Consider the following 72,089-nt stretch of genomic DNA (forward strand, 5'->3'; position numbering starts at 1 on the left):
GGTGGCTCACAACCGTCTGTAATGGAATCTGACGCCCTCTTCTGGTGTGTCTGAAGACAGCTACAGTGTTCTTATATAAATAAAAGAAATACATCCTAAGAAAAACTATATCAAATCATTTTATCATGACTCTGTGATTTAATATTGAAATTGTATTGATAAACACAACATATGATTGAAGAATATTATGCCACTGTTAGAGAAAAGGCCCTGGGGTTGGGGATTTGGCTCAGCGGTAGAGCACTTGCCTAGCAAGCGCAAGGCCCTGGGTTCGATCCCCAGCTCCGGAAAAAAAAAAAAAAGAAAGAAAAAAAGAAAAAAGGCCCTAGGAAGTCTCCAGGCTTTCGCCTGAAGTGGCGACACTTCAGGACCAAGAAAGACAAATAAGTTGCCTCAATGTTGGGAGAGGGCTGAGCTCTAGACCTTGGTCCCCCTGACACCCCCAGATCACACTTTGCATCCTGCCCCAAAGGTAGCCGGGATGCATGAGCTTCCTGCTTGCTCGGCGAACCCTGACTCTTGGTTGTGTACATGCACACTCCGACCTCTCTGGTTCTGACTTCCTGAACCTTACGGGCGTGCACCTCTCATCAAACTATTAGTATTTTAGCAGTGCCGACCATCTCTCCAGCCCCTTAAAAGCAGGGTTAACAAAATCACACACACACACACACACACACACACACACACACACACACACACACACACACACACACACACACAGGAGCAGAAACTTCTATTAGGGAATGACACTTCTCAGGAGGCTAAATCTTTCTTCCACTGAGAGACTCGTGTTCGGGGCATCTTCTCAGTGAGGAGGTCTCAGCTTTTATGTGCCTCTTAACTTCTTAACTTCCACACTTTTACCAGCCTTAGTTCTGTTTAACTTAGCTGGAGGACGCACCCTTCCACGAGTATGCTAGTCCTGTGGTTCCTCCTTGCCAGGTTGCCTGGATGAAGTTCTAACACAAATACCAGGGCCTTCCTGCTGGCAGCTCTCTCCAGGGTCTAGCCAGCTAGGCTCCATCTTCACGCCCACTTTCGCCGCCCCTGCAACTGGGAGCGCTTGCCTAGGCCTGTAGCGAGACTAGGCTGGGCAAGGCTGGCACGTGTCCCCGCCTCCCTCCCCAGAGACCATCCTGCATCCCTCCCCGTGATGTCAGCGGAATCCTGAGCTGGATTGAAGGGAAAGGCCCAGGATCTCCCGCTAGAGGGGCCCAGATGGGGTGGACCCAGGGGTGGCTGCCCGGGGCCGGAGCACCAGCCTCGCGTCCCCGGGCGCCGCCCCCGTGTCCCGCCCGCGCCACGCTCCGCCCCGGTCGCCGCTCGTCCCGCGTGGGAGCCGACCTGGCTCAGCCTGATTTACGGCTCTGCTGAAAACCGCTCGCGCGGCTCCCGCAGCATCAGCACCGGCGGCTGCAGCGGCAGCAACAAGTCGGGTAAGTGGTCTCGGCTGGAGCTGTGCGCCCGCGCCCCCCCCCCCCCGCTCCATGGACACGCGGGGAGGTGGTCCCGGCTGCGCAGCGTCACGGGGAGTCGGGACCGCTGGCTTCCCCACAGCCACTCGCACGAACTCGCGTGAGCACGAATCCACGCAGTCACCAGCGGGAGCGGGGGCTAGGAAAGGAGGACCCCCACGCAGAGGCTTCCCAGCCTGACCAGTTCTGCACAGGAAATCGAAACCTTTTTTGCTAACCTGTGCCCCAGGTTTCCGCTGAGCGGGTGGAAGCCTTTTGCTGGGGGTGGAGGGTGGTATATCTTGTCTCCCCCATCCAAACATCACCCCCTCCTTCCCACTGCCGCTCTAGAATCCTCTCTTCCTATCTCTGCGCCCCCTTGCCAGTTTCTTCAGTCCTAGGCTGGGCCAGGGTTTGCATCCTATTGAACAACCCCGCGCGGCACAGGAGGGTTTCCCTTTGCTGGGGTACAGAGACTTTATTTAGTAACCTGGAAAATGTGCCTGCTTGGCAGCTCAGGCACCATTTCTATCTCAGCTTCTGGAGACAGATAAGGGTATAACATAGACACCTCACCCTAAGATGCACCCTAAGATCCAAGCTCCTTCCCTGTGGGACCCAGTGCTCCTCGTTAACATTCTTGGAGGAAATAAGTACCAGGACCCTTGCAAAATTGGGCTGTACGAGTCATCTGTTGCTAGGGCAAAGGGGATAAAGATGCCGAGGCAACAAGAACTTCCTCTTTTTGGAGGAGTTAGGCTGACATCTGTCTGGTTCCAACACTCTAGAAGTTGTCACACTAAAAACAGCATCAGAGGCAAGGCAGATCCATCCAGAACATTCTATTAGCGAGGGATCTGGGCTGTGGCCATTTATATCAAATGATATCTGACACCGTGGGTTCCCAAATGTCAAAAGAGCATTATTGTTAGGCTAACACTTTGATTTATGCCATCATACCAGTAACTAAAAATATTAACGTCACGAACAGACCACGATGACATAAGCAGACCTGTGTCCCCAAGCCTGATGACCCGAATTCAATCCCCAGGACACACACACGATGGAAGGAGAGAACCCATTCACACAAGTAATAACTTGTGTTATGGCGCGCGCGCGCACACCCCCCCACACACACAGTGTCACAGAGTAAATAAGGAATCTTATTTATTAAAAAAAAATTAAAAATACTAAGAAAAAATGTTTGGTTAAAATTGTTTCAGCTTGTGATGTGTTTAAAGCCACTGTGCTTAGTTTGGTCCATCTTTCCCAGACTTTAGAAGAGATTGCCAGGTGACTCACAATTCCTGTGAGTCTTGCAGCGTTTTACATTCATGCGCGACCCATGTCCATGTAGCAAGGCAAATTCAGGAGGGCAAGAAACTTGAGTTCCGTCTCTGGACCACTCTCCTTCCTCCGTGGGCTTTAGTATTTCCCCTCCTTGCTCTAGCTTTTCACCTGGGTAAGGCACCTTTGCTCAGGCAGCCTGGAGCTGGATTAGAAGTGCAGGCCTTGGCATCTGTATCCGACTCTCGGCAGAAGCGTCAGAGGATACAGAAGAGAGTAGATGCAGTTGCATTCAGCAAAGGGATTTGGGTTTTCATTTCAACATAAAAGTCAGCATTAAATATCATATGCGATAGTTGCTTCAAACCAAGAAGACGGAGCTGATGCAGTCACTATGGAAATTAGCCCGGAGATTTTTTTCAGGAGACTGAAAAATAGAAGTATCACGTGATCCAGGAATATACCATTCCTGGGCCTATCCCCAAAGGACTCTGTATTCTCCTACAGAGATACTTTCTCCTCCATATTTATTGTTGCACTGTTCACCCGAGTTAAGCATTCGAGCCAGCCTAGGTGCCCACCAACAGTAGCAAGGATAAAGAAAATATGGCGCAAATATAGAGTGGAATTCTATTCAGCGGTTAGGAAAAATGAAAGTGTGGTATTTGCAGGGAAATGAATGGAACTGGGCACTGCGTTAAATGAAATGAGCAAGACTCAGAAGACAAGTTTTGTGTGTCCTCTCAAAGAATGATCGTAGAATTTAACTTCTGTATTGGTGTGTGTACGCACGTGCACATTCGTTTGGTGATGTAGGGCCTGAAAGAAGAAAGCAGGATAAACGGGTCTCTTAAGGATAGAAAGGGGAGGGTAATAGAATTCGTGGGACTTGAAAGTGGTAGTGGATATTGGGGTGGGAGGAAAGGGACCAGCTGGAAAGAAAGGGTAGGCAGAGAGATGGGGAAGAGAACCAGTAGAACCAAGTAAATTTGTTAAATGCCTCGGTGAAACCCGTTACTTTGCTGATTGTCACCCAACGGCAGCCTTCAGTGTCGGCCAGTGTCAGTTCAAGAGCTTCTGACCGACATGTAAACTGGGGTCTTCTTCCCCTCCCAGGACGTTCAGAGTGATGCAACAGACGACTTTTGAGGAAAGCCGGTACCGTTGGCAGGACTCCCTGGAGAATGTCGCTGTGTGCCTGCCCTTCCGCTGCCCGAGATGTGGAGACCATACGAGATTTAGAAGCTTGTCGTCCTTGAGGGCTCATCTAGAGTTCAGTCACAGCTACGAGGAACGAACCCTCCTGACAAAATGCAGCCTCCTGCCCTCTCTCAAGGACACAGACCTACTCAGGTCCTCGGAGCTCCCCAAGCAGGGAAAACTGCTCCGGGGCCACGCAAAGGTGACCAAGCAGAAGCCTAGCTATGTTAACTTGTATAGCATCTCCCATGGGCACTCCAAGGACCCGAAACCCTTTGAGATGGTGGCAGAGAGGCCCGTGTCCTACGTGCAGACCTACACAGCCGTGGACATCCGGGCTGACTCTCTGGATGCTCCCCGGTCCAGCTCTGGACTCCCCACCCAAGACACCAAAGCTGCTTTCGAGGCTCACGTCCGAGAAAAGTTCAATCGCATGGTAGAGGCCGTGGACAGGACCATCGAGAAGAGAATCGACAAACTCACCAAAGAGTTGGCCCAGAAAACCGCCGAACTGTTGGAAGTCCGGGCAGCCTTTGTGCAGCTGACTCAGAAGAAGCAGGAAGTCCAGAGGCGAGAACGCGCCCTGCACAAACAGGTCGACGTGGCTGTGGAAATGATCGCCGTGCTGAAGCAGCGCTTGACGGAGTCCGAGGAGGAGCTCCTGAGGAAAGAGGAGTAAGTGCTGTTGAAACTGGATGCTAACCCCCGTCCCTTGGGCGACCCCTCCCCTCCCCAAGATACAGGCAGATGTTCAGCGAAGTTTGCTGGGCATCCCCGGCACATGTCTTGGCTGCCTGCCTCATTGGTTCACTAGTACCAGGAGGCCGGAAGCTTTGGTATTATTCATCTTCTTTGGATAGGGTGACCAAAGTGGCAGCATTAATCTAATTAATATCTAACTCCCGGTTCCCTTGGAAACTGTTCCATGGGTGGTGTTGGAGAGCACAACCCAGCCTGTTCATAAGCCTGTGCGCGGTGTGTAAATGTATGTGAGTGGGAAGCCAGAATTGATATGCTGGGAGAACCATTCCACCAGTGCGTGTGGATTATTTAGTCAAGGGCAGGAGATGATGACCCATTCTCGTGTAGAATATGCTTCAAGAATATGCTTTTCCCTTGCTTTTGATGCTTTCCTTTCTAAAATTACAGTAACAAAAACACCCAGAAAAACTGCATACTAAAGAGAGGTTCATTTGCTATCGCTAAATATTTATGTTCCCATTAAAGAGATACTTTTTAGTCACACTAGACATTTTTTTTAATGTAGTTGGGTGACTTCGAATCTGCTATTGTATTAGTTACTTTGTATACTACTGTGACAAAATTCCCCATGAAAGCAATTTCAGGAAGGAAGGGTTTATTTTGACTCACAGTTAGAGGGCGTAGTTCATCATGGGAGGAAAGTCATGGTGTCAAGACTGTGAGGTAGTTGGTTACATTGTATCTATAATCAGGAAGCAGAGACAATAAATGCTGATGCTCAGTTTGTTTTCTCCTTTTTATTCAGTCTTGGACCCCAGTCTATGAGATTGTGTCGCTCACAGTTAACTTGTTTTACTGACTGATTAATTTTAATTGACAACTGGCTACAATTTAAAATCATCTGGAAAAAGAGTCTCAATGAGGTTGGCTGGTGGGCATGTCTGTGGGGGATTTTCTTAATGCATTAATTGATGTGGGAGAACCTAGCCCACCGTGGGTGGCTCTATTCCCTAGGCAGGGCATCAGATACTGTACTGTGTGTGTATGTTGGGGGGGGTGCTTATATATGTGTGCTGAACATGAGTAAGCTACATATGCATGTATCCATTTTCTCTCTGCTCTTGACTATCGGCATGACTGGCTGCTTCAAGTTCCTACCGCTGTGACTTTCTTGGTATGATGGATTGTGAACTAGAATTGTGGTCTAAGTAAATCCTCTCTCCCTTGAACTGCTTTTGAAAAATCACAGCAGAAGGAATGAAACCAGGACGGCAGCTCAGTTAAAACTTTCTGGAAATAGCCTCATAGGTACAGCCTGGAGTGTGTGTGTTTCATGGTGATTCTAAGTCCCATCTAGTTGACAATGGAGATGAAGCGTCAACGCTACTGACTTTTCTTTGTTCTTAAGAAAGTGTTCCCTAATGAATATATCATTTTTGTTTCGGTGCTTTGTTCTCTGGTGCTCTCTGATAGGAGCCACAGTGGAGACCCAGATGACCTACCCTGCAATACTGTGAGATGATTGATGGGGATATCCTGAGACCAGAGAAAAGCCTAGACTAACTTGTTTTTGTTTGATTTAGTAGCAGTAAATTAAATGGGATAGGAATTCATGCATTTATTTCTTTTTTTATATTCCACAATTTGCTCATCGGATAAATAATAATCGATGTGGGTTTAGGGGTAGTGGCTGCATAGAATGTGGAATGGTGACTGGTAGAAAGGAGTTCACGTGGTCAGATGGCTGCTATCGTCAAGGATTCAACATGGTGCACTCAAGCAGTGATTTATTGTTTGAAAGAGTGGATTCATGGCTGGGATCATACTCATTTGGTAGAGTGCTTGCCTAGCATACACAAAACCTTAAATTCAAAAAAAAAAAAAAGCTCCCATACAACTCCATTATGGTGCACAGTCATAGGCCTAGAATCCAGTGGTATTGAAGGGAAAGCAGAAAGATCAGGAATTCATAATCATCCTCACTCCATTGGGCACTGAAGGCCAGCCCAGGTGTCATGAGATCCTTTCTCAACGTTAATTAATAAGTAAATGTATCATCTGTGGATTGATAATGATGGTTTTTGTTCATCCGGAGTTGCCACCTAAACAGAGGCTTGTGGAACAAAACATTCCACCACATAAAGGGATGTGTGTTCTCTCTCCTTTCCAAGCTTATCCCACGTCACCCTCAGGAGAAAGCACTGTGGAGTTTTATAAACCTCCTTCCAAGCCTAGCTTGTGTTCACACAACCATTGTAAGAGGAACTCTTAATGTTCCTCTGACGGAATCCTGATACATCCTGCCATGCCCTCTGACCTTACAGCTGTTCATGTGCTCACAGTGCCATGACTCTCCAGTGTCTTCTGTACAGTGCTATTTCTGTATTCCCTGGTATGGCTATATTGTGGCTGTTTTAACCAATGAACCATTGAATGTACTATGTTCCTAGAATTAAATATCCTGTACCAGCTCCAGCTAACGTCTTATTGCATCGTTGTCCACATTTGTGTGGGCTGTAATCTGGCATTTCTGTATTCGTTGTGTGGAATTTCTGTCGGAGACTCATGTTTGCTAAGCATGCACATGACGGCTAAGCTGTAGCCTTGCTTTTGTTGGTGTTTTGAATATATCATGTTGAGGACGACAGGGCTAAAAGGAGCATTTAGTTTAAAGTTTAAAACAAAACCCCACTTGGAATGAAAATATAGAGGCTTTGCCTTAAATTTCCAAATATAAAGACATCATTTTCTTCTCAGGCTGTCCTGGCCATGTCTGTGTTCAAGCCTTAAATAAACACATTCTCTGTGCATGGGTTGGAATTGAAAGGGTCTTGTTCCCAGGAAGGACACTGGGTCTCTTGGTCTGAGTGTAACAAAGACAACGACAAAGACAGTACCCTCTGTCTCAGTATCTGCAGAGCCTGTCCCCTATCCTGCTCCCCACTCTGCCATCTGCCTGGGAACAGAGACAGCTGTCCATCAGCCACATCTGTGTATCCCAACTGAGTTGGTTTGATTGAGTTTGCCTGGCTGGGTTCCTTACCATGTCACTGTTTCCTCAGAGGACTCCACCTCCCGGAGATGAGATGTGGCATTTCTAATAGGAAAGCTCCCTCTTAGCCAAAGAATCTTCCAGATCATTCCTAATACATATCTCATTATGGGAATCTCCAAGCTCTAGGGTTGAGGTTAAAAGTCCATTTCTGAGCATATAGATTGTTGCTGTCCCACTTGAGATTCATTTAAATCTGGGTAAACTTTAAAATATAGAGAGATTTGATCATAACAAATAAACACACAAACAAAACAAATGCAAAAGGGAAAGTGCCTTTCATTGAAACTGAAATTAATGGCTCTAGGGACAGTTGGACATGGTGATACTTGAATGGCAAAGGCCAGGGATTGCCTCTGAAAAGTCTAAAAAGACCAATCTGGGTGCCCTTGTTAGCTTTAACTGTCAACTTGACACAGCCTAGGATCATCTGGGAAGGGAGTCTCACATGAGTGATTGCCGTGGGCATGTCTTGATTGTTGATTAATGCATGAAGGCCTAGTCCACTGTGGGTGGCACCATTCCTTAGGCAGGTGGACCAGAACTATATAAAGATAGCAGAGCATAAACCTGCCTGCCATGCAGCATCCTTCTCCATGGTTCCTGGCACCATACTTCTTTGGCAATAAATTGAGGTCCATGTTTAGAGGTAACACTGTGAAATAGTAATCGATAGGCCTGTCTTCAAAATTCTTTCTCAAGCTCTGTCTTGATTTCCCTCAGTGATAGACTTTGACCTAGAATTGTAAATGGAATAAACCTGTTCCTTCCCTGCGTTGCTTCTGATCAGAGTATTTTATCAGAGCAACAGAAAGGAAGCTAGAATATTGAGCTTCAAATTGAGTTCCAGGCCAGCCTGGTTTCCTGAACGAGACCTGGTCTCAATAGCACAGCAAACTCAAAACTAAACTGACCAAACAAAGCCCTTGATTCATCTCCCGGCTGCATTAACTCTGTTTACAGCAGTTACAGTGTCCTCAGCACAGAAGGTGATCTGAGTTGGGTATCATTTGTGATGTTGTCTTGGGTCCCCTTGGAAGGTGATCTATAAACCCTGCTGTGTAGTCTGAAAGAAGAATTTGCTCATCATCCTCACAAAGTCAGTGTGACTTTAAAAGCTCTAACGACAGATGCCATTACTTATTGACAAGCAGTGAGGGCTGCGGGGTAGCACTGTCTCTAATCTGGTAAATCAACCCAGGCCGCCTTGCAGTAACGAATCCCTAACCAGAACGATGGTGTTAGATGGTCCCTCAGTTAGTTCCTGGGTAAGATAGTAACACTACGGTTCTTACACACTTTCAGACAATAAGAGTGGAGAATACTACTGGGCTATCCTTCATGTACCCAGTGTAGGGGTAGGCATGTCTGGAGAGCATAAAGTCCTTATTTTCCCTCCAAGGTGTACATGCAGAAAGCATAAGATGTATCTGTAAGCATGTTCTGGGCAAACACAGGATCAGGGATTCGTTACATATACTGTGGGGTGTGTGTATGTGCTTGTGCGTGTGTGTGTGTGTGTGTGTTTGTGTGTGTGATGTGTATGTGTGTGTGTTATGTGTATGTGTGTGTGTGTGGTGTGTGATGTGTGTATGTGTGTGTGGCATGTGATATGTGTATGTGTGGTATATGTGGTGTGTGTGTGTGTTATGTGTATGTGATGCGTTATGTGTATGGTGTGTGATGTGTGCGTGTATAATGTATGTGTGTGTCTGTGGTGTGTGTGTCTCGTGTGTGTGGTGTGGTATGGGTGCTGTGTGTGTGTTATGTCTGTAATATGTATTTGTGGTGTGTGTGTTGTTGTGTGTGTGGTGTGTGGTATATGTGCTGTGGTGTGTGTGTGTGTGGTGTGTGTTATGTGTGTGTGGTGTATGGTATGTGTGTGATGTGTATCTGTAGTATCTGTAATTTTGTGTGTGTGTGTGTGTGTGTGTGTGTGTGTGTGTGTGTTTGTGTGTGTGAAATAGTACTCTTGTTCTTTGGGCACTGTTTTTAAGATATCCCCTACTGGTTTGGAACTTGCCGAATAGGCTAGGCCAACCGGCCAGTGAGCCTCAAGGATTCTTCTTTCTCCCCACTAATTACAAGCTAGCACCACTGAACCCACCTTTTGTAAAAAATGAGTTTGGGGATCAAATTCAAGTTCTTATGTTTGCAAGGCAAGCACTGTAGTGAGGCGTCTCCCCCCTACCCCCCACACACCTGGTATAATTTTTATTCAGGGCTTTATTGGGTAGATTCCTGCTGAGATTTCAGGTGTACACCACCATGTTTGGCTAATTGGTGGCTTTAGCAAGGGCCTGAGTGGAGGCCACAATTTCAAGTTAATAAGACATTAAAGATTAGACCTTTCTACCTAGAGAGGTCATAAGAAGAGGGAGAGGCAGGGTGTTTTGCTCTAGTAAGCAGCAGGCAGATTCACTGAAAGCCAGAGAGGCCTTAAGTGCTCCCTGCGGTTGGTGATTTGGGAACTGGAAGGTGCCCTATGCCTCCTTCAGGGGGACACAGTTTTTTTTTTTTTCAGCTAAAAAAAAAAAGTCTGAGAGTCAGGGACTGCCTTGCCTAGAAACAGATCCTGTAAGAAAGCTGTGTAGTTTCCTTGCCGCGGTTCACTGTGTCCTTGCTAGACTTCTGATGATGTAAGATTTACCAAAGCACCGGGACTTACATAATCCCAAGCATGGCCCATTTTGGAATAGTTTGCTTCCCAGCTATTTTGAGACTGCTGCTATGGTGACATCATTTATTTTTCTGATGTGATTAAAGAGAATGTCAGCTGGCACTGGAGGTGTTGGAAACAGGAACCTGGTAGCATCATTGCAGGGTTGTGACGCTAAGCCTCTAAAATATGTCCCTTGGAACTTTCGACTTAGCTCTCCAGATGTCCTCACCCCATCAGAAGGGGGCACGTGCCACTCGCAGCCTTGGATAGAGGTGAGGGGCCTCTGATTCCGTCTATGATTCTTAGTTTGTGGTTTGTAAGCTTAAGTAGGTGGATGCTCTCTCCCTCTTCTCTTGGTCATTTTCTGTGTCCCCAGCCCCTGCAGGAGATGGATTCTTCTAGAGAACCTAATGAGTGTCAGGTCTGGTCCTACAGTGGTGAGCAAGGTGAATTTTTCTGCTTTTGGGGAAAACCTACCAACCAGAAAATAAACGACAGGAAACAGATTTCTATGGTGTGACAAAAGGCTCTAGGAAGGCCAGCAACATCCATTGAGCTGTGGGATGTGAATTGGCAAGCTTGGGGCTGGAAAGACTGCTCAAGGTCAGAGCATTTGTGGTACAAGCCTGAGGATAGCATTCAGATCCTCAGAAGCCCACATGAAAAGCTGAGTGTGTCCCTATATAGGCCTGTGTCCTCAGTGCTGTTGTGACTTGCTGGTCACCAGCCTGGCTGCAGATTGAGTCAGTGAGAGACCCTGTTGGGAATAAGGTGGAGGGTAACAGAGTACGACACTCAACATCGGCCTTGAGCCCCACGCACACACAGTCGTGTTCATATAACACACACACACACACACACACACACACACACACACGTCTCTGCCCATCCTCACCTAGGAAGATGGCCAAAAGATATCCCGTGAGAAGCAGAGATTGTGGGGGCAGAGAGGCATCAGTGGGTTCCACACTCTCAGCTCATCTCCAGGATTCGTTTGCTTCTAATTTATGTGCGTGGGTGTTTGTGTGTATGTGTGTCTCTGCACCGTGTGGGCACAGTGCCTGTGGAGGCCAGAAGAGGGAGAGCCACCGCCACCCCTTGAACTGGGGTTACAGATGGCTGTGAGCCACTATATAGGTATTGGGAACTGAGCCCAGGTCCCCTGCAGGACCAACCAGTGCTCTGCCTGAGCCATCTCTCCACCCTCAGTTTATTTCTATAAATGATCTCTGTTGTGATCGGACATACAGACCAATACAAAATCAACAGGAGAGGGAACATGTGTTCTTAGGGGTAGCGTGGGAAAACTTTGAAATCCCAGGAATTCTTTTCTGTCCCGTCTTCTCTTTTCTCATGCTACCTGAGTAATTTAGAGTGTAGTATTAATCTACTTAGAATCAACAAATTAATTTGATTTTATGACCAGGAAAAAAATTAAAAAAAAAATCTTTGTGTCTGTGATGTATACCCACTTCAGTGGGTGTGTACAATTGTGTGTGTGTGGGGGGGGCGGGGCTCACCAATTCAGCTAGGCTAGGTGGCCAATGAGCTCGAAGGATTCATCTGTCTCTGCTCCCCACCCCAACATCGGGGTGGTAGCTTTTATGTGGGTTTAGGGGATCTGAGTACAGTTCTTTATGCTTGTAGCACTTTATCCACCGAGATATCTCCCCAAATTTGCCACCCCCCAAAAAAACCCCTCTTAATACTTGTATATCCGAAAAGCCAAAAGAAAACGGAGAGGCAAGGGGCCACAAAAACAGAGAGAAGCCAGAGTTTTGGGTGGCTCCCTGGGGAGGAGGGGGACCATGCTCTGACCTCATGCTTGCCCCTAGGCTCCTGGTGCCCGGAGTGATTCTTGCTCTTTGGTTTGCCTCATGGCCAACATTATAGAGCGTCTGAGGTGCTGTGTGATCAACACTTAGGACTATTTTTAGCTGGAGGTATTTTTATCATTTCATATACCCCTGAATAGGTTCATAAATCAGTCATGTAAAATGAACTTTAAATAACTCGATTAAGCCTCCCCTTGGGAAGGAAAGCCGGCCTGATTTTTTTTTTAAGAGTTGAATACAGGAGTCCATTTTACACCCCACCCTCCTCCCAGAGGAGGTATCTGTGGTTTATTCTTTGGCTTTTGCCCCGAGACTGACCTGGAAAGGAGCAAAGGGGTTTTTCTGTTGCTTGGGACACTTGGCTCGAGCTCTGGTTGTACATTTGTCCTTCATTAAGACTGTGTTAGGTCCCCATTATCTGCTGGACTCCTGTGGATGACACAGTGTGCCCCTGGCGGTTAATCCTGATGGTCAACTCGATGGGATTTAGCATCACCATGGAAACAAATCTCCCAGCACATCTGTGAGGGATTATCTCCATTAGGGTAGTTGAGTGGAAAGATCCATCTGCATTGTGGGCAGCAGCCGTCCAAGGCGTGGGGTCCTGGGCTAAATCAAAAGGAAACACTGAACTGGGTACCAGCCTGCATCCCTCTGAACTGGGTACCAGCCTGCATCCCTCTGAACTGGGTACCAGCCTGCATCCCTCTGAACTGGGTGGGTACCAGCCTGCATCCCTCTGAACTGGGTGGGTACCAGCCTGCATCCCTCTGAACTGGGTGGGTACCAGCCTGCATCCCTCTGACCTGGGTGGGTACCAGCCTGCATCCTTCTCTGCTTCCAAAACCGTGGATGCCATGGGCCAGCTGCTTCAAGCTCCTGACTCACTGAGTTCCCTCTTGAGGGAGGCCACCCTCTGAGTCAAAATAAACGTTTCCTTTGTTAAAGATGCTTTTGGCACAGCAAGGCCAGTAACTAATATGCTCCTCAGACTCGATGATTTTATGACAAAATGGGTGGTCTCCTGTGGTGTGTGTTACCTGACAGGGTTTTAAAGGGTTCTGTGGGAGTGCACAACCCTGTGTCACTACAGTTGGGGGTTTGGGAATGGTTTCTGCAGGGAGACCCTGAGGTTACAGATAGCATTAAGACAGGGAGCTAGGGAGAGGTTCTGGCTGGGGGAACAGCATGTCCCAGGTATGAATCTGGCTGGGTGCTGGAATGCAGGAAGTCAGAAAGACTAGACGGTCCTTGATAGCAGACTGGAATAGATGACCGGGGCCATACGTTGTTTCTCCTTAATAAACTTCAATGGATGCATGCAAATTATGAATATCACACATGACATATTAATGATCACTTCTGTCAGTTTGTTCACCCAGGCTGTGTGTGTGTGTGTGTGTGTGTGTGTGTGTGTGTGTGTGTGTGTCTGAAATCCAGAAGTCAGCCTTGGATGCAGTTCCGCAGGTGCCATCCACCTTGTTTTTTGGAGATTCACTGGTCTTGGGTTCACAAATAGTCTAGGATGGCATGCCAATGGTCCCTAGGAATCCATTTGTCTGTCTGTCTCAGACTCCTCAGTGCTGGGATAATAACCCGGAGCCACCACATCAAGATGTTTTTATAACCCTGAGCCATCTCCTTCCTGCACCATCACTGTCTAAATTTTCATCTAGGTGTACTGATCTTGTGGACAGTGATTGCATTTTGGTTTTCTCCAAGGCTGGCTACCTTTAGCTCATCTCGGAAGAGGTGGTCCAGGGGTTGTCGAGAGGGCTCAGCAAGTTAGAGGTATTTGTTATCAAGCCTGAGGACCTGAGTTTGAACCCCTGAGTAGGAAGATAGAACTCAGTCCTGTGAGTGACCTCCTACCTCCACAGGTGCAGTGAGCGTGTACATGCATGTTGGTGAGAACGCACACGTACACACATGCATACACGTATGTAATAAATAAATACACGTTATAATACAGAAAAGCAACGGTACTCAGCTTGCAAAGTTTCTGGCCATCCTGTAAATGAGTAAAGGAATGAGAAAGCAAATATTTTTTTCTCACTAAAGTTTCGGCTGCACAGAAATGGCTTTCCCCTTGGTGCCTCCTTTGGCTGTGTTGATTTAAAAATGCCTTTGAGTCCTGGGGATGAATCAGTGTCTCAGAGCTGCAGATGATGAAGCCTCAACGTCAATTTCTTACACTGTAGCTGGCATTTCCCCCTTTTAGAGTCAAATGTTACTTTTAATAGGTGTATTTCCCATAGAATCTTGGATTCAATAGTATTTTATTCTTCTCTTTAAAAAGCGATAAAGATGGGGGCAGGAAGTGACATAGGAGCAGTTAAAGAGATTTATTCCTCCCACGCCCTGACTGAATCTCACTAAGATTGGCCCTCATCTTTGCCTCTGGCCTTTGAGAGCGTCACTCGATGTTCTGATTCAGCAGGACAGGAACCTATATTATAGCCACGAACGAGTTTTACTGTCCTGTGAGACTGCGTCATGTTCTTCCCCTTCCTCGTCATAAGCCTTGACGTTGGATATTTCAGGATCTACCCCCTAGAATGTCTGCCTTAGCCACCACACAAAACGCTCTGTTAGCACAAACCACAGACTTTAATGAAAACTATCTTCCTCAAAATAATTCAGTGAGAAGGACATTGTTTTGAGAAGTTTCACACATACGGTTTACTTGTAAATTTTTTATTTGTTGTTGTTGCCTGTATGGGTGAGCATGGATGGCAGAGTAGAAGTCAAAGAACAACTTTTGGGAGCTGGTGGTCTCCTATTTCTGAAGAGTAAGCTCAAGTTGCAGGTGCATGCTGCAAGCTCTCTTATCGACGGAGCCTTCTCTCCCACCCTAGAAATACTTCAGTGCCAGCCTCACAGAGCCCAGCTGAGCTTTAGTAGTTCTACATTCAGGGTGGTACAAATTTATTGTTTCGGGGAAAATTAGATGAAAGAAATAAGGAGTCTCACATAGAGACCCGGTAAGACAGCTAAGGGGTGTTTGAATCTCTTTCGCAGACAACAGTGGGTGATACCAGGCCAAACATTAACAACTGGTGGTTTCTAAAAGAGTGTGTGTGTGGGATCCGAAGCCAGACCGTGAACAGTTTGTTCTCTCCTGTGGAGCTCCGCTGTTCTGTCGGGTACCTTGAGCAAGTGTTTTATGGCTTACAGTATAATTAGTAGAGAAGCTATAAATACAATGTGGTTAGCGTCCTGCATTTTGTTGTTTCAGTTTTGAGGCAGAGTCTCAGGTAGCCCAGGCTGGCCCTGAACTCACTAGGCAGCTGAGGATGGCCCGGAATTCCAAATCCTCCACCTCCCAAGTGCTGAGCTTAACCATGGCACCACCACGTTCAATTTTATATGGATCTGGGGATCAAACCCAAGGCTCCTCACATGCTAGGAGAACAATCTATCAACCTAGCTGAGCCTCAGCTCTAACCTTCAGACCTCCCTACTCAGAAACCATTCCTCAGGGAGATAAAGATGTGGCTCTCGGTGGTTCTCGGGGGTCTCTCATGTTATTTTCCATATGTCTTGGATCGTCATGGTGACCTAGAAGTCTCTCAGCTCTTCGTCTATGCACACATCCTCACAGCGGCTCAGATCCATCTACATGTCTCTCTGGCGTACCTCGTTTATAGTTCCCAGGTGTCTCCGAGGCTTCTTCCTCCGGACCTCCTCCCGGTGTCTCCATCTAAAAGGTTGCTCTTGATTTTGCTTTCTGAAATCTCGCCACCCCACCGCTGGCCGTCACTTTGTCACCTTGTACCTAGTTTCAATGTCCTTAACTCCTGACAGAATGCATTTATTTTTACATCCTACCGTGACTGTCTCCCTCAGTCAACATGCAGCCTCATCCCTCTCGTTATGGTCATGGCTGTCGGGATGCTGGGTGGCTGGCTGGCTGGCTGGCTGGCTGGGGACTTGACATGTGTGCAGTGAATGACTCCCTGTGTCACCCTGTGTCTTGTCCTTGCAGAGAAGTTGTCACATTCAACCATTTCCTGGAAGCGGCGGCCGAGAAGGAGGTTCAAGGAAAAGCAAGGCTCCAGGACTTTATTGAGAACCTGCTGCAAAGGGTAGAGCTGGCGGAGAAGCAGTTGGAGTACTATCAAAGCCAGCAGGCCTCCGGTTTCAGCCATGACACTAGCGAGCACATGGTGAGTCCCCAGCCGGCCGTGCCAGCCCCAAGGCCCCCTGAATATGGTAGTCAGAATGGACCAAGACTGAGCTAGGACGGAGAACAATAGAGCTGCGTGACTCACAGGGCCTTCCTGGGTGTCATTTGAAGCCCTAGCTAGACCATGCCTGCCTCTGATCATGGTTAACAGGGTGGCAGGGAGGTCGCTGAGTCTGAGGCAACACTTACCTGCTCACTTTCGACCTCCATTCCAAGCTGAATTGGTAGACATAATTTTTTTATACTTGTAAAATAACGAAGTCGGAAATATCTGAGTTCTGGCCTTAGTTTTCGCATAGACCAGAAAGTATGCAGGGTTGAAGGTCTTCAAGGTGATATTCTCTTCTAAGGATCATCATTTCAAGAAAGCAACACTCAACCATGTCCATACACACTCAGCCTTCCTTACAGTGGAGGGAAACCCTCTTCAGTGGCGCTCGCTGAGAAACGTTCTTTGAGTGGATATTCAAAGAGAACCCGTGGCAGGTGATTGGTTTCGGTGTACTGTTTCACACAGAAGCTCCCGGGGCTAAAGGTTGCCACCAGCCCCTGGCTGTGTTTCCTGCTCTAGGGTCTTGTTAAGTGGCCTCCTTGATCAAGACTCCCTGGCTTCTGAAGGGTAATAGGGTGTCTAATCGGTCTTCAGGCAGGGCGAGTGGATGGTCAGATCTGTCTGCTCTAAGTTCGACCTTAGAGGAATGGAGAGACGAATACTAAATAAGACAACATAAATGAAGCCAGATTTCACCTCCGCTCTCCAGGCCGACTGTAGGTTAAGTAAGGAGAGGAATCAGTGCATGAAGTTTCAGCGCCACCCTCCAGACCTGCTGGTACCTCCTCTTTTCCAGGCAGGTGCCTGTGTGCTCTGTGTAATCGTCCTGAGGCAGGACCATCACCCCCAAGCTGACTCCTCTGCTTCCTTCTTGGAAGAGCGTCCTGTCTTGTCTAGCAGTTCTTAGCTAGTTCTGGAACATCCTCTCTTGGCTAGCATTGGCTGGAGGGATGATGCTCTGAGCCCTCTCTGGCCTGAGGTCACAGAGCACCCATGTGAGGTGAAAAGGCTTGGCTCTAGAACCCTCTTAACTTGCTTCTTGCAGAGCCGAGCCTTTCTGGATCTGCTACTCTTCCAGGACGTGAAGTGAATGCGCCCAGTGCTCTCCAAGTGCCTTTAGCTTCCTGAGTTGTCAGCTCACCTGTGACTGGGGTCTCAGAGTCCTGAGGCTGCAAGGCAGTATTAACCTTTTCGGTGTGTAGGTGGACAAGTCACCGTCACCCCTGCGCTCTGCCTACGGGGTCCTAGAATAGAAAACAGTAGACGGCAGGGAGGAAGCAGGAAGCCAGAAGTGTTCCCTCTTTTTTATATTTCTGGGCTCATGTCTTTGGCTTAGCATTTCCCCCCCAGCTTGAATGTTGATCTTTGAAGAGTCGTAGCAATAACTGTCTCACCTGTATTTAATCTTGTAATCAAACGCTGAAAAGCATCCCACCTCTCCTGGTCAGATATACATATGTGGAATGATGTGTGCACATGGAATGCCTGTTAGCGATTCTTCTTGGCTCCGCCCAACAGTTACCTAGCAACAGTCAGGAACAAGCCTGGCTTGCTATAAAAGGACTGTTTAAGTGAGAACAGTCTCTCTCTGTCTCTCTGTCTCTGTCTCTGTCTCTGTCTCTCCCTCCCTCCCTCTCTCTCTCCCTTTTCCTCTCCCTCTCCCCTCTTCTCTCCCTCTCCCTTTCCCTCTCCCTCTCCTCTCTTCTCCTCTCCTCTCATCTCCTCTCCTCTCCTCTCCCTCCTCTCCTCTCTAGCCTCTTTCTGTCTCTCTGTCCTCTCCCCCTCTCCCACTCTATCTCTCTACATGTTCTTGGTTAACCTCTTCTTTCTCTTCACTCCTCTCCTCTCCTCTCCTCTCCTCCCCTCCCCCTCCTCTCCTCTCCTCCCCTCTTCTCTTCTTCTCTCTGTCTCTCTCTCTGTGTCTCTGCCTTTGTCTCTCTATCTTTCTCTGCCTCTAGTCCCTTCTCAACCCCCTTTCTCATTCCTCCCAAATAAACTTTATTTTATACTATGTCTGTCATATGGCTGGTACCTCAGGGAGGTATGCCTCAGCATGGGCCTGCTAAGGTACCCCCTCCTACCACATCATAGTGAGTTCTACAAAACATATCAATGTATGTATTCTTACACACACACAGACATGCACACACACATGTATATATACATATATGCACATGTAAACATGTGCATTCACAGGATACACACATATATACTGCACAGTATATATATATACATACATATGTATATGTATATAATATATCTGTGTTTGTGTACTAGGTACACAAACAAATTCCTTCACCCATGGTAGGAAATTAAATATTTATGTTTGCCTCGTTTCTGGTTCAGTCACATGACCAGCCTTCAGCCAGCTGGCTCAACGGAAGGAAGCCCTGGCTAATCCAAGCGATGCTTGGTGCCGTTGAGATTGCAGTGAGCAATTTAGATAGAAGAGCTGTGCGACTGGCGTGATTGGGCAGTAATGAGAGGACCAGCCCTAATTAATGTAGATTGGAGCTCTGGCCTTAAACAGACCCAGAGGATGGAGTGATTTCAAAAGGGATTAGGCACATGTATTGGTAGTTTATCTTCCCCAACTCTTCCTTGGGTCAAGTTGGGCAGTCTGCAAACTTTACAATGGGAGCATGAGTGCTCCCTCCCCCCCCCTCTCTTCTTCCCTCCCCCTCACTCTCATTGTGGTCATATGCACTTATCTATAAAATAAAAGGCCATGCCTTCCATATAATCAGAGAGCTACATCCGCTCTCTCACACCCTCAGCCAGTACGGAGACAGAATAGCTTGGCTGTTTTTAGCAAGAAGAACTTTGAGTCAGCTCTTTGGTCCAGCATAGTGTGTTACAGAGCTCCCATTTTCCCCCGGACTTCTGCACTCACCCAGAATAGTTACCTACTGCCAACAAGACAAGCAGACATCCTGCCTGGGCTCTCCTGCATCTGTCTCTTCCTGCCAGCACCTCCGTGTCCCCCTCCCAGATTGATCAGGAAAATCACTCAGCCTCTCTCACCCTCCAGTCCTGCGCTCACCTCTCCTTGGAGGCTTCACACTGATGATCCCTGATCTCTCTCCCCACCCACTCCCCTTCCCTTTCCCCTAGACAGGGCACACCAGAGGGGAGGGCAGTCCTCCCATCGCTACGTGGGCTGCCTCCTCCAGAAGGTGACTGTCAGCATTGCGTCCTTCTGGGAATGCCTCGCCTCCCTTCACCTTTTGTGCCTTTTCTGAAACAAGGCTTGACATTCTACATCTTTCCCTCAATCCCCTGGAGCATTTATGGTCTTTCTTTTCTCCACCTGGCTGACTTCTAAAAATATAGTATGCTTACTCAGATATTTTATCTTTGTGCTCTGAAAAATGCTGTCAAATTAAACACAAAGTGACCTAATATTCCATCTGCCAAAAAGATGAGGAGGAGGAGGAGGAAGAGGAGGAGGAGGAGAAGGAAGAGGAGGAAGAGAAAGAAGAAAAAGAGAAAGAAAGAGTGGAGTTGGTGTGGCTTGTTGGAGTAGGTGTGTCACTGTGGGTGTGGACTTTAAGATCCTTATCCTAGCTGCCTGGAAGCCAGTCTTCCACTAGCAGCCTTCAGATGAAGATGCAGAACTCTCAGCACTATGCCTGCCTGGATGCTGCCATGCTCCCGCCTTAAAGATAATGGACTGATCCTTTGAACCTATAAGCCAGCTCCAGTCCTTATAAGAGTTGCTTTGGTCATGGTATGTGTTCACAGGAGTAAAACTCTAAGGCAGAAGCCAAGTGACATGTTCTTCCTTCTCTCAGCATTATCCAGTTGCCCATCGTTCTTTGTCTAAGATTGAGGTTCTGTGATTTTTTCCCCCTTCTGTGTTAGTATATCTGTGTCATAGTGGTTCAGGTCAGGCAGAGCATTGAGACTTCATGGGTATAACTTCTCTGACATTTCTAAGAGACACAGTCTCACAACCAACTCCCTTTTCCTTGGGCTCTTACAATCTTTCTACCCTTCTTCTGTAATGATCCCAGGAGTCTCTTCTTTCTGGCCCCACTATTATTATTATTATTATTATTATTATTATTATTATTGTTGTTGTTGTTGTTGTTGTTGTTGTTGTTGTTGTTATTGTTTTGAGACAGTGTTTCTTGGTGTAGCTCTGACTGTTCTGGAACTCTATAGACCATACTGACCTCAAACTCACAGAGATCTGCCTGTCTCTGCCTCCTGAGTGCTAGGATTAAGGCGAGTCCCACCACCGCCCAGCCAGCTCCATTATTTTTTAATGAGGTTATAACAGCTGCTTATGCATCCTTTACACCTTAATAGGTAGTATAAGCAGTTTAATGGTGATTTAGACTTCCAGGTATGCCAGCCCATGGCCAGACTCTAGCTGAGTATCTCTGTAAATTACAAACTGATTAAAATGTTTGAGGGTTTTGTGTGTGGGTGATTTGTATATCTTGAGTCTGCTAGTGTGAACTTTGCAGATGACAGCGTCACGTGACAGTGTCAAAGGTTTGATGCACCTTGTAGGTATATGGGAGTGGGGAGAGGATGTGCAGGGGATGCTCGAATATTACAGCACCGCATTTAAGGAACTTAAAACGTGTGTATTCATGGCTCTTGGTGTCCTGAGGCGACGAGGGACCTAATCCTCCACTGATATTAAGCATGTCAAGATCCCTCTGGTCTAAATTCCAAGGAGGCCATTCCTGACATTTTCTTCACTGTTCATTCCCTGATTCTGCTTAAAGACGTGACATGATGTCATCCTACTGAGAGCATCTCGAGGAAGGGTGGGAACCTTGGGCTGGGCTTCCCCTGTAAGTGGAATGGTGACATCTGGCTAGCAATATGATAATCATCGATTTACGTTCCCAATGAAGGCACTCTAAGCCCCGCCACAAAGCACTGGCAGATATTTTATGGCATGGTACTTGGAACAGACATCATCTCGATGGTCGATGGCCTTGGGGATGCTTGTGGGCTTGGTCTTCATATGGTCTCATTTTAGAAATGATATATTTAGGAAATAACATTTGATGCTCATTTCCTCTTGGTTGGTACTCTGTGACTAGCTACAGCTGTACTAAATCAACTGTAACACAGCCAGATCCTGAGAAATAAGGGCCCATTGTGTCAGGCTTTTAAAACATGTTTTTCCCCCAAACCCGACTTACTGGGAAGCTTTTGATTTGATTTTTTTTAAATGTTGAGATATTCCGATACATGCTTCTTGGAAAACTAAGAGCAGGTGTCCAGAGATGCTCACCAAGCAAGCCAATCTGGGACATACTTGTTCTCTGTCGCAGTGGATGGCTCCCTAGGTAATGCTGCTGACTACTTACAGACCTCCTTAATGAGAATGGAGTGTCTTTAAACAAGATCGAGTTTTAAAACCCGGTCCAGGAGCCGGAGAGATCAATCAGTGGGTAAAGTGCTTGCCGCCGTGCAAACTTGAGGACCTGAGTTCAGATCCTCAGGACCCACATAAAAAGGTTGCGTGCACCTCTTCCCGCCAGCACCACAGGGGTGGCAGTGCAGAAGACAGGCAGATGATCCCTGGGACCTACGGCCACTAGCCTAACAGCTCCATGTTCAGTGAGAGGCTCTGTCTTGAGACAATAGCTTGAGATTAATGGAGGAATATTCCCAGTGTCTTTCTCTAGCTGCTTCGTGTGCTTGGGAGGGTAAGTGCACCCCCACGCTGAATACAGAATCCATTCACACCCACACATACGGCACACACGCGTCACCTCTAGCCTAGCTCTGGTAAACTGATGCTCTCTCTTGTTTATTTCCCACCAGCTCACAGACATCTCATCGAGCAGGAAGTCCCGATGCCTGTACGTATGCCTTTCTTACACACGAGCCATCGGATAATGCTTACGTTGTGCGTCTTCTTGTTGCACTTGATGAGATATCTATAAGTGGGTTTCTAAGCCTATTGCGTTTGATAAGATATCAATGCCTGGACTTGCAAAGGTGTCTGTGAACATTTATCTGCATGCCGGTGTCTCTTTTAAATAGCAGCTGATCCGTGAGAGTTACCATAGCAATGCTGGGGTGATGGTTCTCGCATATTATCTCCTGTAACTTTTTAAACATATATATATATATATACACATATATATATATGTGTGTGTGTGTAGATGTGTGTTTATATATGTATATATATGTTTATATCACACACATATATGACATAGTATATATTTATATATTACACATATATTATACACATGATATATATTATAGTATTGTTATGCTCTATACGCACTATTTTTATATTTGTATATCACGTACTTTAAACTATATACACAATGTCTTTTGCTGAGTCTCCTGGTGGTCACCTGAAGAGTTAAGAGCTGTGTTCATCCTGCATCTGTGCACGTCATCCTGGTAGCATTGATTTTTTTTTTCTTTCTGTTCTGTTTCACACTGGTAGTAGCACTAGGAATCTTTCTCTTAGATTTAGCATTAAACGGTCACAGGAATTGTGAAATTCTAGTATCTGCGACTTATCTCTGAGGGAGCATGGTAGACAGGATTAGTTAGTTGTTTTTCTTTTAACAAGCCTCTCTCTCCACCCCCCCCCCCCCCGTCTCCATCCCCCTCCCCCTCCCCCTCTCTTCTCCTCTTTTCCTCTCCCTGACACTACCCCACCCCACCCCCATAGAAGCCGAGGGCACCAGCATTCTGTTTGCAACCATCCTGAGCTGAAGGCACACTTCCATTTGAAGGGGAGAAGCTACCTGAAGAAAGCCAAGGATGAGCGAGCCGGCATGCAGCCCGCCAAGGCCATTCACGAACAGGCTGAGTCTCCGAGAGAATTCTTCAGACCAGCCAAGAAAGGGGAGCACCTGGGCCTGAGCCGGAAGGGCAACTTCAGGCCCAAAATGGCTAAAAAGAAGCCTACGGCGATCGTGAATATCATCTAGAGCTTGGGTGGCTCAGAAGCATCACCACGGGGCTTACCGAATGGTGTTCCAGGGGCCAACGGTGTTGTCCTTTTGGATCTGTGGCGGAAGGAAGGCATAAAGGAAACGCAGGGAACACAGCATACAGGGTCACTCAGATTAACCAGAATTTAACACAGCGGGTCTCAGTAAGCCAAGACTTTATTTTGGCCTCCTTTAGGTGCGAGCAAGGGAAATTATAAAAATTAAATAACGAAGTAAAACTTGAAGCACTCGAATCCTATAGTTCTGGTAAACACGAATGTGCAATTTCTTAAATAATTGGCCCAGTCTTCCACAGACCTGGCTCCAGGGGTTCCTCTACCCGGTGCCCATTAGTACGTGGGCTGCACAAGATGCCAGACTCCGGTGTCTACCGCTCTCTGAATTATGAGGCAAGGAATGTGACTGTGAAGTTCTTCTGCTTTAAAGAAAAATACTACTTTTGGTCTTCTGACAGGGCCGTGCTATGCTATGTAGCCCTGGCTGGCTTGGAGCTTGATATATATATATACCAGGCTAGCTTTGAACTTGCAGCAATCCTCCTGCCTCTGCCTCCTGAGCTCTGGGAGTACAGGTGTGCACCACCGCACCCAGCTAGGAGTGTAAAGTTCTTGTTGAGAGCAGTGAAATCAAAGGCTTTTGTCGTTTGCTTCTGTGTAGATCTCCTTTAATACATTTGAAAGTCTCTATGGTAAAGGTTCGTCTGTTACCCTTGAGTATTCTGGTTAATCAAGACTTCAGTCTCCGGGTGGGTTACAGAGTACGTTCAGTTAGACCTCGGTTCTCACTTTGCCAGGTGGCTTTCGGAGTTGATTCACATCTGGGTCTATCAGAGCATATTTATCCAGGACTGGGTGCACCCCTCCTGCCTTCTTCGGCTAAGCACGCTGCACCCTCAAGAGCTGTCTGTCTACCAGCCTCTCTAGAGATAGCTGCTAAAACCCTTGCGGTCAGTAGCAGCACTGATGTGGTGCCCAAGTGCTTGATGTGCTAGAGGGCACATTCAGTGTCCCATGGCCATCCGGGCCATGCGGTGGGGACGCCCGACGTACTACCACCGCCTGCGTCTCTGGAAGTTCCACCGGCTTGCTACCGGTTACCTGTGAGCATGCTCTTTGCTAACTTCCGTTTCCACCCGGAAGCTCACTTTGCCTCCTGCTGCTTCTATGGCTGGTGTACACTTTCCTCCCTCTCAGCCACACACCTGGGGGTGTTCATTGTGCGGTGCATTCTGCTGTAATTTCAGATGAAAAAGAATGCATGTGGGATATGACCCGTGACATTATCCTCCCCAAATGGCATTGTTCCCATTAAAAAAAAAAAGCTTTCAAGAATCTCTTGGTTTAAATTTTTCTTTCAGAAGGAATTTTTATATTTTTCCTTAAATTGAGCAACACCATCAGGTCTCTAGAGTTTATTTGTGCTGACATCCTTCCCAAAACAGGAATAATATTGTTTATGAGTATATACATATATATTACACATACTATATATATATATATATGTTAAGCATATAAATAGTTTATTTTTAAATACTCATGGAGAAAGTGTTTGTGGTGGGCAGCTTTAAAACTTTATAGCTTTGTTTCTGTACATCGAATTCCTTTATAAGTTAAGACTGTAACCTAACACCAGTAGAATTATTGTTATTGCAACAAGCATCTGATTAGCATATTACATTAAAAATAGATAATTAAGCAGTTCCTTGGGATGACAATAAATTGAAAAAGAGAACTCATCGTTTTCAGACACGTTGCACCTGTCCTTGTGTAGGAGAGGTCGCTGTTTTGAGTCTTCGCTGACTTCCGGCCTATGTGGGCAGATCTTCCGTGTGATGCGCAGGCCGTTTCCAAGTGGGGGTAAAAACAGAGCTTGGTATCCTATCACCGTGGAGGCCGATGCTGCGGAAACTGTAGTGTTATTATTTGTTGGGATAAGGAATTTCCGCCATAGTTACTTATTATTGATGTTTTTATCATGGCTGCATTTTTTCTTCGCCCGCACTGAAAAATGTGACTTGCTGATTGTGCCGCATGCTCCCTGTCCTGTGGTGTGTGCGCGGTAACAACACCTCGGCTTTGACAACCGTATAGGCAGATTTGTTTCCTCTTTTATTTAAAGTAAGTCATTTTTGGCGCTCCTTTAACAAGCCTCGGAGGCAGGACAGCCCTCTTCGACCGTGGTTCGTGTTCATCTTTGGAAAGCACTATGATGTTGTATCTACTCTACATACACTACTCAAGATAAATAGCCTTAAGATTGACTTACTAAATTCGAACACGTCTTTTGAGTTTCAGCTTGACTCTGACCCCCATAGAAGGACATATATTAAGTACAACAGACTTCCTAGAGGTATAAATCTGCTGTTAAAGTATGGGAGGTGGCTCGAAGGGATCATTTACCTACACCATGGCCAAGTTCCATTTATATGTTATCTACACACACGCACACACACACACACACACACACACACACACACACACACGCACACACACGCACACGCACTCAGGCAACCAACCATAGATTTGAAGCAGTGACTTTTTAAATCACCAAAGTTTCTGGGAAACTATGATCAAGGATTAACCGAAGTATAAATTGAATTTTATTATTTATTTTGTAAGGGGGGGGGAAAGATCTTCCTTTGAACTACTTGTCATCCTCTGATCTCCTCCCCAAACTAATAACAGATTCTTATGTGTAAGTGCAGCTTGCTTGGAGGCTGTATTCCAGGATGCTGTGGGGCCAGTCAGATGTATAGATGTTAGAATATTTCTGTTCCCAGAATGAAAAAGAAGTTTTTAGATTATGAAATACTATGATAATAAAGCTATATTTCTGACTAACATGTCGGTCCATTCCTTCTAGGTCAAGTATTTTCGGAAAGTCATGTTCGTTGCCCCGGTAACCACGAACAAAACTATGCTTCCCAAATAAATCGTTTTGTGTTCAGTCAGCACGACTTTGTACACCAATCAGCCTTCGGGGAAAACCAGCTCGTTTATTTCCATATGTTCTAATACCAATATCTAAATATTCTTTTTAACATACATTCACACCACGGGGAGGCTCATTAAAAGCCCTCTCGGCGTCTTCCCCAGCTTCCTCAACGACTGCGTCATTTTCCCAACACTTTAGTTTTATCTTGTCACCGCTTAGCAAAACCCACAAACGGATGTCATGGTGTACCCACCCCAGCCTGCATCTGCTGCACATCCTTGCCCTTGTACTTAGAACAGGTTGCGGAGAGACGAGCATTCAATTGCTGGTCTTCTAGGAGGCATGGAACTGTGGGAACTCAGTGAACTCCAGTTGTTTCCAGTCTGCTAGAGCTGTTGGTGAGACGGCCTTGCTCGGCTCCCAGTACTTAACTAGCATTAGGCTAATGGGTTTTCCATGTTACCGGTTCCAGAACTAGCATAATGTTCATGATTATCTCTGGCATTTAAATATACTGGTCTCAGTTCCAGGGATCACATGCATGTAGAGTTCTGAACATGAGGCTTGGAGATGTGGCAAACCGTGCTGATGGTCGATGTTAAAACTTGTATTCCTCCAGAGGACTCACTGCCTCACTACGGGGATCGTCGACTGCATCCATGTTATTCTGTCAGGCACTCACGGGTTCTCCTTTACAGAAACCAAAGGGAAATGGGAAGGCACGGGAGTAAAGGGGACATGCCAAGGGGTGTACAAAGGAGTGGGAAGAGAGAGAGAAATAAGTCACAGAGGAGCTGAAATGACCCAAGTATTATACACACACGAAGAAATGATATGATATAACAACACCCAACATTTTAGCTGCACATAAACTCTGTAATCCCAGTACTTAGAGGGTGGAGGCAGGAGGATCAAGAATTCAAGGTCCGGTCCCCAGCTCCGAAAAAAAGAAAAGGAAAAAAAAAGAATTCAAGCTCATCCTCAAACACATAGCAAGTTCTAGGGCAACCCCGGGGCTACGTGAGAGAGAGTCTATGTGAACAGAGGGGAAGAAAAGGAAGGTGGAAAGGAAGAAGGAAGGGAAAAAATCCTTTGTATAATTGATATATACTAATAAAAAAAATGAAAAGCTTCTAACACTAAATATCCCCAGAGCACACAGTGAACTTGCCACTGTGAACAACTCACAAGGCATCCCAGGTTAAGCATTTAGGCCTTTGAATGATAAACTTTAAAGGTGGCACAAACCTCGGTGACTTTGAGTTAGCTTTTCTTAGCTAGGACCATGCACCACAAGAGAAAACACCGACGGAACTTACTTTTTTCAAAAATAGAACTTGTTGAATGCATTGTTGGGAAGCAGACACAGGCGGTCAGACATGGCTTTTTTTTGGGGGGGGGGTTCTTTTTTGTGGCATTGAGGCAGTAGTCAACTTTTACAATCCGTGTCTTGGTCAAGTACTAAAGAACGACTTACCCTGATTTACTATGACACACGGGCAGCTATTGCCCAAGACAGAAAGGACTACTCAGGAGAGGAACTTAATCTATGGGCAGGCTGGATTCTGCCATCCTGTAATGAGAACGCCGATAAATTTTGCATACGTGGTGGCAGGTACCCAGAACAGAACAGGAGGACTGATCTTGTGACAAGAGGGGCTGCCTTCAAATACCTCAAGCGTCACATGGAGAAGAATGACTTACCTTGTGGCGGTAAAAGACATTACTGGAGTCAGTGGAAGAAGAGTATAAAGATTCAGAAATCAGACCATTCCACAATAAAAAATGTTCAGAGTGCAGCAAAGAAAAGGTTACATGGGGAACAAGTGCTCTCCCTGGGTCAGCAGGATCTTTATGGCCTCGATTTTGCGGTGGAATTAGACTGTATATTTCTCAGGTCATCCTGGCCTTCTATGATACGCCATTCGGATACTCTATTAATGCAGATGTTGACCATGTAAAGCAAGCACGGGGGTGATGTGAGGAGTTGATTTCAGAGATTTTATTCTACTGGTGTGGGCTTTGTAACGTTCTCTGTAGTACGCATCTGTGTTGACCCTTCTGGAGTCCTTGGGAGGAGTGTAGGAATAATGGAAGCACAGTGTGCATTTCCATTGGCAGGTGGAGAGAGCGTGGCTGAAGAAATGAGCGGTGTGGGCCTTGGCGTGTTGGGTGTCTCACTTGGCTGAGTGTGGATCTGATGTTTTCAGAAAAGGTTCCTTTTTGTTACAACATGGCTCCTGACGACAAGCCAACAGCTTCATCTGGTGCTCCACTCAGTCAACAGTGATTCTTTCCAGCACCGGGGAAGAACTTGGCTGCGTTGGATCTAGTGAGACACGATGGGTGTGTGGCATTTCGGGCTCCAATGTCGTGACGTCCCCCCAACTCCCTGTCTCTTCCGTGTCGTGTTGGCTCTACGTCAGCTTTTGTCTCTGTTATGATGATAGCTACAAAGGTGACTTTACCATGTTTTACAGTAAAAGCGAGACCTCATATGATTTACAGAAGTTTCTAGGGCACGGGAGTGAAAGCCAGAAAACATCAGTCTGAATTTTACCCCGTTCCTCTTTCCACCTTTGAGCCTCTTCACTGCTAAATGTGGAGGTGATCATACGTCCATGTATGGGTTGATCCCATAAAGATTCTGAGTCCTAGAACTCAGCCTAGCATTGATAGTCAGTTAATGCCTCTGAGGCTGGGAAGGTGGGTCAGGAGGTAATGTGCTCGCTACACACACAGCATTAGTTCTTGACTTTGGAAATCCTTTACATATGTAGAAGGCTATAAATGGTGGCAAATGTCTATAATCCCAGCACTGTGTAGGTTGGGACAGGCTCAGCTAGCCAGCCAGTCTAGCCAATCACTGAGCTCCAGAGTTACAGAGATCCCTTGTCTCAACGATAACAATAATAATAGTAATAGTAATAATAATAAATAATAATAATTAATAAATAGGCTGATATGGAAAAACTCAAGATTGGCCTCAGGTCTCCAGGGTCACATGCTCACACTTTCCTACCCCTTGTGACACGCTTCTTCCAGGTCCACCCACTGCCTACATTTTCAGTTCTTCCATAAATAATATCTGGGGACTAAGCACTCAAATCATGAACCCACAGGGGGCTTTATATATTCAGGCCATAAAATTCTGTCCTTATCCTCCAAAGGCTGATGCCCCTTTAATAGAAAATGCCTTTTAGTCCAAATTCTAAAACCTACCAAATTTCTTCTGATACTTACATTTAACTTTTACGTAATACAGAGAAAGTTACACAGTTTCTGTAAAACATTGTTTTAGTCCTTTATCATGGCAGGGAGTATGAGGGCATGCATGGCAGGTATGGGGCTGGAAAAGTACCTGATCCACAGGTAGGCAGGCAACAGGCAGAGAGATCTAGCCTGGCATAGGCCTCAAAGTCCATCCTCAGGGACACTCTTCCTCTAACAAAGCCATGCCCACTCCAACAAGACCACACCCACTCCAACAAGGCCACACCTTCTAATCCTTCTAATCCTTTCAAACAGTTCCATTTCCTGGTGAATAGGCATTCAAGTATATGAGTCTATGGGACCCATTCTTATTCAAACCAGCATAAAACCAAGGACTGAAGTCTACCAAAATTATCATTAAACCTTACAACTTCAGGTCCAGCATCTAGAGGAAGTGGTCTTCTGATGTAAGCTCCCACAAGCTTGGGTAGATCTATCCTATGGTCTTACCATCTGAAGTCCACTTGGCTGTTTTTTCATCTGTCTTGCCTCATAACCTATAGTTGCTAGGTTATTCAAGAGAGACCATCCCCTCATACACATTCTTAAGAACTTGAGAAGTCCCAGTGACCTCATAACTCTTACATTCCGTGTTTCCACAAAACCAACCCCTCGCAGATGAGGCCAATGTTTGTCAACCTTGAACTTTGGTTGCAATGCTCTGTGACCACTTGGGTGGTAGAACCTGGGAAAATGCTTCCCTATGAGGCCCTTTGCAAAGACAGTATCTTTGTGGCTCTCTCCTCTAAAGGAAAAGTCTTTCACATGACCTTGTTACTTCATACCTTTCACCCAGTGGTGGGTATGGTCCCAGCGCAAAGTGTTTGCATTCTTTTTAATAGCACTTACCTTTTTATTGTCCACAATTATTAATTCCTTCTTCTATGTTTTGTTTTTGTTTTTAATTTTCACTGTAAACTCCATTGCAATTAACCAATGATGATGGCCCCATATCCTGAATACTAGTCTCTCTTAAAATTTCTGCTCTGAGGGGTTGGGGATTTAGCTCAGCGGTAGAGCGCTTGCCTAGCAAACGCAAGGCCCTGGGTTCGGTCCCCTGCTCCGAAAAAAAGAAAAAGGAAAAAAAAATTTCTGCTCTGAAATTAGTCAAGTTTTTTAAAAAAAAGTTTGTGGTCTCCCCATAAAATTTAGGACGTGGACAAAGCACACACAATTCCTTGTCATAGTGTAACATGAATGTCTTTTAGTTCAGTTTCCAACAGAATCTTTGTTCCCCTCTGAAACCTCATGGATTGGCCTTTATTGTCTACCTTTTAGTCAGTATTCTAGTCTTTAATCCAGCCTTCTGAGATTCCACTGGAATTAATCTCTGAGCATTCTAGGACTTCTCTAGCTTTCATTTCTAATTTCTCCCCACAAACAAACTCCAAGCGTGTAGGAGCAACATGGTCAGGTTTCGTCACAGCAGTAGCCATGCTCCTGGTAGCAGTTTTGTGTATTGGTTATTTCTTTCATCACTGTGACCAAATTGCTAACATAATTTAAGGAAGGAGGTGTTCAATCTGGCCCACGGTTCTAGAAGTTCTAGGTGATCATGGTGGGGAGGGTATGGCAGAGTAGAGCAGTTCACACCTTGGTGGACAAGATGCAGAGAATCAGACGGGAAGGAGCCACAGATAATCTACTCCCAAGAAACTGCCCTCAGTACCCACTTCTTCATGCTCAGTCCCACCTTCAAAGTTCCCAGAACTCAAAATAGTACCACCATCTGGAGACCATGCATTTAAATCATATGTCTCTGAGAGACTCAACACACCATTTACATAACAGAAAATATAATCCTCTGAGAAATTCTGCTTTAAAAACAACGTTCTCTCTTTTCTCAAGCACAGCAATCAAATGTTGTTGCTGTTGCTGCGACTGCTGCTGTGGCTGCTGGGTCTTGAACATGCTAGCTAACATGCTAGGAACATGCTGCTCCTGAGTTACACCCCAGTTCACAGTGACTTTAAAGTCTTTGTCTGCTGACTTATTTTTTATGTTGCTGATAGTTTTATTTCTGTTGTGTTTTTTCTCTCTCTGTTTGTAGAAACGTTATCCTGGGTCACCTTATATTTAGGTTTTCTTTTTCAATTAATTGCTGGCAATTGTCTACAAGAATAGGGCTTTCAAATGCCTTTTTATGATAGCAGAAACACCTAGAGCTCACATCTCAAACCATGAGTAGGAGGCAGAGAGAGACTGGCTGGGAATGGCAGGAGTCTTTTGAAGCTCAAAGTTTCTCCCAGTGACACGCCTCCTCCAATGAGGCTCCTCCTCTTCATCCTTCCTTCACAGTTCCACCAATCAGAGACCAAGTATTTAAGCATAAGAGCCTTTGGGGGCCATTCTCATTAAAAAAACAAAACATGCTTTTTGACTGATCATTCAATCACACACATGGTCCAGTTTTCATTTTGATTTCAGTTCTGAATTTTATTCCTTGGATCACCTTCAGTTTTGGGCAAACCTCTCAAACGGTTGCGTCTCCTGCACAGTGGATCTAAAATCAAAATCAACCTAACAGAAATGCTCTGAAACTAAAGTTTGGTCTAAGACAAACACAAAGAGAACCAAATGCAAGAACTGAGGCTTGGTAGAGAATGACTGCATGCCACCAAGTTACTGTTCTTGTAGAAGAAAGCCTTGAGCCCAGCATCAGTCCTTGGAAGAATCTGTCCAAGACGAAGCGTTTCCATGGTTTCCAACATCTTCATCCAAAAACAAATGTCTGTGCCTCGGAGGAAATTCTCACTTCTTGATAACAGAGTGTTGGGGATGTAGCTGATGGATTTGGGACTTTTAAAAGGTCTTGAATCCTGTCATCACCGAGTGGCACATTGGATCTTTTTCTCTTTATAGTGGAAGATTTCTGGATTGGAGGCATATGAGCAGGTATATAATCACAGAACATGAGTTTCAATAAGAAATTTACTTCTATCGCTCAAGTATAAGAATGCTTAAAGGCAGTTCCTTCTGATTTGAGATTAAAATAGATCTGTCTGTCTATCTGTCTATATATATTTCCATCCATCCATCATCTATTTTTCTACCTGTCCATCTGTCTATCTGTCCATCCATCCATCCACCCAACTACCCACTCACCTATACACTAGTCCATCTGTCTGTCCACTGCCTGCCCACCCACCCAGCCAGCCATTATCCCCCCTCTCTCTCCCTCTCCCCCTCTCCCTCCCCCTCACTGTCTTTTCCCATCTCCCTCCCTCCCTCCCTCTCTCCCTCTTTCCCTCTCTCCCTCTCTCCCTCTCTCTCTCTCTATCCACCTACCCACCTACCCCATCCACATAAAATTTTCGGAAATAGTACCAAAATCAGTACCTATACAAGAAAATCAACCTTGATAAATACATTTACTTTGTTTACCAACAACCGTTCCTTCAAGTCCCCACACTGGTCCTCAAAGGCCACAGTCTATCAGACCTAAGACCAGGTGCCTTTTTTCTCTCCTCATTTTGTGCTGTCACAGTGGTCCCTAGTGCTGGCTATCACAGGCATCGGGTCTGAAGTATTTGGAGCAGACTATTTTAATCTTTTATGCCCCCTAGTTATTTTTCAAATGCCATCAATGATGCCGGGGAGGGGGGGATGACGTAAGGGGCAGTTTCTCGGAAATAGAGCCTGCTGTGAGCTCTGACCGCTGTGCACTCCGATTTCTTTGTTAAAGCCACATTCAGGTGATGCTCTTTCTTCAGTCTTTGCCTCTGAATGGTGCCGTTAGGAGATGAGGAAGATGGAAGTCACCTCATGCTAATCAAATCAGTGGGACACTTTCCCACATTCCTCAGGTGCAGTCACCGATTCAAGCTGGACGTGTGTCAACACCCACAGACTACCCGGATTCCTTTCTCCTTGGGAATGGGAAGAGCTTAGAGCTTTTAGGCCTCCCCTTCTATTCTTCAGGAAGCTGAGACATGTCGAAGGGAGTAATGTTCCAATAATTATAAATAATTGTCCAGAAAGCCAGGAGCAAAGGAAGAGACACAACCCAAGTCTCTTAGATTTTTATGAACCAGAAACTCACTTTTTTTTATAGACTTGATTTTCTTTTACAAAGTGTGCATTATATGTTTATATATATATGTATATGTGCATGTGTGTACATATGATATGTGTATATGTGTATATTTGTATATGTGTGTATGTGTATGTGTATATGTGTATATGTATGTGTATATGTGTGTATATGTGTGTATGTGTATATGTGCATGTATGTGTATATGTGTATGTGTATGTGTATATGTGTATATGTTATATGTATGTGTATATGTGTGTATGTGTATGTGTATATGTGTGTATGTGTATATGTGTATATGTGTGTATGTGTATATGTGTGTATGTGTGTATGTGTATATGTGTGTATGTGTGTATGTGTATATGTGTGTATGTATGTGTATATGTGTGTGTATGTGTGTGTATGTGTATATGTGTGTATGTGTGTATGTGTGTATGTGTGTGTATGTGTATAAACACTCTCTTAACAAAGCTAGCCTTTTCTTTTCAATAGACTAACCCTGAAATCTAAGTTTTATTTTCCTTCAGGTACTGCAGGCCAACCCAAGCAATTTACTACATACAGCTAGTTTCTTAGTTAGGGCTACAGTTACCATGAAATACTATGGCCAAAAATCAAGTTGGAGAGGAAAGGGTTTGTTTGGTTTGTACTTTCAGGTAAAAGTGCATCACTGAGGAAAACCAGGGCGGGAACCTGAAGACCCATGACTATGTAGAGACCATGGAGGGGCACTGCTTACTGAGTTGTGCCTCATGGTTTGCTTGGCTCGCTTTCCTATAGAACCCAGGACCACGAGCCCAGGGATGGCACAATGGGGTGCCCCATCCCCCCATTAATCACTAATTAAGAAAATGCCTCACAGGCTTGCCTACAACCTGTTCTCATGGAGGCATTTTCTCAAGGAGGTTCCCTCCTTTGAGATGACTTGGATTGGGTCAAGTCGACACAAAAACAAGCCGGGGCAGGATCCAAGACAGTGGAATTCCTTCCGTGTTTGTAAGGACACAAACTGAAACGTCCATTTACCTCATAACTCAGAGAAGACCATGCACGTCCTCTTTTGCTTTACAGCTACTGTATGTATCAGGCTAAAATACAAAGGAAAGCAGACTGAGTAAACTTTACTCCAGGGAAGGTTCTGAGCTCTTGGCCTGGGCCACAAGAGCAGTATGTTAATTTCATGCAAATTAACAGTGAACCCAAGAGCATGTGATGGCTCTCTTCCACATTTCTTTTGTTAGTTCTTCTAGTGATCTTTCAAAAGTATCCAATCCTTTCTGGAATGTTCCTTTTCTTTTTTTTTTTTTTCTGAACCCTGACCCATAAAATATTTTCTACCAAAAGAGATCTGGAAAATGGCCAGTCAAATGAAGGAATCTCGTCTAGTTCTGTTTTAGGCTGCTAATAGCCAATCGTGGTCGGTAATGCTTTACTTACATCCATCAAGGGAAGATTTGCCGATTTTCGTTTATTTTTGCTTAGAGTGAAATGTCTACTGAGAGGAAATCTCCGACAAGCCAAATGGCTGTCGTAATGAATTATTTTGATGGGGACAATAAAAAGACTGTGGGAAATTCGAGTTGAATTTACAAGCTCAAAGCTTGAAACGCCTGGGTTTAAACACGGTTGAACAAACATAATTACAACTCTCCTAAAATAGCAGATTACCTCTTGTCCTAATGACACCAAGACATCTTGAAGCCACAGTCAGGGTTTGGCTATGCTGGCTCTCAGTCTGCAGTGTGAGTAGAGATGTCTTTTGGAGAAATGTGCTCATTGACAGACACTGAATACCAGGGCGGAGGGAAGTTGGGTGGGTGTGAAAATCCAATTGGTCCCTGAAATCTACACAGTTGTCCCTTTTCCTTTTGGACAGGGAGGTGGAATATGCCTTTTGGGAGACCCCAAATTCACCTAGAATTTGTTACAAATGGACATAGTTTTTATTTAAGATCTATCCCATCTGTATTAGTCAGCCTTCTTTAGAGTCACAGAGCTTACAGGTAGTCTCTATATAGGAAGGGAAATACAGGGTTGGGGAGACTTACAGTCTCCATGACCATGGTCAGCAGTAGCTAGTTTCTTAGTTAGGGCTACAGTTACTATGAAATACTATGACCAAAAAAATTAAGTTGGAGAGGAAAGGGTTTGTTTGGTTTGTACTTTCAGGTAAAAGTGCATCACTGAGGAAAACCAGGAAGTCCAAGGATCTAGAAGTGGCTCAGTCCCACAAGGCAGGCAGGCAAAGAAGAGTCTTCCTTCTTCCAATGTCCTCATGTAGGTCTCCAGCAGAAGGTGTGTCCCAGATTAAAGGTGTGTACCACCTCACCTGAATCTGGGACTTGCTTTGTCCCAGATGACCTTGAACTCAGAGATCTCCTTGCCATACTCTCCTGTGATTCATTGCCACTATGCCTCAAGATCTCCATGCCAAGATCCAGGTCAGAAACTTGTATCTCCCAGCCTCAAGATCAGGATCAAAGGTGAGCCTTCCAACCTGAATTGTGGTTCATTCCAGATATAGTCAAGTTGACAACCAGGAATAGCTATAACACCATCCAACATGGTCTGGTAGAGAAATACTCAATACACTACAGAGGAACAAGAATAAATTATAAGCCACAGGGGACAGTTTAAATGCCAGAGCAGTGGCTGATTGTGTTGGCAGAAGCTTGGGGGAATAGATGTGGGGATGGCTTTTATTATACGCTAGGTCACCGAGGACCGGGACAGTATATTCTCATGAACTGATAGAAAGGAATAGAAATCTCGGACTGATTGTGTTAACTCAAAGAATTTAGAATGGATTTTGTCATGCACTTAGCTGACTGAAGCTGGACCCTATGGTAAGAGCTTGTGTTGAACAAGTTGAGCTTCTCAAAACTGAATGCTAGAACGAAGAGGAGAGAACCTGACAGGGATGGGAATATTGGAATGGCCTGTCACATCTGTCTGCTGTCCATTCTCAGTGTGCCCTTTAAGAAGAGCTCATCAGACAGATTCATAAGCAAGGTGTTGAGAAGAACAGGCTAAGTGTGCTTGGAACACTCTACAGTCTTCTCCATCACTCCATCGTGAGTGATGACAGCAGGGAGGAGTGTGCAATGAAGACGGCAGCCCCCTACAGTGGATGAGACTTTAGAGAAGTCAGAGACTGCTCTCTCTTGGAGGTTTGGAGATAGGCTGATCCCCGAGGCTCACCAGTCAGTCAGCGTAGCTGAAATAGGCCACTTGGCATCCGGCATTCATGAGAGACCTTGCCTCAAAAGAAAGGGTGTGGTGTATTTAAGGAAGACATCCGACCTCCGGCTTCCACACGCACATAGGAGGTACATGCACCAACATACACATGCTCACACGCAGGCAACACTCATGGGCACGTGCACACCAACTTCAAGAGATCTAAGACTTGCTACACTAACATATTTAGGTTTTACATGTTTCATGATTAGTGGAATAAAGGGGACCACCCTTTACAGCATTCGTGCTTTCAGAATTTCTTTGGAAATTTTTAGCAAGCCAGGCTTTGAGATAACATTTAGCTTTGAAAATGAGGAATGAAAACGTTAAATTTTTATTTCAAACTCTGAGGAGAATATTTCATATTCTCCTCAGGTTATTCTAAATCACTACAGCTCTTTATTAAAAAAGAAATTTGAACAGAAAATCCTTGCCAAGAGGGTAATGTAGGTGATACTAAAAATGTATGTAAATCAAATTTAATGATGATTTTTTTCCCATTTTATAACAGGGATTAGGGTTACCAGGAGATCACAGCTGTATGAATCCAATTAGGCTGTAATGAAATGCATGCTCTGAGCTTACACACCAATTGATTTTGAGAGGGAAATAATTATAATTACTAGCATGGTATTTGGCACTGTGATTATACACTAGGTTATTCTGATTATTAAAATCATTCTTATTTTCAGAATTGAATGTGCTTGGTCTTACACAATGCATTCAAGTTCACCGAGTGGGCCGTGTGTTGCAGTGTCTTTGTCTATGCTGGTGGGAGGAGAGAGATAGAAACAGAATGAGGGTATGGGTCTCAGTGAAGGAAAAGGAAAATCAGATCTGATTACAAATGACTTTGTGTCTTCAATGAATTTTTGTCTACAAAAAATATCGCCTGTCAGCAAACAAAATGCCTGATTGTGATGGTTTGGCTATGCTTGGGCCAGGGGGTGGCACTAGTAAGAGGTGTGGCCCTGTTGTAATAGGTGTGTCACAGTGGGCGTGGGCTTAAATACCCTAGTCATAACTGCCTGGAAATCAGTCTTCCACTAACGACCTTCAGATAAGGATGAACTCTCAGCCCCTCCTGCACCATGCCTGCCTGGATGCTGCCATGTTCCCGCCTTGATGATAATGGACTGAACCTCTGAACCTGTAAGCCAGCCCCAATGAAATGTTGTACTTTATAAGAGTTGCCTTGGTAATGGTGTCTGCTCACAGTAGTAAAACCCTAACTAAGACACTGATTATAACTGATTCCTAGAGACTCTTATTTGAGAGGCCTGAATATGTGTGAGTGTGTGTGTATTTAGTGTGTGTGTATGTGTGTGAGTGTGTGTACTGGAGTGTGTGTGTATGTGTGTATGAGAGTGTGAGAGTGTGTGTGTACTTGAGTGTGTGTGTATGTGTGTGTGAGAGTTTGTGTGTGTACTTGAGTGTGTGTGTGCATGTGTGTATTTGAGTGTGTGTATGTGTGTGAGTGTGTGTATGTGTGTGAGTATGTGTACTTAGTGTGTATATGTGTGTGAGTGTGTGTGTGTTTGTGTGTGTGCATGTGTGTATTTGAGAGTGTGTATGTGTATGTGTGTGTGTACTCGAGTGTGTGTGTATATGTGTGTGTGAGTGTGTGTGTGTGTGTGTGTGTGCACTTTCTTTGCTGGACACTGATTCCATCTCTCACTCTGGCTTCCAGACTGAACCCTTAATGTTCTGTTTATAAAGGTATACATAAAGAGTTGGTAAAAAAAAAAATAGTGAACAGAGGCTTATTTGGTTGGCTGGTTTGTAATTACTCTGTAACTAATAAACATGGGTTCATTAACCCCAGGTCCTCCCAGCTGGGAAGCCCAAAGATATCCCATGGTAAAGATCCCACGAGCTCACTATCATGATACTTTACACTGAAGCCAACACCTGACTCAATAAAGTTTTGTTCAATGAATAAAAAGATATTCTGTCACATCTTTTTTTTTTTTAAATAAATCCAAGTTTAAACACAGTGCTCTGGGCTGGGGAGACAGTTCAACTGGTATAGTGATTGCCTTGCAAGTATGAGAGCTTAAGTTTGATTCCCTACAACCCACAATGAAAGGGGAAGAGGGGAAAGTCCAGGCATGGTAGCATTCACTTGTGATCCCAGGGCTGGGTTGACAGAGAGAGGCAGATAATGGGGCTCTGTGACCCAGCTTAGCCTACACCGTGGATTCCAGGCTATTGTGGGAACTCGAATACAAGGATGGACAGTGTGTGAGAAATGACACTCAGCTTTGCCCTCTGACCTCTATACACATACAGTTGCCTCCATACATCTTTGCACACACCTCCCATCATGTTATAAGAGCTTTGTACTGTGAGGATGAATAACTTGTCCACAACTAATCAATATAGATACCTCCCTGCCCATGCATTAAAACCTGTATTTGACTTTTTATTCTTGTAACTCCATAACCAAATCTCCAGCTCTGTCTCTGGACTCTCCCTCCCCCTCTCCCTCTCACCCTCTCTTCCTCCCTCACTCCCTCCCCCTCCCCTCCCCTCTTCCTCTTCCTCCTCCCTCTTCTCCCTCTTCTTCCTCCTCTCTCTCTCTCTCTCTCTCTCTCTCTCTCTCTCTCTCTCGTTGGTAGATTTATTATGAAGGCTGAAGCCACCCCAGTGCTGAGAACACTTAGTCTCTCCATTGTTGGTAATAGTTTAGAAGGTTCTAGAACCTTTAGGTGGTGGAGCCCAGCTGGAAAAAGTGGGCTACTGGGGACAGGTCCTTGGGATTTGGGAATTGTTTAAATCCTATCACTAACATACATACATACATACATACATACATACATACATACATACACACAGAGAGGCACGGGCACACACACGTGCACACCTCCCTCCACATGCACATGCATACGTATGAGTGTGTGATACACACAGACACACAGACCCGGGTACACACACACACACACACACACACACACACACACACACACACACTGCTTTTGCTTGCTCTCTGCTTCCTGCCTAGTAAGGACACGAATTGAGATGCTTTTCCATCCCTTCCCACCACGATAGAATTTTCTGAAAACTAAAACCAAAAGAAGAAAAAAGTCTTTTTTTTTCTTTTTGCCAGAGACATTACAGAGAAGTAAAAGTAATTAACATAGTGTCTCTTCCTCAGGAACTCTCAATACGTACGTGGCGTTTCAGTTTGTCACAGTTTACTAGGGGCATGATGCCAGCAAATGTGCTGTTCTCCTAAGTTCTGAGGAAGTTTCCGCCATTGGCTCTGTGTCGACGGAAGAAATAAGGACGAACTTTTCTCCTGTTCCTGTCTCTCTCTCTCCAGAAATGAAGAGGTAGAAGCAGACATTCCGTTAACTGTGAGGGGTCATGACTAGAACTGGAGAAAACCTCAATAGGGCTCCGGTGGTTCCTAAATGATCCTCAGGACGAGGCCACAGCCCAGGGACAGCCATGACACGTGAACAGTAGGATCAGTAGGAGGTTGAGTAAACTGAGCTGAGATGTATTCACCACTAATATTCTTAATGGTACTGTGTTCTCTCATAAACGCAATGTAACTGTACCATTGTTAAGTATCACCACCATTCCACTTGGATGCTGTCAGCTAAGGACATCCCATAACTGCCTCTGACTTATCACTTAGAGAAGGGTTACAAGCACAGTGGTTGGAACACATTTAAGGTCTCTTATGTGCTCAAAGTGGTTCTTGTCTTGTGTGCTTTTGAAATCCATCTCATTACACTAAACCTTTGAAGTTCTTGTTTTCTCATCTGCCTATCTATCTATCTATCTATCTATCTATCTATCTATCTATCTATCTATCTATCTATATCCATCCTCTCTCTCTCAACCTGTATATCTATGTATCTATTTATGTATCTATCATCGATGTATCTATCTATGTATCTATCATCTATGTATCTATGTATCTATGTATCTATGTATCTATGTATCATCTATCTATCTATCTATCTATCTATCTATCTATCTATCTATCTATCTATCTATCTGTGATCAGGTCTTACTTACTATACATTCCAGGCTGATCTTGAACTAGCAGCAATCCTCTTCCCTTAGCCCACTGAAAGCTGAATGCAGGCGGGATATCACTTGCTTCCCAAGATTTCTTTTTCTAAACAATAGCAGGGGAAAGCCCTCCTCACTGAAGTTCAACGATGTCATATACTTAGAATATAAAGCTTACCCCCCAAACATTAAAAAAAAAATCCTTCCATTTGAACTTCCCATGACACTCATACGTTTTTCTAAACTTTATTTAAATTTTATTTACTATTTAATTTTTTAGGCTGGGTAGCCTCAAGCGTGGCTATGTATCCGAGGATGACCTTGAATTTCTGTTCCTCCAGGCTCTGTCTGCCTCTTGAGTTACGGGACTGTGGACATGCACCACTAGCCTTGTTTACGTGGTGCTGGGCTCAAACACAGGGCTCAGCACCTAGGAAAAGCACCATCAATTCTATCAACTGAGCTGCGTCCTCAAGTTCCTTTTTGGGTTTTAGGATGTAAGTTTTATAGGGCATAAAACCAAAACCCCAGGTAAAGCTCGAAATGCTAGTTTAGTGACAACTCTTCAAAACAATCATTCGTTTGTGTGCGCACACGCGTGTGTATGTGTGTTGTCACACAGGTATGGAAATGGGAAAGAGCAAATGGTGCCAGGGAAGTCCATGGGCACATGGGCTCACCTGTGGAACTTGCTGAGCGAATCACAAGGACTATTTTTCTTTCTACTTCAAGACCAGGCAGAAGACATCTGACAAACAAGACACAGTATGACAATCGAGGTGTGGCCTTAGGTGTGCTTGAGAGTGAGCCGACTGAGTGGCTGCCACACCTGTTTTGACAGAATCGATAATGGGGACTAAGCATCTAATCATGTCTTTTTGCTGCTGGTTTTAGTTGCCGTTCGGGATATAATTATAGTGTTTCCCTTTTAACTAGCTCATAATGTGTTTGGCCAAAGGGAAAAAAAAATAGAACAGTTGGTAAAAAGTCATGGGCTTTACCATCTGTCTCTATCACGTTTTCCTGGTCTCCTCTGCAATGGCTCTGCCTGGAGACTGGCTACTCTATTACAAATAGGTCAGATCTATTGATTTTGGCCAGCAGCTCTAGACTTAGAAAAACACATTGACTTTTCCGCTCTTTCCAATTACTTGTGAAATTATTAGCAAGCGATAATGTTAATTATAAAAACAACTTGTCTTGGATAACCTTCCAGCATCTTCTTTACACAGACAAGTATATATAAACGTATAAAAACATGTCAAACTCATATGGAGCCTCAGACACACACATACATCATACATACATACATACAATACACATGTGTGTGTATACACATACATGTATACGATTCTTGTTTCACTTTACACTATTTTTTTCAACACATTTCCATATCAGTGAGTAGAGATCTTTCTGCTTCTTTTAAAAGCAGTGACATAATCCACATCTTTATACCTGTTACGTGCTATATAAATATGACCTAATATATGTCTTTGTACCTGTTACTTCCACATTACTTTTCAAATTTACACACTGTGTTTTCAATGGTAGCGGTTACTATAGCTAGTGTAGATCATGGGACTTAACAGAGTTTGTATTTAGGATAAACCTCTAGGTTAAAATGTACACGTGAGCTTGCAGAAGGCAATGTTTGCTGCACACAAGCAGGAAGACCCATGTTCGATCCCTAGAACCCACTTTAAAAGCGGGGCTTGGTGGCAGGTACCTGGGAGATGGAGACAGGAAAATGTCCGTGGCTCACAGGCCCGGAAGTCACTGGCCCAGAAGCCTTGTCACATCAGTAAGATCCAGGCCAATGAGACTCCCTGTCTCAAACAAACAAATAAACCCACAGTAGATATCAAAAGATTGACACTTGAAATTGACCTTTGGCCTCTAAACACATACACATGAGCACCTATATATCCATGATCTCTCTCTCTCTCTCTCTCTCTCTCTCTCTGTCTCTGTCTCTCTGTCTTTCTCTCTCTCTCTCTCCCTCTCTCTCTCCCTCTCTCTCTCCCTCTCTCTCTCTCTCTCACACACACACACACACACACACACACACACACACACACACAAGGTATGTGTAATGCCATGATCTTTCATCAATGAGAACGAAGCAAAACAGGACAAACTTTGGAATATAAGAATGGGATTTTAAACATTAAATGGGACCAATGGCATTTCTGCAATTAGTACGCCTATTTGATCCAATTTTGCAGAACTGTCAATGTTCAACATAATAGAGAGGCCAGTGCTAGTCGAATGACAAAGGGTGGAGAAGTTTGAAAGAGCCAATTCAGAGACAGTTAAAGGTCAGGATGGCTTCCAAATACGTCAGTTAGTAAGGTCAAAAAGACTCATTGGGAACAACCTTGCTTTAAATCATAGGAAAAAGCATCTGTCTCCAGAACATTCTATTTTAAATGTCTTTTGGAAAAAAAATATTTACTTACATGTTTATCCTATGTGTGTGCCCAAGCCTGTGTGTGTATCATATGTCTGAAGTACCCTAGGAGGCCAGAAGAGGGTGTCAGAGTGTCTTGAGCTTACAAGTGGCTGTGAACAGCCAGATGTGGGTGCTGTGAACTGACCCTAGGACCTCTGGAGGAGCAGTGTGCCCCCTTAGCCACCAAACTGTGTCTACAGCCCCTTAAACATTTATTTTTTATTTCTAGTTTTTTATATGTGTGTGCATGTTCATGCAGAGGCCAGAAGAGGGTGTGAGATCTCCTGGAACTGGAGTTGTGCACCTTTGTGAATTGTCCAAGAGAGGTGGGAACCACATTTAGGTCCCCTGGAAGAGCAGAAAAATGCTCGCAAGCACTGAGCCATCTCTCTAGCCCTAGCACATTCCGTTTTAAACCCTAAGATTTACTTCAAGCACTCTCCTAGTAAGCCCAGATTTGGCGCTCTGTCTCCAGTCATTACAAGGCTTAACGAGTCTAAGAATGTGATCCAGGAAAACCTCTCAACACTCTGTGTTTCCTCCAAAGGCCCAGATTAGCAGGGGAATCAAGCCAAAAAGAAGTACACTTTGCTGAGTATGAGCTACTCCACAGAGAGGCTTGATCTAAGTTCATCTGAGACTTCTCCAAAGAGGAATTAAACGGGTTGAACTGGGGAGGTGGTTTCACTGACAGAATGCTTTTCTATCGTGCGTGAAGCCCCTGGTTCCATCTCCAGTACCACACAACCTTGGTGTAGTGGCACATACTGGAATCCTTGGGAGATGGAGGTGGGGCGGGATATCAGAAATTGAAGGTCACTCTTGCTTACCTAATGCGTTTGAGGCTAGCCTGGGCTACGGAAGACCCGGCTTTAATCAAACAAAACCAATAACAATGACAACAAAAAAGTAAATAAACACACACACACACACACACACACACACACACACACACACACACTCAAACCCAAATACCCAAGGGGTACATAAAAGGGCCAAGATAACTCCACTAGAGCTTGTGAGTTACTGAAGTCACTAAGGAGTTTTTGGAAGCCCCAGAAGTTGGGTTCCGAAAGTGACTTCCTTCAGACAGTAGATGACTCACTGACTTTGGCCATCACGGCTGCTGATTCACCTGCTCTCAGCTCGGTTGCATAACAATTGGGGCTGGCGGGATATTTCGGTCTGTTGATTTCAAGTGTCAAGCCTTTAGTATGCACACACTAACTCTGATGTCCTTCTTGGGAAAAGCTCCACAGTGCTCATGCGCAGGTGAAGGCTCCACATTGCTCATGCGCAGATGGCCTTGGGAACCGACAGCACAAGAGAAATGCCTCTCAGTTGCTGCTGCTGCTGAGAGGAACTCGCTCTGAGCACCTCATCATCTTCTTTACCCACCTAGAGCTGAAATGGTCCTGATGGGAATCCAAAGTGGAATCCAGGAGCCCCAACAGAGGACCAAGGAGTGTCCCAAGATGTCACTTACAGGCTTCATTTTTAAAACCCAAAATCCAGTGTGGGCCTCAAATATACTGAGGGTGGAAATCTGGTTACTTCAGAAATAGGGGGTATTGAGAATAGTCAGCCTAGAGTTTCCTTGGAAATACTAAGGAAGTAGAACCACAGTGGGGAGTTCCCAATCCTCTCGTTCTCACTCTGTGTGTTCAGTGTAGACGACGACTCCTCCTCCTCCTCCTCCTCCTCCTCCTCCTCCTCCTCCTCCTCTTCTTCTCCTTCTTCTTCTCCCCTTCCTCCTCCCCCTTCCTCCTCCTCCTCCTCCTCCTCCTCCTCCTCCTCCTCCTCCTCCTCCTCCTCCTCTTCTTCTTCTTCTTTTTCTTCTTCTTCTTCTTCTTCTTCTTCTTCTTCTTCTTCTTCTTCTTCTTCTTCTTCTTCTTCTTCTTCTTCTTCTCCTTCTCCTTCTTCCTCTCCTCCTCCTCCTCTTCCTCCTCCTCCCCCTCCTCCTCCTCCTTTTTCTTCTTCATAAAATGGAAAATGGGTGGACCTGGTCTGGCGAGATGGTCGGTGTACTGGCTGGTTGTGTGTGTGTCAACTTGACACAAGCTGGAGTTCTTGCAGAGAAAAGAGCCTCCCTGAGGCTCCCTTCAAACTGTAAGGCATTTTCTCACTCAGTGATCAAGGGTGGGAGGGCCCATTGTGGGTGGTGCCATCCCTGGGCTGGTGGTCTTGGGTTCTATAAGAAAGTAAGCTGAGCAAGCCAGGGGAACAAGCCAGTAAGCAACATCACTCCACGGCCTCTGCATCAGCTCCTGCTTCCTGACCTGCTTGAGTTCCTGTCCTGACTTCCTTTGGTGATGAACAGCAATGTGGAAGTGTAAGCTGAATAAACCCTTTCCTCCCCAACTTGCTTCTTGGTCACGATGTCAGTGCAGGAACAGAAACCCTGACTGAGACAGTGGGCAATTCAAAGAAGCAGATACAGAAGACTTGCAGAAGACTTGAATCCAGTTCCTTCATGTTGGGCAGCTCAGAACTGCCTTTAACTCCAGTTCTAAGGGGATCTGAGTTTCTCTTCTAGACTCCTCAAGGGCACCTACATGCAGAAGTGCACACACTTACCTTTAAACATACATACATACACACACACACACACACACACACACACACACACACACGGAAACAAATCACAAAAAGAGGAATGGCGGGGGGTTGGGGATTTAGCTCAGTGGTAGAGCGCTTGCCTAGCAAGCGCAAGGCCCTGGGTTCGGTCCCCAGCTCCGAAAAAAAGAAAAAAAAAATAGGAATGGCGGATGTAGGAGAACTTCCAGATTAAAACGGAAGGTGCTTGAAGAGCTGTTAGTTCCAGATGTCTACCCAAGCTTCAGTTTCTTCATTTGGTAAAGGGTTGCGTACCTAGACCGACATTTCCCAAACTTCCTTGAACGAGAACATCTCGCGGAGAACATCACGTCGAGTACTTGTTAAAACTGGGGCAACACAGCCTTACCCAGGTGAGCTGAATGCAAATCAGTGGAGCGGGTGCTGAGAATCGAGTTTAAGTCCTCCGGACCAGCGCACTGTGGAGCCTGCCCTGGCTCGGACCACGTGACCCGTTTAAACTCTAGAACGAGTGAATGGACCCGGTTCTTTCTGAGAGGTGGTGTCGATGAAGAAAAAGAGCAACAAACAGACCTTGACTCTCTCAGGTGGGGTGTACCCAAGGTAATGTCCTTCAACACTATATCTTAGATCAGGCTACCCCCTCCCCAATACTTCTGACCCATAACCTAACTTGAGTTTTTGATTCTTCTCTAATTTAGAGGGAGAAACATAGAGAGAGGAGCGTGATGATGTGTTGAAGGATCGCTGAGCAAAGTTAAGCTGGATGGCATGTTACTGAATGTTTCCCGAACGTCCAAACTTGTGTCCTTGCTAGGGAGATTGGGAAGGACTACAACAACGCCCCTCCCCCACCCCAAAATGAGTTTTCAAACAGGTGAGGACTTAATCAGGCTCTCAGCCCAGAGCCCAGGTTTCCTGATGCTCGGAATCAACTTATTTTCTGATGACTTTACATTTGTAATTATCCTCTCAATGAAGAGGGTCCGTTTGGCCACACAGGTGCCTTAGGTATGATTGTCTGAGAGCGCATGCGCTCACTGGTAGCTGGTGTCTGAGGGATGATGCAGGTGACCTCTAGAATGGTATAAGGCTCTCCCGCCAGGAGGCTGAGGACTCCTAGCAACTAATTTTCAGGCAATGGAAGGACAGTGGTGAGACAACGAAGTGGCAGGAGCTGCCACACTTAAGGCACCTGCAAAGTCTGAGGGAAGCCAGTCCGTTGGCAGAGATCGACATCAGTACCAATTCACATCCATTCTGCTTACTAGCACAAAAGTTATTTTTACCACGTCCCTTCGCAGCCACATTTTCATCCAACCCCCAGCAATGTTCAAGTCCTTAAGCTACAAAAGTCAAAAGGGGGGAAAAAAGAATTTCTTTTGATCTGTTGTCTTCGTCTGTGATGCCATATACTTTACAGGCAAAGCCATAAAAGATGTACTAAAGTATGTCATCTCCAGAATACTTAATTAAATACTATCTATAGAAAATGACTGGTCAGCCAAGTTAGCTATTTTTGTCCATGTTTTGCACAGATATATGGATCGTCATATTATACACCCAAAATATTAACATATCGCTCTCTTTGGCGTTTGGGTTTCTTTACTATAGCTTGTCTATGTTTTTCTATTAGTTTATTTAGCGATTCTTCGTATGTGTGCACACATGTAGAAGTTCATAGGTGGAGGTCTGGACGTCAGAGGACAGCATTCGGGAGTTGGTTCTTTGCTTCAGCGATGTATGTGGGTTCTAGGGATCAAACGCATAGACAAGCTTGGTAGCAAGGTTTTTAACCCACCGAGAGGCTCCTCAGCCTCCCACCTTCCCTCTGTCCGTCCCTCTCTTCCTCCCTTTCTTTCTCCCTCCCTCTTTTCCTCCCTTTCAATAAAGTCCTGCCTCTACCTCCAGGGCGCTGGGATTGCAGGCACAGAACTTCATATACTGCTCATGCAGTGATAGTGACCAAACCCATGGCTTTGTTCACGGAGCTCAAGAGCTCTACCGACTGAGCTGTACTCCCCGACCCCACTTCTTTTCTTTATTAGCCCCCCCCACCCCCGCCTTACTGACACACAGATCTGAACACGTTTGCAACATTCATTTATAGACCTGTAGAGGAGCTATCGCCACCTGGTGTCTCATCTAAGATACTACAATTGGCAGAAAACTAGCAGGCTGCCAAATTTGCAGGCAGGGGAATTTTCTTCTAGATGGATAGGAAAGTCCCGATAGCCGTACAAGTTAAATATAGCCCGGAATCTTGACTCACTGTCACAAAAGTAACTAAAAATTTAAGTTGAATCACTGGTTTTTTTTCTAATGGCTACAAGGTACACAGCCCTCCCCTCTATTTCCTTCCCCTCCCTTCCCCTTCTTTTTCTTCCCTTCCCCTCCCCTCCCCTTCTCCCCCTTTCTTCTCCCCTCCTCCTTCCCCTCCCCTTCCCTCCTCTCCCCCCCTCCCCCTTCCTTTTCCTTCCCCTCCTCCCCCTTCCTTTTCCTTCCCCTCCTCCCCCTCCTCTCTTCCCTTTCCCCTCCTTTTATCTCCCCTCCCCTCCTCTCCCTTCCCTTCCTCCTCCTCTTTTCCTCCCCTCACATTTCCTCCCCTCTCCCTTTCTTTTTCTCCACTCTCCTTCCCCTCCCTTTTCCTCCCCTCCAGTTCCCCCTCCTCTCCCCCTCCCCCCACTCTTAATTTCTGGTATTTGTGTGTGTGTGCACGTGCATGTGTGTGCGTGTGTGTATGCATAAGATCTTGTTCGTGTGAGCACATGAGAGAGCCAGAGGCTGATGCTGGAATGACTTCCCTCCATGGCTTCTCTGCCTCTCCTACCAAAACTGGAGTTTGCTGTTTCCACTAAACACAGGGATCACTGTGTCCAACATGTTCGTAGTGCTTTAATTTTCTTTCTACAACAAAACACTGTGGCCAAAAACAACCCAGGGGAGGAAAGGGGCTACAGGGTGTCACTGGGCAGAAACCATGGAGGAATGCTGCTTCCTGGCTCACTTTCAAGTCCATCCATACCATAAGCTAGATTTCTTCTGCAGCTCAGAACCATCTGCACAGAGGATGGTGCCTCCCACAGTGGATTGAACCCTCCTATATCAATTAACAATCAAGATGACCCCGCACAGGCCAGTATGATATGGGCTATTGCTCAGTTGAGACCTCCCTGCTAGGACAAGTGGACAGTTAACATTAATTAGGACACATGAGTTCTGAGGACCCAAGCTCAGCTCCCCATATCTGAGCAGTAGGCGGTTTACTCATGGAGTACATTTATTTAGGAAGAAAAGCACCAGGCACAAATGGCAATCGTTGAAATTTAATTCCACAAGAAAGTTAAACAGCATGTCCAGATTACTGGCAACCATACACTGAAATGTTAATTAGTAAGGAGAATTTTGATGATCTATAAGACCGTAGTCATTCATGGGGTCACTTCGGTACTTCAAGGCAAAAAGATTTTCACAAAGAAATTTGTGTTTGGTAGGAGATATTTATCCTAGGAGGAATTCCTTGAATCTCTTTCCAGGCCCTCAGTGATCGATACCATTGCAATGACTAATACCCTGCCTATTGTGACACTGAGCCGACTAGCTGGAAAAGCAAATGCTAAGGAGATGGCCAACTAGGAGTTAGTAAGATCTAGTTTGAGAGTTGGTAACGTTGGTCCAGGAGTCTGTTATGTCAGCAGCTTATCTGTAACATGGTCAGGAGAATCAAACCCATAGTTCCGTGCAAGGTGTACTACGAACACGTAAAAGATGCCATGGGTGAGCACACAGCATGGCAAAGGGGTCCAGCAAGCAGGCAAGCATCTTCCTGGAAGACTCTTACTTGCTTGCTGTTAGCTCTTGGAGCCGGAGAGCCACAGGTACGTGCACAGATGAGAAAACGCCATCTCTGCTCCCAGTGATTTCAGAAGTTGTTCGTGTTTACGTCTTTCTACAATCACACCCATAGAAAAGATGAGTATACATCTCTGTGGGTGTCTGTGGAGAGTAAGATGGGTAGAGATAGGGAAATGTGGGCGAGGTCATTTTACAACTGACCTGATAACTGATAAACTATGAACAACAGTTCAGATCAATATAAGAACTTTAAAATATATTTATATAATCTATTTATGTGAGACAATGTTTCACATAGCTGAGGCCCTGGGCTTGCTATGTAGTTGGGACTACTGTTGAGTGGGCCTAGGTACCAGTGTGTGTGAGCGCAGATCCCGCCCTTTTGCTGCTTCTTGCCAAGGGCTGCAGATGTGCACCTCTGTACCAAGTATCCGGAGGTGCTGAGGATAAAAGTCCATGCTCGATGGATACTCTCCTCCCCGAGCCACATCCCCTGCCCCTAAATTTATTTATTTCTTTATTTTAATTGTGTGGAGACAGGGTCTCACACTGTACTCTAAGCTGACTTATGTGGCCCACACTGGCCTCAAAGTTCTACCTATCCCCCTGCCTCAGCTTCAAAGCATGCAGTACCAAATCCAATTGCTTTGGGAAGCCATTTGTTGTTTTTATCTTAAAGAGTTGAGCTACAACATCCTGCTTTTCTTACCCTCGTAAATCCTCTTCCTGGCATAAAGTAAATGTGAAAATGTAAACAGGAAATCTTGTTCTATTAAAGGAGACCTGTGCTACCTTCTTCCTCTTTTGGGGAGAGGGTGGGTTTGGGGTTTTGAGTTTTCCAGTATTGAGTAGGGTTTCATATGAGTCCTGGCTGCCCTGGACTTGCTCGATAGACCAGGCTGGCCTGGAACTCACAGAGTTTGTCTTGCCTCTGCCTCCTGAGTGCTGAGGTGAAAGGCATGTGCCGACTCCACCACCCGGCCTTCCATTTGCTTTTAAGTAAAGGATTCTGGGGACAGTTGTGAGAGACACAACATCAAGAACACTTCAAGGGAGTTATTTTGCTCTAACTGTATATTAGAAGGAAGTTAGCAGGCAGCCATATTACCCAAGGGTAATTCATAAACCGTTTTCCTTCTAAATTTGTACACTTATGTGTCAGTGAATATGTGCTAGTATGCATGTGTTTGTTTGCTATATGTGCATGTTAATAGGTATATGTTAGTGTGGACTGGTGTTAGTATGGTATGTGTGTTAGCATACATGTTAGCGTATGTTAGTGTGTATTAGTATGTATGTGTCTTGGTGCGTGGTCATATTAGTATATTGGTATCCATGTATTTGTTAGTGTGTTTTTGTCTTTGTGCTACTGTGTGTCTGTGCGTGTATTAGTATAGGTGTGTTGTGCATGTTAATATGTGTATATGTCAATATGTGATTAGTATGCACGTTAATGTTATGTGTGTGGGCATGTTAGTGTGTTAATGTTATGTGTGTTAGCATGTTTGTGAGTTAGTGAGTATATGTGTGTGCATGTGTATGTCAGTGTGTTGTATGTTAGCATGTGTTAGTATGGGCGAGTTCTTTGAATTCTAGTATGTGTGTTCCTTCTTGTTAGTATGTTTCTATGTGTGTTCATGTGTATGTGTTAGTAAGGGTTTGTTCTGAGTCAGTATGTGGTTAGATAACTATGTGTGTGTCTGTATGTTAGTGTTTATTCATGTGTGTTTGTTAATATGTACATATAGTGTGTGTTCTATTCACAGCCCACGGGATTAGGAGCCATAGAGAGTTTATAATAAGCACCTGAGTTTGCTTACTTTGGAAATGCCCTAAATGCAGAGCTGTGATGAGTCTCCTGACCACTAGAGGGCGGTGGCCGACAATGAATCAGCCCCAGCAGTTTCATCATCTCTCCTGGCCACTCTGTTAGGTTGATGTACTTTATCTGGATGAGCTTGAATGGCCACCTTCCCACTTTCCACAGCTCTTATCATTCACTTAATGCTTTTATTATTTTTGCCATTAATAAGTTGATCTACTGTCCTGAAAATTGAGTATGTTTTATCCAACTCAATATAAATATTAAAGTGGATCTAGAACAGTGTCTGATTTTGAATTTTGACCTTTCAGGACACTGTCCTGTGTTGTTGGAGCAGAGGTTACATAAGCATTTTGTGACTGTTCTCTCTCTCTCTCTCTCTCTCTCTCTCTCTCTCTCTCTCTCTCTCTCTCTCTCCTGTGTCCCCCACCAAAAGGAATTCTTGTAACTAAACAGATATGCTGATCTAGGAGACAGTGGAGTTCACATAGGTACCTTAACCTACCTGGCTGTCACACAGAGCACATCTACAGCAGGTGACCTCCAGCTGTCCTCCAAACAGTGACGGTGAAGATCTCCATGTGCATGTTCTCAGAGGGCAGACATCTTCCTGGTCATGTGCCTACCCCGCACAGACACAACACATAAATGCAAGGGAGGAGAGAGGAAGCAGGAAGGCGGAAGTTGGAAAGTCCATCCAGCTACTCGACAGGTAGGATGTAGAGAACTGTAGATCCCTTGAAATAGAAACATTGCTTGACTCGTGTATACTAGGGTTTCTAAACGTGGACTGAACATTCCAAATGGATCAGAGCTTTGTTAAAAGCAGGTTCCCAGGCCCTGCTCCAAGATGATGAGTCTGAATCTTTGCAAGCTTCCCAGGAATCCACAAATTTATGTACTTGTGATCTTCTGCCGTGTACCTTGCAAAGCATACATTTCGTATACATTAAGTATGAGAAAATAATATTAGTAGTTCAGTCTCCGATGTTATGCCTTTTGATGCTAACACATTTATTTGATGAAACAAGCCATTTCATTTTAATACAAAGAGAACAATCCTATGTAGGGGAAACATTTTCTTTGGTAACAAAGAAGACCAATCTTTTACACATTGACTGGTATCAGGTAACTAAACAGAAAGCAAGGCTGATCTTTAAGCCTAAAAGGTTTGGGCACATAGGCACAAAGGCTTTCAGGTTACAACCCTTGGAGTATTTCTGGCTACTTTTCTCTGACACTCTCTGTGCATGTGCCCTCCCAACCATGGATTCTTTAACAAGTTCATAAAGATTTAGATGGCTTTCTACGCAAATGTGTCCCTTGTCTCCTGTGGGCACCAATTGCTCCAGAGTCTCTCCTTGCCAGAAACCTGGCTCCTTTGACACAAAGGCAAGAGCGAGTCTCCTTGTACCAGCAAGAGCCCCAATTCCATGGAAACATGTGCTTGCCTTTCCTGTTGAGGTCAGCTAGGCTGTCCTTGACCCTCTGTGGCAAAGCCAGGCTGATTCTGTAGGGGAACACGGCTGGATTCTCTGTAGGAAGAAGGAAAGTGCTGGCTTCGGTAACTACAATTGGAGGAACGTCTTACTAGTGTGCTGTACCTAGGAAGTGATCTGTTTGCCTGTAAGCAGCCCAAGAATTTGCACAATACCATTGAATAATCTGACCTCACCATAGCCAACACCGCTAATCAGAGTTATCTCTGTGTTCCCAACAAGCAAGCCAGTTGCTGCCTCTGCACCCGTCACGTCATACCTCTCACAACTTGTGCACACTGGCTCAAAACTCTGCCCCAGAGAGGCTTCCTCGGTCTCCTCGACATCTGGGATAGCTCTAATCTCTATTGTCAATGCGATGACATCTCCAAGCACCTGGCAGGCAAGACCTCAGACACAGCTGTGAGGGATTTTCTATATCAGGTTAACGGAGGTGGGAGGACCCGCCCACAGCGGGTGGCATCATTCCATAGGTTTGGGTCCCGGATTTCATACAACAAGAGAAGCGAGCATTCATCACTCTCTTCCTTATGACTGTGGAGGCCTCCGGCTCCTGCCACATACCTTTTCCGTCTCGATGAACTACATCTTGGAACTGTGAGCCAAAATAAACCCTCCCTTCCTTAAGTAGCTTTATTTGGGATGTTCTGTTCCAGCAGAGGGAAAAGTAACAAAGATGCCATCCATAGGGAGAACTGCTCTTGTTGTAGTCATTGAGTGGTGCTCAATACTCTGCTAATTCTGTCTTATACCATCATTGCAGCAACTCCAATAAGAAGGTTTTGCTTGGGTTCATTCTACATACATTGGGATTTCTTTGCTCCCCCGTTGTCCACCAAGTTCTCTGACGTTGGGTGTTGTTATCTAAATCACTCATGTGTGTACACACGCACACACACACACACACACACACACACACACACACACACACACACGTGTACTTCAAGTAGCCAAACCAGTAGAGAAGTTGGTCAAGTGCCCTCTGCACTCTCTTCCTCCCATTGTATAGATGAGAAAACAAAGGTCCAGACATGTCAGAGGTCATAGAGAGCCCAGTCCTGTTCATAGGACAGAATCTTGCCACTTCTTAGAGCCTCTTCCTAGAGTTTCTGAGCCACAAGAGCTTGGGGCTTGCAAGCTTTAAAAGTAGCTCCTTGCTAAGCTTGGTCAGCCGCAGTTGAGAATCGCCCATTCTCCATCTCACTGGGAGCACATCTTGCTTCCTCTGCATTCTCTTGTCCCTTCTGTCTTACTTATCATATAATATCCATGCCTAGTGACCAGCCAGAGGCTGGACTTTGTGTGTCCTGTAAATGGCTTCCAAATAGAATGGGAGAAAGTTTGAGGTGTTTAGAGGTTTGACGACTAGATCACAAGGAAATGGATTATTACAGCTTTGGGTTAGGGGAGAAATAGATGAGTCTAAGGTCAAGCTGGTTCTCATAGGCTTCAGAATGACCGTGGAGCCCAATGGGCTGCTCCAAATGACAGAGTGCCCTCCCGTCTTACTTTTGCCTTCCCAGGCTGGATAGACGTACTTAGTAAATATGATCCTCAGACACGTGGGGGCGTGCCTTACGCTGCTCTGAGAACACAACCAAGCCCCAGGGACACTCTTGCCTTGGAGTGGCAGAGCCATATATGGAAGTGGCGTGTGCTTTTTGCTTTATCTTTAAATAGCAAGGAACAGCATCTCAAAGCCTTCCAAAGAGCTACTTAAAGTTATTTTTCTCCATGACAACAGCCTGCCAATAAGGATAGAATTTAAAGAGCTAGGACCCCAAGCAGGAAGAGAAACAGAAAATTTCCCTGCTAAATTGAAGGCTCGAAGATTAACCCAAGCTGGCATGTAAATTCCATACATTGACTCACAGCTATAGACCAGACGAGACGCGCAATCAGACTGTATTAACTGTTTGTGGAATCCAGGGGATGTTATAGATGCTTGCATGGCGGTGGATGGTGCATTCACAGGCATATGGTAACATTGCCGGGACTGAAAAGTGATTTTTTTTTTTTTACATACTACCCTAGAAGCTTGAAGCAATCGATTTTGTTCAGCCGTTTAAATCAACATCTATGTAATCCTGTTGGCCCTTTCCTTAGGTACAGCGTCACAGAAATACCTTTTGCCTCATAAAAACTGGTTCCCAGGCCCCTCAGCTCCTAACTGCCTCTTCCACTAAGAGCAACTATTCAGGTGCTGTCTCTGAGGGAACCCCTCCCTCACCCCCATCCCAAATTCATCCCCACCCACCCACCCCACGCCTTGTGTCTATCTGGGCAACACCAGTGCTCGAACAGCAACCCTCACAGAGCAAGTTCAATGTTGTCTGCTACACAGACACCCTCTGTAACATCCTTTATGTCCTCAAGAGAGTTCCAACTCCTGGCTCCTTGGACACTCGAGTACCCGGACAGTGGTCAGCATTACCCATTATTAATTGTTAGACAAATGTCTCGGGTGCTCCAGTAGCAAGCATTGAGCCGGGTCACAGGGCATCAGAGTGGATCAATGCTTGCTTCCACTGTCTGGGATGAGTAATTTTTCTCTAATGACTGGTTCCAGGCCTATCCTTTGAAACCACAGAATTAGTAAAGGCATTCCTCACAGAGCAGAGGAGGGCCACCAAACCCCTCCATATGCATGGCACCCTTCCGATCATTTCTTCTCTTGGGTATATTGCAACTGGGCATTGAGCCTTTCCAGGGAGACTGTCCCAGATGCCACCTATCTCCTGGCCTCCTGTTCCTCACTCTTGGAGACCCGGGCCTGATTATTTATGCCTATGGAGTTGCCTTGCTGGATAAAGTTTCAAGTCCAGAGGTATAAGCTTACATTGGAATGCAACCCTTGAGGAAAAGGTTCAAAACATTAACTACAGCCCGAGGAGTTGTTTTTCTCCCCCCTGCTCTTTAACCAGAAAATAAATATCACTGTCATTTTGAAAACCGAAATGGTAGCTTTTATGCAACTCGCAAATCATAGAGTTGAACATTTCAAGAGGAAAATGGGCAGAGTTTTTGCAGTCAGAGCCCCATGCTGACCTCTTAGCTGGTAAGTTGAGCACCCAGCAATCAGAAGGTAAGTGCCTTTTACTCTCTCTCTTTAAATGACTGTCCCCAAGACCAGGAAATGATGTTAACTTAAAAACAAATAGAACGAAGTAGGCATCGTCACTGTGACAACTTAGATAAGCAAAGATTAGTGTTCTTGAACTTTTGCCCCATGGAGTTGTATGACTCAGGGAAGGGTATGTTCGCTTGTGAGAACCCAGCATGTCTCCTGTAGCAATGGCTTGGCTAATGCTCTTCCCCTTTCTTCTAGAGCTGAGACACTTCAGACTGCTCCAGGGAAGGTTTCCCATCTCCTCTGGCTTTTGGAATCTGGAAGGATTGACTCCCTTTCATGGTCAGCTGCTCCTTGCCCAAGTTGTCACCTTGTTCTGCTCCCAAGAGTTCCTGATGCACACTGATAACGTCCCCTGGCTTACTGACTGGACTCTATTTGAGTTTGGCCAACGGGAGGTCCTGTGGAAGGCTAGAGGGTGCTGGGGATGTGTCAGCACACCTGGTCCAAGACCTGTGCTTCTATCTACAGCCCTGGAAGAGGCTGTTCCCAGCCCCTTCTAATTTTGACTGTGTCAGCTAGCTCTCCATCCATAGTGAGTCCGATTCTCAGTGGCCTTCAACCAGAATCTCTTCCTTTTGGCCCTGGGTCCTGGGTCACTCTGGTATACCTTTTTATTATCCTCTTACTTCCCAATGCTTCGACCGTGACAGTGTTTCCTTCCGCTGCTCTTCTTGTCTTCTATCAGCAAGCCTTCTTAATTCCTTCACAGATAACCCCTGCATCCAAGCAGCTCCTAAGTCATGTGATTTCAGGCCACAGACACTTGGGGAACTGTCTTAACTCCATCTGGCTTGTCCAGGCCTCTCTCCACCAAGAGTTGCTTGAGCAAGCATCTCGGTCTTCCTTGAATACTTCCTACTAACATAGACATATTTGGTGATCAGTAGATAAATTCTATCAAGATGGGATTAGAAAGTTCTTCTACCCTGGTAGATTCCTAATCCTGTCTCTTTGGGGCATATTTCTGGCAGATGCCACAGCTCTATTACAAAAGGACTCCATGCAGCAACCTGTGTCTAGTGACCACTCCTGTGGGGTCTTGAGCAGATACTTGTTTTCCCAATTTTATTATTATTATTATTATTATTATTATTATTATTATTATTATTATCATTATTTCAAATTCACAGGTAAGAGCTCCGAAGCTGATGGGCAGGTGTATCACTTCCTAAATGGCCTCATTTCTCCATGCCCCAATTTTCCAACTGTAAAATAGAGATAACAGAACCAAAGCGCTTCACCCAAAAGGAGCCTGTGTTTAAAAGTTCTACAGACGTGCTGCTGATGCTGTCAACATGGCGTCTAGTTGACTGATCTTCGGGATTTCGGAAGGCTAGGCAGAAGGAAGCAGAGGGAGGGTTTGAAGCACATGCCTTTCCCTTCTTGTTACGACGTGAGGTAGGAAGCCTGGCCCTTTCTTCACTCTGGCCTGGAGCTGGAGCGGATCAGCCTAAGTGCCTGGTTTTGAAGTGTGGGAGGTGACAGTGAAGGACAGAATCACCGAGGATGCTGCTAATCAAACCGGAAGAGAGAGGGAGCCGTGGTCGTCTTGGCTCCTGCCTGTTGATTCCCAGCCAAGCTGAGGACACACGGCTTCAGTTAGCAAAGCTGACCTCATGTTCCTGTCAATTAAGAGCAACTCAAATGTGTTTTGAATTTTCTGGACAAGGGTGTGTCACCTCCTGATGCTGACTACTAAAGTCCCTGATCAAATTCATCTCCGAAAAGCTGAGAAGCTGAAAGAGATGGAGGGAAAGAGGAAGGGAGGAACAGATGGCCGGCTATGTGTATGTGCTGGCTGGCTGGAGATAGCCAAGAGATGACAGACAGAGAGACAGACAGACGGACGGACGGACGGACGGACGAATGGTGATATATATATATATGGATAGATAGATGATAGATAGATATATAAATAGGTAGATAGATAGATACATACATACATACATAGATACATAGACAGATACATAGATACATAGATAGATACATAGATACATAGGTAGATACTTGAGTCTTTTCACAATTTAGTATCAAATATATACCCTAATACATGATCATATGTTACAGAACAATTCCTTGAGTCCTCCTGTGGCTGGGAGGAAATGCCTATAGCCCTTTCTTTAACCGTCAGGTAATCTTCCCTTCCCTGGCTTCCCCTGCCCTCCTCTCTCCTACCTTAGTCAGTATGTGAAACCTTCAATTTAAGAAGCTATGTTAAAGTAGTGTGTGTGTGTGTGTGTGTGTGTGTGTGTGTGTGTGTGTGTACATGTATGTGCATTAATGCGGTAGCCAGAAATCAACCTCTGGTGTCATTCCTCAGGACATGTCTACCTTGTCTCTCCCTGGGATCTGTGGCTCATTAATTAGACCAAGGTAGCCCAGGTTAGCCCAGCTTAGCTCAGGTTAGCCCAGCTTAGCCCAGGAGCCCCAGGCATCATCCTGTCTTAGCTTCAGCAGCACTGGGAGTACAAGCAGGTGCCCCCACACCTGGCTTTTTATGTGGGTGCTGGGGGTTGAATCCAGGTTGCATGTTCGCCAGGCAGGTAGCTAACTGCCTAAGCCATCTCAGTCCGTTAAGCATTTCCCTTTAGGTATACAATTTAATCTTCCCAGGATTTAGGTGTTAAATAACACAAACGGATTTTGTTTGATTTTGTCCTTCCTAAGAGGGTATCTGGGAAAAGGTTGAAGGCTAGCCCATCCTTAGATGTATATGTCTTTAGTCTGTAAGGCTAGTCACACACGGTGTTGTTTTCCGGTCATATTTTTCCTCACTGAAATACATGCTATAAGAAGTATGGCACATGGGGAAGTGCTTTTGACGAGTAATCTTCCCTATATCCTTCTCATATGTCCTTTCCCCAGAGTAGGTAGCCTATGTCTTCTGATTTGGCTCAGGCTCAATTAAGTGGAGCCAGTTGACATCAGAACGACACTATTGAAACCATGAGCCAAAATAAACCTTTAAGTTGAAAAAAAAAAAAAAAGAAGTATGGCATAGATCTGAAAATCATCAACTAAGAAAACTCAGATGCAATGACAGTCGTCCTTTGTGAACGGCATGGAGATGGGATGTCTTAGTGCAGGACTCTGACACTCCATTCACCCTGCTGCCAGGAAGACCGGTACAGGGGAACCACTCTTTTCCATAAAGTTTCATCGTCCACCCCATGTCCTTGCTTTGCCCTGTACCGCAAAGTTCCGCCGTAACCCACTCCGTGCTCACTGCGCATGTGTAAATGGCGGCAGTTGGCTGAAGTTGAATAGTTGGTCTCCATTCTTTTTTTTTTCCTTCAATAAACAGAATAGAGTTTATTCAGGGAACGGGGAGGGGAGTTAAGAGATTGAGAGAGGCAGAGGCGGGGGCGGGGGCGGGGGCGGGGGCGGGAGAGGGAGAGGGAGGGGAGGGGAGGGGAGGGGAGAGGAGAGGAGAGGAGAGGAGAGGAGAAAAGTAGAGGCTGGCCATGAGCATGTGGTGTGTGGGGGGGCAAAAGGAAAAAGCAGGAGCAGGAAGGCAAGAGCAAGAGAGCAAGAGTAAACAAGAGCAGTGTCTCCATGTTTGCTCTGACTTAGAACTGAGTAAAGAGCCAGAAAGTTCTTCTTCAGAATGAATTCCCACGCTAACACTCCATTATGGAAAGAAATGGACACACATGGCAAAGCTGAAAGAACTGGATGGTTCTTTTGCTGCACAAAACTAACCCCATTGTTAGTCAGTAATATTTCAGTATAATTCCTGTCTTGGGTATCTACTTATCTTCACAGCCAGTGAATGAATATATATATATCAGAAGAAGGCTGAAGATGCTGGTATAGTTCCCCATAAATATTTCAGCTTGCTTTGCCTTTTGGTGCATTTTCCTTTTGATAGAAATGTGATGCATGACGAGGTTAAGGGTAGCTCAGTGGGTAAAAGCCCTTGCAACTGTTAGGAGCTAAGTTTACAACCCAGAAGACATACAAAAACCTGGGCCCGGTAGTGTGTGCTTGGAGTCCCAGTGCTGGGGTTCAGAGATGGGCAGATCCTTAGGGGTCATTGGCTACACAGCGTAGACTACTCAGTGAGTTCCAGGCCACGGAGAGACCCTGTCTCAAAAGTCAAAACAAAACAGGTAGTCAGAACCTAATAAATGATTTCCAAGGTTGTCTTCTGGCTTCCACTTGCATGAGCACACATGTTCGTGTACACAGAGCAGTTGTACATGTGGACATGTGTATGGACAGGTATATATTACATATTATATACAACTAAATGCGTGCTATCTTAACTGGACATTTGCAGAGTTTTGCTCATGTCATGCACTCAGGTACAGAGCGAGCTCATTTCCCACAAGGCTCAAACTGGAACAGGAAGCAAACAGCAGTCAAGCCCCTGCTTCTGGGTTTTCAAAACCAGCTGGGGCCAGGAAAGCGGACACACCACGGCAGAAGCCAAGCCAAGAGGCCAAGGCGACTTGTTGACGTTTTGCAGTTTAGTTGCGGGAGCCTGTGGGTCATGTATCCATGTGAAAGCGCCCCGTCATCTCCTCTCTTTAAGATGGATCTCTAAGGTGGAAGCCGTGGCCCTATCAGGTCCCGGCTGCGGCTCCTCTAAAGGCACAGAATAAGAAGTCATTTCGCACAGCAATGATAACATTGCTATGAAAAGCATACTTACCGAGGGAGTAGAGAGACGGCTCCGTAGTTAAGCATGCTTGCTGTGTAATTGTGAGAACCGACATTGAGCCTCCAGCATCCACAAGAGCTGGCCATCCTGGATTTGCCTGTAAGCTCAGCTCTAAGAGAAGCAAGGACAGGATGGTCCCTTATGCTGGCTTGTGGACTACAGGGAGAAAATGTAAGCCTCCAGGCAAAGAGCAGAAAGGTGTTCAAGGAAGGCACCAAGATTCTCTGCAGCTCCCTGGTATGGCTGCCAACACTCATTTATGTGCAGCCATACATGAAGTCAGTCAGTCAATCAATCATCAATCAATAAGTCGATCTGTCAAATTTCTTGGGATTGGAGATAAGGCTCATCTGTTAAGAGCACACACTACTGGGGAGCACCTGAGTTCAGTTCCCACATCAGATAGCTCATAACCACTTGTAACTCCAACCTCAGGAGATCTGCCTCCCTTTTCTGGCCTCTTCTGGTACTGCACTCACATGCACACACACACACACACACACACTCCCATGCATGCAAACGAGCATGCAATTAGAAATAAAATACAATGAAAATCTTTTTTTTTTGTTCTTTTTTTCGGAGCTGGGGACCGAACCCAGGGCCTTGCGCTTCCTAGGCAAGTGCTCTACCACTGAGCTAAATCCCCCAACCCCAATGAAAATCTTTTAAGAAGGAAAGTTGTCGTCGATATTAGAGGCAGAGTGTTCAATCGCTGGTTAATTGTCTTTCCAACTTGGGATGTTGGCTAGGTGTTGTCGCTTTAGTAAAATACTGACAGTGCGTGCCTTTCACTGTTGGAGGTGGAATAGATTGTTGGATGGCAAAATGCATCAAGTTTTGGAAAATGTTGAACCCATCTGTGAGAAGAGAGGAGGGCTCTTAGCCATCTGCGGGGGCGTATAGGAAGCCTTTAGTCACCCAAGGGAAATAGCTCCTCCTCCATCTAGGTTTCCGCATAGGGTGCTGTTTATCCACTGTGTTACTTTCCTGTTCTATGCTCAGGGTTGGTTTCTGATTCCCTCTTTGTCTGGTTATAATGGACATCCCTCCCTGGCGAATTCTATGAAAGTCAGAATAGTGACTGCATCTCAGGGGAGGGAGGGCCTGCAGAGAGAAGGGGCCCAAGGGAGCTCCAGTGTGAGTACCCAAGTCCTCCTTCTAGTTCCCACTCGGGTTAGAGCAGTGTTTACCTTATTAAACAGTGCACTTATTTTGCAGAGCTGTTTTCTTTGTGTTTCATATTTTACAATAAAACTCTAGACACATAAAGATGTTAAGATTTGGTCAAGCTACGTGGTTATGTTACTGTTTCTTTCGTTTCATTTAAAAATTTATTCTGTATTTTTTTTGCATTACAAGATTATTTCATGATACAGTTTTTAACTTAATTCTTTCCAAACTTTTTGCTTTTTTTGTAATTTACTTATCTTAAAAAAAAACACAGAAACAAGTCTTGCTATATGCCCCAGGCTGACCTAGAACTCACGATGTAGTCCTAGCTGGCCTCCTGCTCCTCCGGCCTCATCCCCAGAGAACTGGAATCATATGTGTGTGTCTCAATGCCCCTCGGAGGACCAAGGTGGGTTTGTTCTCTTTTCTTTTACCACTTTATGGTGTAAAAGTGACGTGTGATCACTAGACATTTTAACTCTGGACTCTGAATGTTGATCTCTTCCTGGGCTAGCCTTATACAGTACGATGCTTTCTTTGTGCTGGTTGGCCACAGCTAGCCAAAGGTCCCTGTAGCCTCATGATCACATGGGAAAGCACCCAGCTATATAGTACACTGTGTTGCTCTAGGTATTTGGGTGGGGGGGATATTCAGTAAATTACATCAAATTTTTTGTTCCTTTTCCTCTTTTTTTCTACTTGTTAATATTTTTTTATCATATTCACCCCAACCCTAACTCTTCCCACATATACTCCCCCTCCCTACCTCCCCAACTTTGTGCCCTTCCTTTTAAAATAACTCATCCACTCTAACCTGTGGTACCCGTACACTCCTGGTTGTGGGGTGGTCCATTAGAGCATGCTTAACCTACCGGGAAACAGACTCTTAAATAAATCTAACTCTTTCCCATCTGGAAGCTATCACTGTCCATAACTCCTCAGTTAGGGATGGATATGATTGCCTTTCAAGAGTGTCCTTGGTACCTTTTCCTTTGCCTTTTGGTCCTGAGACCAGGCCTCATTATACAGCACAGGCTGACCCGAGACTCACAATGCTAGTCAGGCCACCGCTTTGGTTAGCCTGATACAATTTCCATAGATCATCTGGCCTTTACATTTCTTCAGTTTCTATTTCAATTTTATCTGACTGGATCTGCTCATAAGCAAAATGAGTGCAGGAATGAAGGGCCCACTTGGACGACTTACACTAAACTTCTCTAGTGCTGATGATTCAAATTTAAGCAAAAAAAGAAAAAAAAAACAGAGATATGATCGCTCTGCCTGCATCATCTACCTCTTACTCACAGTTGATCATTTTATTAGGATGTGAAGATTCTCGGTCTATAAACAGGATCTGGGCTATAATACTGGCTAATCATACTTAAGCCCTTGACGTGTCATGCCCTGTCCAAAGCACTAATATCTAGTTTAATCACTCCACAGTGCTATGAGACAGGTATTATTATTGTCCACCATTTAAAGATCAGGAGAAGGGGATAGGTGAGTGTGGTGTTCATAAGTGGCTCAGTAAGTCTGGGGCATTGGGCGGGTTTCGTAGGCCTGTAACCTGTGCCCTGAAGCAGACCTCTATATTCAGACATGCTCCCCACGTGCTCTCCTGCTCTAGGGCATCCTTAACAGTTGTTGAATGTAAGGTCCTTCATTTCAATTCTACACAGAGTCAGGTAGCTTCGTGGGGTAGAGTCGAGCCTCACATTGGAGGGGTGTGCTGTGAACTGCTGTTGTTCTGCTGATGCATGTAACCCTAAATGAAGCCAGCAGAAGGAAAGAAAATGAGCTCAGGAACGAAGGGAAAGCCCTAGTGACAGTGAGCCAGGACCACACCGTGTATGTGAGAGAAGATGCCGAAAAAAAACGAATCTGGGAAGGGTATACAAAAACACACCCTTTCTGCCTAAGTTAACAGTTCTTGGATACTGTTCTTGGAAAATGAAATGAAAAAAAAAAACAAAACAAACAAACAAAAAAATGAAAATTCTTCTTTCTTAGGAAATGCACAGCCCCCTGACATAGAGTTCACTTTGCCGCAGGTATCACATGGATCTTTATTGAAACAAACCACTCACTATAGAAGGCTGACGGCCGTAATACAATGGGCAGATTGGTTAGTGTCTCCCAGCTGGGGACAGCATCACACGATACAGCCTGTATACTAAGAGCAGTGGTTCTCAACCTTCCTAATGCAGTTCCTCACGTTACAGTGACATCCCCAACCTAAAATTATTTTCCTTACTGCCTCACAACTGTAATTTTGCTACCGTTATGAGTCATACTGTAAATATCTGATGTACAGTATATTCGGTATGTAGGGGCTGCGACCCACAGATTGAAAACCACCAACTTAGAGGCTCTTCCACCCTTGGCCCAGTTGAGCTGTAGTTCAGATAGTACCCAGAAAACACTGGCCACAAACAGATCGAGGCAGGGTAAACAATGAATACCCCAAATATATGAAGCATTGTGTCATGTCTTTTTCTACTGCCTCTCCATTTCCCACCTTTCCCAACCCGGTTCCCTTTTCTTTGGTATCCAGCCACTGACTCTTCGTGTCACCCCTTGAAGCCATTGTTTTGCTGTGCCAGCCCCCGCCTGTTCTCGCTCCCTCGCACGAGTTGCCCAATTTGGGCTACTCATCTTTAGCTTGTTTAATTTGGCCTCAAGGGTCCTCATGGCTTGGCAGAGAGGTGAAGCTTGGCTCACTCCTTCATGGGTGGATTTGTTCAGTGGAGGACCAGGGCTAGGGTCGACGGCAGTTAAAAAAAAAAACACTGAAGTGGAAACTAGGGCAGAGGTCCCAGCATCCATGTGTCGTGACCCGCTGAGGCTTGGCCACCTGTCTGGAGAGATTTGAGGCTTCCATGCCTCGGGAGGAACAAGTCTTTTAGCTTCGTTCCCACTTCTTAATCAGAAAAACTGCCCTTGCTTGTCATGCAGGTCCTTGGCAAAGGTTCAGTGGGCGTTACCCACATTCCCCCTCTCGCCACACCCCAGCTCCACAATGGCCACCATTGTCTCCCGAAGGACTTCTCTTGTGCCTGAGGAGACTGGCACAGACAGCTCACTGCACCCAGCTGAGAAGTTCAGCCTCTCAGAACTGGACTCAAGCTGTTCCCAACAGCCCACATTCCACAATGAAGGACTGTCCTGTAGTAGGTGACAGAATGAGTCACTTTCTTTCTTCACTCTGGATTAAGGATGAAGACTGAACAATCAAAGTAATACTCGCCCTTAGCCCCAGGTTTGTTTACAGGAGCCCCACTATGCGCTCTCAAGCAACCAGGAGAAAGCCATTGTTTCTGCTTTGCCAATGCGGAAACTCAGTTTCGCAGTGGTGATTGGCCCACTGTTTATCTCAGGGGTTAGCCGGAATCTTCCCGTGCCAGGAAGAGTGTGTCTGTGTTACTGAGTCAGATCCCTGAAAGCTGTTTTAAAAAGATTAGGAGATATAGGGAGAGCACAGGTCCAACTCTGGGTTATATGAGAAAAAGAGAGAAAAGAAAGGAGTATATGAAGTTGGGAAGAGGTGGGAGGGTGAAGAATGGGTTTGATAGGAGTTAGGGGAAGACTAAAGTGGATGCATATGGTAAAAATAAATTGCAAGAATATTTAAAATTCTCAAAGAATTTATATATAATGAAGATGATTTACATATACATGCATACATATATGTACACATACATATATGCACATACACACATACATATATGCATACACATAAATGTACACGTACATATAAATTGTACAAATATATATGCATATATACATATTTACATATGTATATAGGCACATATGTACATATACATATATACATATACATATATGTACATTGACATATACACATAAATTATACACACATATGCATATTACATATATACATGCATATATACATACATATATATGCACATATTTACATATATACATACACAATGTACATATACACATACATATAGTACATATATAGACATGCATAGACATATATACATATACAATGTGCATATGTATATATGTATATATATATATTAAAAAAGAAGAAGGAAACAGTATTCTTGCAGAGATCCTTCAAGAATGCTGACCTCAGCATCCCTGGCTACATGCAGTTTTGGTTGGGCTCCTCAGAAAGGGCCAGCTTTGTACCAGGGACCGAGGAAATTGCTGGAGGTTAGGAAGGAGCTGTGACCCTTCAAAGGGAATTAATTGCTCTCAGGTAATGACTTTGCAGTCTTTATTTTTAAAGATTTACTTACTTGTGTATAGGGTGAGGTATATGTGTCGAGGTCAGAGGACGATTTGAAAGGGTGATTCTCTCCTCCAGAGACTGAACCCAGGTTGTGTGAGAGGTACCTTTGCTGGTTGAGACAGCTCACCAGCCTAGTAGAATTTTCTAAGTTATGTAAATATTGGTGACTGTAAGAGAGTAAAAGAAAGCAATGTGGAGTTACTCGGTCTATTCAGTAGAATTATTGGATATTGCATATCTAAAACCGTGGTGTTGCATCTTGCCTTTTCAAAATAAGTTTGTCTCTAGAAAACTCTCCCTGAGGAAATGAATTGGGACACATGTGAAGCTATTTGGAAACATCAAAATAATTTGTGTTTAATAACCTATAGTGCGTCAGTACCGCTGTGTCCTGATGCTTTACAGAAGAGATGATGTTCATGCTGTAGAGACTGTGGTTGAAAGCAGGAGGAATTCTAAGCCCTGTTCTCTTGGGCTCACAAACCCATGGGGTCACTTTTATTTATGGGACATCATTGGTAAAGTTTCCAGTTCTCCGAGGAGGTCAGGATGGGCTGTCACATGTGCCTTATGAAGAACGTTAGGTACTTGTGAATATTGGCTGTTGTCAAGGAAGTAGCTACCAAAAGGGATGTCTCCACGGCTCATTAAATGGAAACTGGATTTGTAAGGTGGTTCTGTGGCTGAGGGAGCTTGCAGCCAAGCATAATGACTGTAGTTCAATCCCTGGATTCCATATAGTAGAAAGACAACCAGTTCCCTGAAAGTTATCTTTTGAACCCCAACAAGCACACAGACACACATGGAATAAGCGTAATGTTTTTTTAAACTTTTCTTTTTTTCTTTTCTTTTCTTTTTTTTTTTTTTTTTTCGGAGCTGGGGACCGAACCCAGGGCCTTGCGCTTGCTAGGCAAGCGCTCTACCGCTGAGCTAAATCCCCAACAGCATAATGTTTTTTTAAAATGGAGTCTGTATGGCATAACGATATACTTTTAAAGATTCATTTAGGGCTGGGGGTATAGCTCAGTGGGTAGGGTGATTACTTGGCATGCATAAGGGCCTGGGTTCAAGTCCCAGCATGGTTAACACTCTTTTTTTTTTTTTGGTTCTTTTTTTTTTTTTTTTTTCGGAGCTGGGGACCGAACCCAGGGCCTTACACTTCCTAGGCAAGCGCTCTACCACTGAGCTAAATCCCCAACCCCGGTTAACACTCTTTTTTAGTAAAACAGTACTAAAAATGTGCTCTCTCCAAGTCCATCCTTTTGTAGCATTATTTGGAGGTCAGCATCTTGGTTATGCACAGGAAGGATGCCACCTGCTCCAGGACCATGCAATCGAGGTCAAGTGAGGGCTGTAAACACCTGACTGCTGTTCTGTGTAGCTGGATGTGGGACACAGGTCCAGCTGTGGGAGCTCTGGACTTTTGGGCAATGGTAGGCAGTGTTTCAAGACTTCTTGTTGGAGACAGAGATGGTAGAGAGGGAGGTGGTAGAGAGGGAGGTAGACTCTTCTTTGCTGCAGAGAGTAAAGACTCAGATAGCATCTTTGACAATTTTGACATTGGTGTTGACAAAATGCTTGAAAGAAGCACGCAAGGGAGGAAGGGCTTAGTAGCAGGAACTGGAAGTGACTGGTCGCACCACACCTGTAGTCAGGAAGCAGTGAGAAAAGAAAGGTAGAACTAAGCTCGGATGTTTCTTTTTTATTCAGTTTAGGGACCCATCCAGTGGTGCTGCCTACATTTAGCGTGGGGTCTCACCTCGGTTAGTCCCTTACAGACATGCACAGAGGGTTCTCAGGTGAGTCTAGCTCAGTGGTTCTCAATCCGTGGGCCATGGCCCCCTGAGGGACGTTGAATGATCCTTTCACAGGGGTTACCTAAGGCCATTGGAAAGCACTGATATTTACATATGATTCCATTATGAAGTAACAACACAACTAATTTTACAGTTGGGGGTCAGCATAACATGAGGTACTGTGTTACAGGGTAGAAGCGTCAGGAAGGTTGAGAACCACTGCTCTGGACCCTGTTAAGCCAATTACCATTAGGAAGTATCACAGATACAGAATGGCTTGGAGAACTTGGTTCTAGAAAGACCGGCAAGGATTGAGTGGCTCGTGCTGTGAACCGAAGTTCAACATGTTTTGAGCAGAAAGCCATGCAGAGAGTTGAGAGACACCAGGTCACCGGCAATACTGTGGAGACAGCACCAGGAGGCTGGGGTAGGGTTGGACTTGGGATGAGGACCTGCCAGGAGGATTTTGTAACAGTCCGGGAAAGAGGTCACGAAGCCCTGATTAGCTAATCACATAGATTATCTAATGGGCCCCTGTGGACAGAATCTGCCAAGCCAATGACTCAGATATAGCACGTAGGAGCTCTTGGAGGGCAGGGGGGACGATCGGCCAGCACATGGAACTCAGACAGCTGTAGAATGCTATTTGCTGCAGAATACGTTAGTGTCTTTAAATACACATTCTTTTTTTCAAGACAATATATAATCACGGTAGAAATATAGAAACTTCAGAAATGTGCAAAAACAGAAAATGACAGTGTGTTTTCTCCTGCGAAAAAGTTATGGATCTATATACAAATGTATGGACCTGATATAGAAGGTATTCAATAGCACCTGTTCAATACATATAAATCTCATAGACACACAGTTTACTCAAACTATGGGCCTGTGGTAAAATAAAGTCTGGCTCATAGGATAGACAATAAAAATATGCATGACTGACTGACTGGCTGGTGGTGCATACCTTTAATCCCTCTGGAGGCAGAGGCAGGCAGATCTCTGAGTTCAAGGCTAGCCTGGTCTACAGAGTGACTTAGTTCCGGGACAGCCAGGGCTACACAGAGAAACCCTGTCTCTAAAAACAAAAGCTGAAACACATGCATCATTGTGCAAGCCCCACATGCTAGGTACTCTTAGAAGCTCAAGGTAAACTGCATGTGTATGTATAGACATTATTTGCTTGTTATGTTTTCGCAAAACCCCGTGAGATTGATTCATGTGTACTCTGAACATACATGAATACAAATGCAGAAATAACAATGACAACTTGCATTAGGGCCGGGATTTGAACCTACAAAGTTCATCTCTGGGGGTCTATGTGCTCAAACTGCTGTCTTTGGAACTCTGGTTTGATTCATTGCCTTTGCGCGCGCGCGCGCGCGCGCGCGCGCACGCACACACACACACACACACACACACACACACACACACCAGTGAACATTGTTTCTAACTAAACTTTGAACATGATGGAGAAAGTATTGTACCCAAGACATCCGGTGCAGTGGACATCCGGTGCAGCGGACACCAGCTGCTGAGCTTTACAAACGCTACTACCAAGAACAACGGTCAACATTGCAAACTTAAGTTAATTTGCTTTTAATTCATGTGAATTTGAAGGCCAGTCAGGCTGCCTTTTCTACGGTGTGAATCTATGTAAGTTAAAAAGTAGCCGTTCTAGTCCTGTGTCATAATTCCTGATGTAAGCACAGGGAAAAGTCAATTTATGTATGACATCAGTTCTGCTTCTCGATCATCCATTTCATCTCAATCTTTTCATCCCCTTGATATTTATTTCATTTTCCTGTAGTGCTGGAGGTCCAACCAGGTCTTCAAACACACAAGGCAAGCACTCCACTACTGAGCATCCTATGGGCTCACCCGGAGGAGATCCATAAAGCTATGGCCACATCTGTATTTCTTGGTTTACATACGTTTAACATTTGACACCATGCAAAATAGGCTGCGTATATCTTCCACCAACATTTTCTAAGTACTCAGCTCTTCTGCTGGGTACCTACACCAACAATTAGCAGGCTTCTTGTAGCGAGTGTGAAAAAGAAATACCTTGATGGGAAATCAACTTGATGGGAACGGTCAGAATGAAACAAAGGCGAGATCAAAGAGAGAAGTGGTATAGGACAGCTGAAGTCAGGTATGAGAAGGGGCAGGACTCCATGTTTGCCCAGCTGGCCTCGGTCTGAGAGTCTTGTCTTTAAATTCTCGGTGGTGACTTCTGCTGTGGAGGTCATAGTTTTGTGTGCTCTCAGACTACCAGGATAGAAATCATGGCTGAGGTTAATGTGCCTTCCCCCTCCTATCAAAGGTCCCTGTTCAATGTGGTAAGAGTTAGGTGGGGGAAGTTTTCAGATGTGGGACCTACGGGAAGCTAATTAGGTTACAGGGCTTCATCCCCCTAACAGATTAATGTTGTCTCAAGGGGGTGGATCAGGTCTCATGAAACTAGATTAGTTTCTGCAAGAATTGGTTGTGTTAAGTAAGCTGAGAATGTCTCTGAATTTCTCTTCTGCATGTGTCCCAACAATCTGTCCTGTGATCTATTATAAGGCTCTTGCCAAAGGCAAGCAGATGCTGGGGTAGTCCTCTTCTGTCTTCAGAACCATGGATTAAATGAACCTTTCCTCTTTACATACTATCTAGCCTCAAGCATTTTGTCACACTAACTTAAAGCTACCGAAGACAGCCTAGTGAGGTTGCACATGTATACACACTTTTATTTGTACTTTCTTTAGTGTTTTAACCGTTATTTATTTAGTTCATTTATCTACAGATTGGTCAGAGTCAGCTGGTTGAGGTACCGATCTTAACTAGGGCTGTTCGCACCTCTGGGGAACTTGGCTAAGGATCAGCCTGTCAAATCACAAAGCTGTGCTTCGTTCTCCCATGCTCCTCTAGGGGATCAGTCACTTCCTGACGGATGTTCAAAGGGAGGCACAAAACCAGCTAGGCAATAATGCATTAGCCTGTGCTCCGTGTTGTCTGCTGACGTCTCATGGGGCACGGAAAGGTACACAGGTTTGCTATAAAGTATCCCGCCAACCATGGAAGTGAGGAAGGAGGAATACAATGTTGTTTTGTTATTGTAAGAGCATTACCGTGGAGCATGTTTACACACTCCACAGTATACACCAATCCCTCGACAGGAGACACGGCAAACATGAGACACGCCAATCTGCTGTCAGCATGGCGGGACTTGTTCTGTTTGCTCGTTTTTTACTCACTTTAGATTCTGATCACAGCGCCCTCCTGCTTCTCTTCCCACTCCCACCCTTACAAATCCCTCCTCCCATTGTCCCCTCCCCTTCCTCTCAGAGAAAGGGAGCCCCGCCCCCCTTGGGTACCACCCCACATTAGGGCTTCTAGTCCCAGCAGGATAAGGCACATCCTCTCCCACTGAGGCCCAACCAGGCAGTCCAGGTAGGGGAGGGGATCCAGTGGCAGGAAACAGAGACAGAGACAACAATGAAGACCAAACTGTACTTTTGCTACAAATGTCTAGTGGTTCTGGGTCCCGTTTCTGCCTGCTCCCTGGTTGGTGGCCTCTGTGAGCCCCCATGGCTCCAGTTAGTTGTCACTGTGGGTCTTCTTATGGTGTCCTTGACCCCTCTGACTTGCTCATTTCTGCCCTCTTGCAAAAGACTCCCTGAGCTCCACCTGGTGTTTGGCTTCATCTGCTACTGGATGAAGCCTCTCAGGAGACAGTTGTGCTAGCTTCCTGTCTGCAAGCATGGCAGAGTATCGTTAACAGTGTTAGCGGTGGGCTCTCTCACACGGGATGGGTCTTCAGTTGGGACAGTCCTTGGTTGGCCATTCCCTCAATCTCTGCTCCATTTCTATCCCAGCACATCTTGCGGGCAAGACAAATTTGGGGTTGAAGGTTTTGTGGGTGGGTTGATGGCCCTCTCCCTCCCCTGAAAGTCCTGTCTGGCTACAGGCGGTGGCCACTTC

The 72,089-nt window shown here is 45.2% G+C and overlaps 1 protein-coding gene and 1 long non-coding RNA gene across 5 annotated transcripts; one reads left to right on the plus strand and one right to left on the minus strand.

The window, feature by feature from the left end:
• The first annotated feature begins 1,231 nt into the window (after positions 1-1,231).
• On the plus strand, positions 1,232-24,717 carry Zfp365 (zinc finger protein 365). Its single transcript, NM_001025145.1, has 5 exons — positions 1,232-1,439; positions 3,861-4,619; positions 16,184-16,364; positions 22,233-22,270; positions 23,101-24,717. Exons 2-5 carry the CDS (start codon positions 3,874-3,876, stop codon positions 23,360-23,362), a joined length of 1,227 nt encoding a protein of 408 aa, NP_001020316.1. The 5' UTR covers positions 1,232-1,439; positions 3,861-3,873; the 3' UTR covers positions 23,363-24,717.
• Positions 23,525-30,151, minus strand: LOC134483799 (uncharacterized). 4 transcript variants are annotated; one of them, XR_010060829.1, is made up of 3 exons: positions 30,044-30,127; positions 28,025-28,834; positions 26,362-27,010 (listed from the first exon to the last, which is right to left on the minus strand). It is a non-coding gene; the product is annotated as an uncharacterized LOC134483799 (long non-coding RNA). The 4 variants fall into 4 exon arrangements; XR_010060830.1 differs by having other exon boundaries at positions 28,025-28,649; positions 30,044-30,125; XR_010060828.1 differs by lacking the exon at positions 28,025-28,834 and having other exon boundaries at positions 23,525-27,010; positions 30,044-30,151.
• Between the last annotated feature and the right edge of the window lie 41,938 nt (positions 30,152-72,089).

The sequence above is a fragment of the Rattus norvegicus genome, chromosome 20 (genome assembly GCF_036323735.1).
Source record: "Rattus norvegicus strain BN/NHsdMcwi chromosome 20, GRCr8, whole genome shotgun sequence".
NCBI lineage: Eukaryota > Metazoa > Chordata > Mammalia > Rodentia > Muridae > Rattus > Rattus norvegicus.

What these genes read in the sequence shown, in the direction of transcription:
- Zfp365 (NM_001025145.1), top strand. Translation starts at nt 3,874, where the DNA reads ATGCAACAGACGACTTTTGAGGAAAGCCGGTACCGTTGGCAGGACTCC. An exon ending in ATGACACTAGCGAGCACATG is followed by an intron (nt 16,365 to 22,232) that starts GTGAGTCCCCAG and finishes ATTTCCCACCAG; the next exon opens with CTCACAGACATCTCATCGAG. An exon ending in AGCAGGAAGTCCCGATGCCT is followed by an intron (nt 22,271 to 23,100) that starts GTACGTATGCCT and finishes CCACCCCCATAG; the next exon opens with AAGCCGAGGGCACCAGCATT.